General features: G+C 41.6%; 5 protein-coding genes across 6 annotated transcripts; 4 read left to right on the forward strand and 1 right to left on the reverse strand.

The window, feature by feature from the left end:
• The first annotated feature begins 10,643 nt into the window (after positions 1 to 10,643).
• On the forward strand, positions 10,644 to 16,444 carry LOC146634901 (uncharacterized). Its single transcript, XM_085342851.1, has 3 exons — positions 10,644 to 10,917; positions 12,609 to 12,851; positions 15,314 to 16,444. The coding sequence occupies exons 1-3, from the start codon at positions 10,746 to 10,748 to the stop codon at positions 16,246 to 16,248; spliced, it is 1,350 nt and encodes a 449-aa protein (XP_085198977.1). The 5' UTR covers positions 10,644 to 10,745; the 3' UTR covers positions 16,249 to 16,444.
• A 3,011-nt stretch (positions 16,445 to 19,455) lies between these two features.
• On the forward strand, positions 19,456 to 20,613 carry LOC146634902 (nuclear factor 7, brain-like). The gene has a single exon (XM_085349992.1). It carries the CDS (start codon positions 19,456 to 19,458, stop codon positions 20,611 to 20,613), a length of 1,158 nt encoding a protein of 385 aa, XP_085206118.1.
• A 7,621-nt stretch (positions 20,614 to 28,234) lies between these two features.
• On the forward strand, positions 28,235 to 40,523 carry LOC146634903 (uncharacterized). The gene is made up of 3 exons (XM_085342773.1): positions 28,235 to 28,490; positions 30,388 to 30,567; positions 39,353 to 40,523. The coding sequence occupies exons 1-3, from the start codon at positions 28,319 to 28,321 to the stop codon at positions 40,420 to 40,422; spliced, it is 1,422 nt and encodes a 473-aa protein (XP_085198899.1). The 5' UTR covers positions 28,235 to 28,318; the 3' UTR covers positions 40,423 to 40,523.
• Positions 40,524 to 45,057: 4,534 nt separating this feature from the next.
• LOC146634904 (nuclear factor 7, brain-like) lies at positions 45,058 to 46,443 on the reverse strand. 2 transcript variants are annotated; one of them, XM_085342804.1, is made up of 2 exons: positions 46,413 to 46,443; positions 45,058 to 46,199 (listed from the first exon to the last, which is right to left on the reverse strand). In XM_085342804.1, the coding sequence occupies exon 2, from the start codon at positions 45,838 to 45,840 to the stop codon at positions 45,058 to 45,060; it is 783 nt and encodes a 260-aa protein (XP_085198930.1). In that variant the 5' UTR covers positions 45,841 to 46,199; positions 46,413 to 46,443. The 2 variants fall into 2 exon arrangements, with proteins under 2 accessions (XP_085198930.1, XP_085198921.1); XM_085342795.1 differs by having other exon boundaries at positions 45,058 to 46,443.
• Positions 46,444 to 60,777: 14,334 nt separating this feature from the next.
• On the forward strand, positions 60,778 to 64,955 carry pfn1 (profilin 1). Its single transcript, XM_085343568.1, has 4 exons — positions 60,778 to 60,816; positions 60,935 to 61,073; positions 64,242 to 64,434; positions 64,531 to 64,955. The coding sequence occupies exons 2-4, from the start codon at positions 60,936 to 60,938 to the stop codon at positions 64,626 to 64,628; spliced, it is 429 nt and encodes a 142-aa protein (XP_085199694.1). The 5' UTR covers positions 60,778 to 60,816; position 60,935; the 3' UTR covers positions 64,629 to 64,955.
• The last annotated feature ends 3,713 nt before the right edge of the window (positions 64,956 to 68,668 follow it).

A 68,668-nucleotide genomic window follows, 5' to 3' on the forward strand; every position in this document is an offset into this window, starting at 1 on the left:
GCTGAAGCTGGACCAGGCGTGGATGAAGGAGCTGAAGCTGGACCAGGCGTGGATGAAGGAGCTGAAGCTGGACCAGACGAAGGCGGAGCTGAAGCTGGACCAGGCGTGGATGAAGGAGCTGAAGCTGGACCAGGCGTGGATGAAGGAGCTGAAGCTGGACCAGGCGTGGATGAAGGCACAGAGGCTGGACCTGATGGCAGCGGGACGGCTGCGGAACCTGACAGTGGTGATGCTGCAGGCGGTGATGCTGCAGGAGGTGATGCGGATGCAGGCAACGGTGTAGAAGTCACAGGGGATGATTCACCAGGTGGTGGCTGAACAAACCTCCCCGGACCGTCAGCAGACGTGAGGATGTGCTTGCTGGGTCCTCCAGGACCCCCAGCAGATGAGGTGTGGTGCTGGGTGGGCTCCTCGGACCCACCAGCTGATTCGGCTTGAAGCTGGACGGGCGACTCGGGCCCTCCAGCAGACGAGGCAGGACGCTGGCTGGGTTCACCTGAACCACCAGCTAACATGGCTTGAGACTGGACGGGCCCCTCTGGCCCTCCAGTGGAAACAGACACTGAAACAGCAGGCACGGAGACCTCTGCCAGTGTGGACACTGGCTGGGACTGAGCAGCACAGTGGCTAGACTCAGGCAGCAACAGTGGGATGCAGTCCTCAGAGGGCTGAAAGTGTTCCCCAATGCACTCAGCAGAGGACGGAGGCGGACGGGTAAACTCACTTGAACTCTCAGGGGGTGCTGAGAGCTGAGACTGTTCTGGTGAGTTCTCCGGTGAGGCTGCTGGCACTGGCGTCTTGACCTCTAGGGGTACACCGAGCCTCTGGGGAGACCCTAGAGGGAGCAACTGTCTCTGACATGGCCAGCTTAAGAGAACCAGCAGATGTTGTGGTGAAGTGTGTTCCCTGCTTAGAATGAGACAGTGAGGATGGTGGCTGAATGAACGAGTGGGTAGGCTGCTGAACTGGTGGCAACTGAGCTACAGGTGGCGAAGTTGTAACAGGTGGTGGAGTGGCTGGCTGAACTGAGGGCAGCTGGGCTGCTGGCTGAACTGAGGGCAGCTGGGCTGCTGGCTGAACTGAGGGCAGCTGGGCAGCTGGCTGAACTGAGGGCAGCTGGGCAGCTGGCTGAACTGAGGGCAGCTGGGCAGCTGGCTGAACTGAGGGCAGCTGGCTGAACTGAGGGCAGCTGGCTGAACTGAGGGCAGCTGGCTGAACTGAGGGCAGCTGGCTGAACTGATGGCAGCTGGCTGAACTGATAACTGTACTGCTAACTGTGTTACAGGCCCCACATTAACTTGTGGTGAAGGTGTGGATGGGGGGATATGGTCAGGAAAAACTGTTTCGGGGAAGTTTATTGCTTTACCTGAAGGAACCGAGGCAGACGTAAAAGGCTCCCCTAACATAGTCATTCCCTAAACTCGTGGTGCTTGAGTCAGTAACTTCAGGTTTAGAAACAACAGCGTGAACACAGTCATTAACCCTGAATGTGGGCTCAGCAAAGGCAGTCTTTGGAGCAGTGGCCATGGGTGAGACGGAAAAATTATTGTTATATTCAGAAGACACACAAAAAATAGCTCCAGAAAACACAGTCACAGAGTCTGACGCAGCATAAAAACTGTCCCTTTCACTCACCACAGCTGACTGCTTACATGTCCCTACATCCGGCTGTGGGGTGCCACGCCGGCGGCGCGAACGTCGCTTTCGTCTCAGAGACGGCTCCGACGGACCGGGTAATTCTTCGTCCGGCCGGTCGGACGGCACGTCCTCCATTGAAGCGAGTGGGCAAGCGGTAGCGGCGGGTGAAGGTGAAGCTCGTGAAGAACAAAATTCTGTACGAGCGGATGCAGTGAGTCCAATAACCAGGGGTAACTGGAAATAAGGTGTTGTAGGTTGGCTTCCACAGTGTAAAGAGACGCTTCTCCCTCATGCTCTAACCACTGGTTGATTAATTTAGAAGCAGAGTCGATAACGGCCTCCTGAAGCTCCCTGGTTGGGCTGAATGCTGCTGGATCCATATCTGGCTGGTCCGTACTGTCACGGCGAGTGAGATGAGCCGTGTGGAAAATAATGGAGGATCCAAACGCAGGCACTTGTACAGGTGTGAGGGTGGTTTATTAAACACAAAAAGGAAATGGACAAACTGTGAACGGAGCAATGACTAAACTAAACTGGGAACAAACTAACCACAGAACACGAACCTGGACATGAATGAGAGCGGGCGGAAACAGATGATGGTTGACTGCAGGGAAACACACAGATGAAGCAGGGTGGAAACACAGACAGACCAGCAACTACAAACACAGAAGACGCGACTTAAATACACACAGAGAAACACAGGGAGATTACACACAGGTGGGGGACACAGCTGGGAATAATCAACAAGACGAGACAGAGGTAAAACTGAACACACATACACTCACACTCACATGAGACGCAGACCTTCACAATAAAACAGGAACAAGAAACCATCACACAAAGATGCAGACTCGACACTGAGAGACAGACAGAAAATGACACATGGAACTAAACTAAACCTGCAAAAACATGACAACTCAAAATACTGGGCCAAACTGACCCAGAACCATGACACTTTCTATGCTGCCTTATGGTAAACTTTGGTAATATTGAGAACAACACTGGCTGATGATGAAATACAGTCAGCTGGCATGGTGACACTGCCAGTATTAACCTGCAGGGCTGGACTGGGACAGAAAATCAGGCATTTTGACTACAGACCGGCCCCCCAGGTATTAAAGCCATAAAGACTTTGAATGAAAACAAATGCTGTTGTGACAGTCCCATATGGAAAAGAAATAGTAAAAACTTATATGACTTAACTCATGAAAGTGGCCACTTTCATGAGTTAAGTCATATAAGTTTTTACTTATATAAGGCTTACATGATTTACTCATGAAAGTGGCCACTTTCTCATTACTTTCATATATTGTTTTAGTAAGTATCCAAAACATACAAGATTCATTATATAATCTTTCAAGGGATCTTATATCTGTTTTTACTCTTGTATGCTTTTCATACAAGTTTCACACAAGACAGATACAAACTTTATAAGATTTATAAATATCTTTTCCATATGTACACTGTCTTGTTGGTATATGTATGATTTCTATACATTTTATGTCAGATAAAAACTTTGGTTGTAAGATTTAGATAATTATTTAATAAAAGCGAGACATTTTAAATGAGAATAAGAAAGAAAAGTATTTCTTTGTGCCCCCCTCTCCCTGTTAATGCCCTACCTGGCCCCCTGGCAAAACTTTCCTAGATCCACCCCTGCACAGTTACCAGCTGTCAGCTACATAAAAAAAGGATCCTGGTGTTATTTGTCTCTCAGAAACAGTTCATAACTTCCCTTCAACTCCTTCATGTGACCTAAAAGATAAACCTGTTTCTCCATCAACTGTTCAGCTCTGATGATTCAGTAAGGACATCTCTTGGTTTCATCTTCATGTTTCCCTCTCACCACATATCCAAACCGACATCAAGACCAGCAGGTTTACAGCTGTGGCTCCAGCAAACATCAGCTGATACTAGAAAGTAATATTAAATAAATTCTAACAACAGCTGATCAAGCTTAAAGGTGCTGCTGTTGTTTACCGCGACATCCGCTGGTATCTGAGCTTCACCGTGAAAACATAATCGTACATTTGATATTTGATTGAATTTTATTGTTTTGCCTTTGGGGTGGCACCTGGGGTGGCCAGTCTGGTTGGGGGGGTGGCCTGTGCCCCCCCAGGCCACCCCGCTGGACATGCCACTGGGTGAGGACTCTGTGGGGTTTGGCAGTGCTGTTACTGTGGGCCTGGACTGGAAGGGCCCAGGCCCCCTGCCCTTGATGTATTTTAGGGAACAGGAGTGCCTACTGGGGTCAGTGGGGTAGCTGGCCCCAGGAAGGGTGCACTTTGCCTCTACCCCTATTCCTTCCCTCCCCATCCCCAACTACCACTCTCTTCCCGCTCCATCACCCCCCACGCACATGCAGAAACAGGAGCTGGAAGCATGTAAATATAATAATAGCCACTGCAGTGCCTGAGCAGCCCAGTTGTAAGTGAGCTATTAAGACTCGACTGTACACCGTGTTCGTGTTTTCCTCTGAAACAATAAGCTCCGTTGAAGCAGCCATTCAACGCCTCTCTGTCTCTCGCTAGCAGTTGACCCAGACAACAAAGTAAAGCTAGTTTTCGGCTACGAGCCCGACACGGAACCCAACGTACGGTTTGGAGGCGCGGACCTGTTTTATATACACACAGAATAGTTTTCTTTACGAGATCGCTTCAAAAAGTGCAGCCTTACCTAATGTCCACCTACTGTTACTCATTTTATATTAAGATTTAAATATCTAGTTGGTATTGGTATGGCGAGTAACCTTCAGTAATAGGAATAAATCACACAGCAATAGTACATTCATGTAGTTGTAAAAAGCATGGTAATATATTAAGTCATCCAAAGTATTCAGAATATGTTACTCTCATTGAGTAACGTAATGGAATACGTTACAGAATACATTTTGGGGCATGTATTCTGTAATCTGTAGTGGAATACATTTTAAAAGTAACCTTCCCAACACTGCTTTCATAACACATACATAAGGGGCCTTGTGGGCACGCTAAATGGTGTACAGAGGACAGTCTGTGTATTCAACCTCACCTCTGGCATCGCTGCCCGCCTCTCAATTTTAAATACATGTAGACATTGAGGGTTATCAGGAGGGGTGCTTACACCTGCTGCTTTCTGGCAGAAAGCACCTGTCTGTCATGAAGTCACCCACTGCCTCGCTATCTCCACTAATCACAAGCCCACCATATCTACTGTACTTTCTGACAGCGCCCATATGACCACTGATGCTGTTAAAACACTGCCCAAACTCATCAACCCCAGAAGTGATACACTTGAAAAATGCTCATCAATGACAAGACTTTTAATTTGGACAAGTTCTTTACATTGAAAACATCTCACTGGAGGAGATTATTGATCTGTTAATAAGTAATAAGTCAACAGGTAGTGACGGTCTAATTTCTGAATTTTACAAAGCCTTCTCCAACGAGCTGTCACATTTTCTTTATTAGGTCTTCACAAAAGGTTAAGCAAATGAACAGCTACCCACTACCATGTAGTGATGACTACATGGCGCCACTACCACTGTTTGTTCTTGTTTTAGCCCATGGAATAAAGATGGTCCTAATTCTAGATATTCCAGAACTAATAAATAGGGGTGGGTTTAAAAAAAAATTTCAGTTGGCTTGGTGGTTAGCACTGTTTACTCACAGCAAGAAGGTCCTGAGTTCAATTCTACCATCAGGCCAGTGTCTTTCTGTGTGGAGAAATGACCCTAATCTCACTGAAAAGCACAGTGTTGCTGCTTTCAGGAACAACTGGAACTTTTTCAGGTTTTACAGATGTTTAAAAACAGTTGCACGATTCCTGTCTAAAGCCAGCAACAGGTTAGGATTTAGATGCTTAAGTATTCCCATCCCTGAGGTTCATTAACAAACTGTACAGTGCCCTGAATCATGGAGCCAGACTCCATTCCTCCCCACTTGTTCCTCCTAACAACTATGTCTGTTCCGAGATCCACGTCTGAGCTTATTTGCTTTTTTCTCCCATTTAACAGCCTGATTTTCGTAATGATTTGCATGTTGGTAAACAGAATCATCTTTGCGTAACCTTGCTTATGTTTCTTTAAGCATCAAGGCATGTCATTTACAGAATACCTGGTTTTAAAGACACATAGGTATGGTCACATGACCAAAAATACCATTATATTTAGTTTTGGGAGTGACACCACTTCCAGAACTACATGTAGTTGTTTTTTTGTAAATAACAGTCTTTGAAACATTAGCATTATACAGTGCTTGGTGGTCAATGTATCATAGAAACATGTTAAATAAAAGTGTAACACTTTGGTGCCACTGCAAAAACATTTAATGACTGTATAGACTCAGAAAACCTGTTGCCTCAAAGGTTTTATAGATACCTACATACATACATACCTACATGTCCACTTGTTTACTTTCTGAAAATTACAGATAGGGCAGCTTGAAGATATCAAACATTTACATGTACAGTATTCTGTGTGAAGCTTTAAAATGGAACATTACCATATTCAGCAATTTTTTTTTTGCTAGATCTCCAATTAGAGAAGGAAAAGTTATAATCAGTAAACTGGTTTTGCATTTGATCAAAGCCCAGAACATACAATAATAGTTTAGATAAAAGTGTGTTTCTACAGAGAGGTCACTCCCTTCTGGTTTCCTCATTTGACAGTAAAATATATGAAAAGAACAAACAAAGACCTTCTTAAAAGTCAGCTTCAGTCAACAGAGGAGAACACAAGCTGTCAGGTAAGATATGCATCATTAATGCTAAATGTAAATTCTTGTATATGTTTATATTCTAAACATTATTCTAAAACCTATTAATGATTATTTAAAACATTTTTTAAAGACACAATGGATTTGAAAACCTTTTAAAAATAATTGGATATATTTTTTTTCTATATGTATATAAACTATATACTAAGCAACTTAGACTGGAGATAAGAAACCTTAAATAAAAATCTTTGATAATAATTATGGTACAATATTGATCATGATCACTATATTTGTTATACAGAAGCAAAGAATGGAAGAAACCTGTTTATTGCTCATCCTGCTGCTCTCAGGTCAGTAATATTAATATCGCAAACATTTGAACTGAAACTTATAAACTCACAGAGACTGACTGATGTCATTTGGGTAATCAGATTACATGTACAGTTTTTTTTAACACATCAACCAAAAGCACAGTTAGAAAATCTTTATCTACTCCTACCACAACACCTGCATTACTTTTAAATTATCTTTCTTTTTATTTAAAAAAAATGATTTATAGAATGACTTAATGAAGCTATTTATATGAAAGCTATTCATTCTATTTTTAATTTTTTGGCTGCTGATACAACATAATTCCCCAACTTTGGGAATAAATAAGTTTTTTTTTCTTCAATTATTTTCTGCCTTGTTCTTATTATTGCTGTTACTTACAACAAGTCAGTGTTTTCCTAGTGTCGGTCCCAACCCAGATAAAACGGTGAGAGTTACATAAGGAATGGTACCAACACCAGTGCTGTTGATGGTTCCATTACAAACTGCTGGTCTTAAACAAAGGAGGAGAACAAGGGAAGGTGTGTAAATAGAGAGAGGTAAAGGCAGTATGGTGTGTGAGAGTAAGGATTTTAAATATAGGGACTATGACTGTAAAGGGAAAGAACTGGCTGATATGTTTCAGAGAATGGAGGTATATACATTGGTAATGGAATTAAATAAATTAAGTTATGTAAACTTGTGAAAGAACAGTGCTGCTAAATTAAATTGTTTTAATTAATTTTTTCAAGATGGTGGTAGTGTTCAAGCCGTCTGACTCTGTCCCTTCGAGTGATATTTTTTTGTTTTATTTGTCCTAAAAGATGCTAACTCTCTGTATGTCTATGACCGCCAAACGCTTTTGGATTTAAGATTCCCCTGTTTAACAAGTGAACCTTAATGCAATCATGGAAAGCAGAGATTTCTCCCTCCACTGTTTCTGCCCGGTTTTCCTGTCCCAGCCTGCCTCTGCTTTGCCTCGAAGCTACCCCAATCAACGAGGCTTGCTGACGCCGGGGAAGACCAAGCGGTCGACTGGTGAGCCTGAAGGCTGCCTTCTTATGTCCCGGGAATGATTAATACTGTGATGTGGCCAGATCTGTCTATATCAAACACTGGACCTCTCCGACCATGACCTACCCCTGTCTGGTTCCTGTCGCTGGGATTACTGAAAAACCCATGCCTGCGGCTTCATCACCTCTCGACATCATTGGAGAGGAGTAAACATCCAGAACTTGGAGAAGCCTTGCTGGGCGCCTATTTCCACTACTAACCCCTCGACTTCACTAAGGATTAGCCTTGCTAATGTTCGTTTGTTAGCTAACAAAACCTTTATTTTAAAGGACTTTTTTATTTATTTGGACCTTACGCTCCTAACGGAAACTTGGCTGAGAGCTCAATTGTTTTATGAACTCTTACCTTCCAATTATTTAACTATATATATATATATATATATATATATATATAAAATATTCTGTAACTCTGGAACTTCTGTCGGTGCTGTGCTTTTTGGAAATCGAATTTCCCAGAGGAACCCACCCGAGGGATTAATAAAGTTCTATCTAATCTAATCTAATCTAATCATCTGCACATTTTGTCCAGCTGTCAGGCCTCATGCTGTCAGAAGGACTGACAGACTTCAGGATTCGTTGGAGGAAAGTCCAGAGTTACCATGACGACCAGTCAAAGAAGCAGGATGTGGACGGTGGCTGCAAAACTGAAGACTGACTGGACTGAACCACTTCATGTGTGAAGTTAATAACATGCTGTGCTGAGCTGTCTCATCCTTTGAATCTTTCAATATTTCAGAGTGTAAAGTTCCACCAACAGCTCATTTGTTCAGCTGCAGTTGTAGTTTGGTAGAAATTCTTTAATCAGAGGTCCACTCACTAGTTTTCCTGATAGGCTCTAGTCTCTTGCTTTGTTTTGCAGCGTCTCTTTCAATACTTTCAGACACTGTCCTTCTGTGGACGTCACTGCACAGGCTTTGTCTGTGTGCAGTTTATTAGGATCCATAGTTCTGTTTCATCTGACAGCAACCTCTGCTGACTTACACAAATGATGGAGAAGAAAGTGAGGATAGCCAGAGATCTGATTGAGGAGGTCAGGGGGGACAGCAAAACATTGTACTGTTTATGTCCTGTTTCTACTTCTATTGTTTAATAACTGTAACAGCCATGAATTCAGTTCAATTCATTTCAATTCAATTTTACTTCTATAGCACCAAAATAAGTCACATCGAGGTGCTTTATATTGTAAAGTAGACCCTACAATAATAAATTCAGAGAAAAAAAAACAACAATCATATGACCCCCTATGAGCAAGCACTTTGGCGACAGTGGGAAGGAAAAACTCCCTTTTAACAGGAAAAAACCTCCGACAGAACCAGGCTCAGGGAGGGGCGGGGCCCTAGTAAGAACTGCAGGTGGTGGGTAAAGTTTGTGCTGGTGTTGCCATAGTTACTGTTGTGGTCTTAGTTTTGACTTGTATTTTCGCCTGTGTTGACATGTTTGTCTACTTTTGTTTTTGTAGCTTTCAGCTTTCTTCATGATATATTTGAAAGGGTTTTAATGTGTTCTGTGGTTTCATTCATGTTTTTGTGTTACAAATAATACACAGCTATTTGGGTTGAAAACGATAAATCCATGTAGACAGGTATAGAAAAAGTAATACAAAATGAGAGAGATACATTAAAATAGTAAGTAAACAGAATGGTTGAACCATTATTTATTGCCTTTTATAGATTAATTTCTTATTTAATATTATAATTTGACTTCAACAAATTTATATTTTGCCAATATTTACATCTTTGTTTGTTTCATTAGCTTAGCTGGAGTGAACACATGAAAATAATTTCATTTTATTTATTTGAACTTAATTTGTGGTGTAGGTAATTTGATTGTGCTTTTCTGTTAATAAATGAATGAGTCATTTGTGTGTTTTGACACTGAGTGATAAATCAGGCGAAATTGCTACAGATCCATGAAAGTAAAGCTAGTTTGACACTGAAGCTTTTTTGTTTCTTTGGTTTTGTATGCGTCTGTGTAAGTTTGAGGTCCATGTCAAAATCACAGGCATTCAAATGTAAAGGGCCTTAAGTTATATGTTAGTTATGAGAATATTCATGAGTGTTGCGCTTATGCTTTATAGTAGAGTTTTGTTTAATAGATCACTTTTCACCAATGGTAGTAAAAGTTCCAATCTCAGCGTCCCTGCTCAGACATGATTTACTTATTTACACCCAGGAGAAAGACCTGGGTGTAATTAGCTAACTTGTACTACTTGTTAAGTTACTTTGATGTTACTCTGTAAAATGATCTGAAACACGCTGTCTCATAATAAAAACCTGAGGCTACAGCCCTACACACCAACAAATCCCTCTCCTAATGAGGACACGTGATCTTTCTCTGTTAGGTATGAACACAAAGCAAAGAAGGTGTGGCTGGAGTGTATCCCAGCTACGATGGGGCGAGATGCATGGTACACGCTGGAAAGGGCGCCATCCCGTCACTGGTTTAACACGGGGTGTCGAACTCCAGGCCTCAGGGGCCAGTGTCCTGCAGGTTTTAGATAACACCCTTGGTCAACACACCTGAATCAAATGATTAGTTCATTACCAGGCTTCTGGAGAACTTCAAGACATGTTGAGGCGGTTATTTACCTTTAAATCAGCGGTGTTGTATCAAGGACACATCTAAAACCTGCAGGACACCGGCCCTCGAGGCCTAGAGTTCGACACCAGTGGTTTAAAACATAAAGACAAACAACTATCCAGGTTTTAGGTTTAGAAAAGAACCGGTTCTGTTCGCTGTGAAATAACATAACTTAACTGGAATAAATTTAAAAACTTTGCGGAATCCCACAAAACACGCCTTTTGCTTTACTGTCCCATGCGGAGATCCGTAGGATATGAGCGCCCCACGTGACCGCTTACAGCAAACCTCAGCAGAGTAGCGACGGCGGGAGAAGAGTTGCGCGTGCGCAGACGTGGCTGCCGTCCTATGAAGCAGACCGAGCTCAAGTATCGCTCCTGTTCCTGTCGATCAAACACCAATAACACAGCGTCGCTGTCGCTTCTATCGACCCGCAGCAGCTGAAGCAGCCATGTGTTCAGCTGAGTCTCTGAGAGAGTTCATACAGGAGAGGCTGGCTGCTGTTTGCCAACAAATCTTCTGCGAGGTTCAGAAAACCATCGTCCAGTATGAGGAGGAGATCCAGCGTCAGCGCAGACTGCTGGATATCAGCCGGAGACCCGACACACACTCACACGGCTCAGGTACGGACACGTGTGCTGAGCTCAGGTTCCTCTCTGTTGATGAAGACATGAAAGCTCGTCAGCGTCTCCGGGATTTCTCTGATGTTAGCTGGGAGCAGAAAGCTGTTACCTTGGTGATTAATTTAATTTCGGACTCTAATTTGTGTAAAATATCAGACACTGGGCATCAGCTAAAGACTGCAGTCAGGTGTGTTTGGCTGTTTTTCACAGTCGTACTGAAACAATCAGTGCAGTTTGAGTTCATCTGTGAGATTATTGTTTAGCAGGAGTAAAACCCTGAAAAGAAATAAACGCCTTGATGCTGATAAAGCAGCGAGTTTAAGGCCAGCATGTAGTTCAGGTTTTTAAGTCTTGAGCTGCCCCTGATTTCCTCATATTTTGGTAAACATAAATAAAATATGTGACCTGAGGGAGGTATCTATTTCAATAGGATGGAGCTGCAGCGTATATGCAGCTGTAAGTATATAGTCAGTTCCCCCAACTGGGTAAAGCACTATAAAAAGGAAATTCATCATTGTTGTCTCCACCCAAGCTCACCACCACGGTGCATGCAAAAGTGGCAAGAAAAAGATGAGTTTCCGTGCAGCGCCTTCGCTGTCTGCAACGATATATTAAAAAAATAAAAGTAAACCACTCTCAACTACAATCAGTACACACATTGGAGCCTACTGATACAATGAAGAAAAACAACAAACAAATAAACAAAACAACATCGACAGCCACAGCTGTCACAATAATCTTCAGCTCTTTGCAGTCGAGTTAAACCAGTCTAAAACAAATTAAAACAAACACTGGTGTTTCGGGACTTCGGCCTGCAGCCAAAAATCCATCCAGGCAAAGCTGCAGCATCTTGGCAATCTGTAAATGAAAACAGGACATCACTTACACTGAACAGTTGACCACAGCAGGAATACCCCTGTTCACAAGTTAGGGTCACACCCTAATAAGTATCGGCAAGTGGTGGCGGAGTCCACTACACATTTCTCTGTAGGAATAAAACAGTGTTTCCTTCTACAAGAGTAAAAATGACTTTAAGCCTCTGCCAAACTACAGAAACTCAAGTGGGACATGTTCTGTTGCCTCAAAGGGGAAAATTACCGACAAAGGTCAGGTCTCACCTGTCACATATAAAAAGAAGAATTTGAAGCAGCTGTTCCAGAGAGTTTAGACTTTCAGTCAATTTTTTTCTTTATGCTTTTGTGGAATCAGATTAAGAATAATTAAAGAGACTAAAACACCAAATTATTTTTAATGATTTCATTATTACCATATTGTAATTTATATTTTTGATGGTACAACAGGGTAAAATGCCTGTGAAACAAAATTGATAAATTCAGTCTACAGTGTTGTTAAAGTCTTTACCCCCCTTCCTGATTTCAGAGACTGCGTCTTCTTTTGGCGTTTACTGGGTGGCTGGCATCCTCGTTGATGCATTGCTGCATCTTCTATTTCAGTCCATTATTACACTCTTAAATCTTCTCATTCCTTCATCTTTCAGGATCTTGCAAAGCTTGAAACGACCCATTAACGACCTATTAAATTAGTCAGACGATTTTGATAGTCGACGTAATCGTGACTAGTCTACTGGTGGCAGCCCTATTAGTTAGAAAGCAAAAATGAGTGAATGTGGCCTGTTGTTTGTTTTTATTAAGGAGTTTTTTCATCATCTTTTTCTCTATTTCTCTCTTCAGAATTCCAACAGCTTCATGTTTGTGGGAAAGAGGAGCCTCTGACAGAACAGCAGGTCTTTAACCAGGAGATGATCTCCAGTGTGGACCAGGAGGATCCAGAGCCTCCACAGATGAAAGAGAGACAGGAGGAGGAACTGCAGCAGCTGGGAGTGAAGCAGGAGGCTGACGGTGTCAGAACTGATGATGATTGGCTCAAACTGCTGGCGACCATCTGGAAACCCGAGATAAAGCTGCACAGAATAGGTTTGTAAAACTGGGATGATTCACAGGAAGAAATAAAGGTCAGAACTTTAACTAGAAAAATTTGCATTTCCTGCGAAAATGCAGTGTGGATGCTTTAAAGCTGAAGCTGTATGCAAAAACTAGCGGAAAAAGCTGAAAACTTGCAGAAATTGTTAAAACTTTGCAGAAGCAAAGGAACTTTGCTAAAATGGAATAACTTAGCAGAACTCTAATATCTTAGAGGAAACATAATACTTGGCAGAAATACAATAGCATAGCAGAACTTTGTTGTAACTTACCAGAAACATGATAACTTCTAAAAAATACAAGAATTTAGGAGAAATAGTATAAGATAACAGAAAGAATGTATTTAGCCAAAAATACTTAAACATTACAGAAACACTATGATTTAGAAAAATAGTACAACAGAGCAGAAATGCTGTGATTTACCAGAGACACTGTGATGAACTATGAATATTGTAATTTTAAATCAATACTATGTTTCAGCACAAATACTCTGGTTTAGCACAAATATTATAACATAGCAGAAATACAATTATATAGCAGAAATGCTATATTTAGAAAGAAAAATATAATATAGTAGAAATACTATGATTTAGCAGAAATACTACAATATAGCATAATAACAATGATTTAGAACAAATACTATGATTGAGCAGAATAGCAATAACTTAAGTGAAAATACTGGAAAAGTAAAATGACAAGATGAAAAAAAACAGAACATGGTTAAGTTCCCTCAAAACTAATTTTTGTTCACCTGTGAAAAAAAAAAAAAGAGCCTGGGAGCTGCTAAATTTGAATCCACAGAGGCTGTGTACTTTTTCCTGCCAAAACAGGTGCACACACGCAGCACAGAGACAGGATTTTTGCAGTCTATTTCTCATAGTGAGGACTCCCCTCAAACAAATGACCACAATTTCCTAACTGTATTGGCCAGAACGGTCATTTTTACGCCGTTTTGTTCAGAAGAGATGGGGGAATCGTCAAGTGTTGACAATTTATCATTAAAATATGAATTTTTAGAGATATATGACATCGATGACTTGTTGGCTTAGAAGCCACAAAGGCCCCAATATGCAAATTTGAATGCCTCAGCCCACATATATGATTGGCTGGGAAGCCGTGCAGACCCTGATTTGTAAATTTGAATGTCTCAGTCCTCACAGAGGATTGGCTGCCTGGGGACCTGGCAGAAATGTATAGAAATACTATGATTAAGCATAAATACTACATTTAGCAGAAATACTGTATTAAGCACAAATCCTATAAAAAGCAGAAATACTATATTAAGCAATATAAATATCCTATAAAAATCCTATAAAAAGCAAAAATACTGTACTATGATTTGGTAGAAAAACTATAATTAATCAGAAATACTATATTTAGCACAAATCTTATAAAACAGCAGAAATGCTATGATTTAGCGCAATAGTAATAAGTTAAACAGAAAAATTGGAAAAGCAAAATGGACAGCTGAAAAAATGCTGAACATGCTGAGGGTCCCTCAAATATACTTGTTAAATGAAAAAAAATCAGCAAAAAAACCCATATAACAGCCACACAATCACAAATATGGACACATATGGAAACACACATGCACAGAGAGAGAGACACACAAGATCCAAGAATGGAATGTGCAGTTTTTTGCGCTATTGGGGGTCTGGGGACCCAGAACCGGTCAGTATCTGGTGTGACCACCATTTGCCTCATGCAGTGCAACACATCGTCGCATGGAGTCTATCAGATTGTCAATTGTGGCCTGTGGAATGTTGGTCCACTCCACGTCAATGGCTGTGCGAGGTTGTTGGATATTCGTGGGAACTGGTACACGCTGTCGTATACGCCGGTCAAGCACATCCCGAACATGCTCAATGGGTGACATGTCCGGTGAGTATGCTGGCCATGCAAGAACTGGGACATTCTCAGCTGCCATCTGCCCTGAACAATGTGAACCATGATTCATCCGTGAAGCGCACACCTCTCCAACGTGCCAGACGCCATCGAATGTGAGCATTTGCCCACACAAGTCTGTTACGGCGACGAGCTGGAGTCAGGTCAAGACCTGGTTGACATTCCTGTTGTCAGCATGCCAATTGCACGCTCCCTCATTGCTTGTGGCATCTGTGGCATTTTGCTGTGAGACAAAACTGCACATTCCAGGGTGGCCTTTTGTTGTGGGCAGTCTGAGGTACACCTGTGCACTACTCATGATGTCAGATCAGCATCCTGATGTGGCACACCTGTGAGATGGGATGGATTATCTCAATATAGCAGATGTGCCCACTACCACACATTTGGACTGATTTGTGACCACTGTTTGGGAGGGATGGTTATATTGTGTATCTGGGATGAATTTTAGGTCTCTACGTCCATCCCATGGGGAATGGGAGCAGTAACAAAGGTGTTGCGTTTATATTTTTGTTGAGTGTATATAAAAAAAATGTTTTCATTTGTCTCTTCAGACCTTCAACGACTAAATGTCTGTGAGGACGAGGTGGAGAAGGAGGAACCTCTCACAAACCAGGAAAACTATAACGAGGAGAGGAGCTCCAGTGTGGACCAGGAGGACCCAGACCCTCCACAGATTAATGAGGAACAGGAGGATCTCTGCAGCAGTCAGAAGGGAGAGCAGCTGGGAGTGAGGCAGGAGACTGATACCTTCATGGTGACTCCTGCTTATGAGGAAAGTGACCACAGTGAAGCAGAACCAAACAGTGAGCAAATCTCTCACAGCTCTGGTGAAGCAGAGAGCCAAGATCAGGAAGAAAGTCAGCATGTGGACTCATCTGAAAATGCAGAGGTGAAGACAATCAGACGTCGCAAAAAGAAAAGTGACATTAATAAAGTGGAAAATCCTGCTCTGTCAGAGAGTCAGGGTCAAAGTGGGGCAAGAAAAAAGACTGAACAATGTGACATCTGTGGGAAAAGTTTTCAGTTTAAATCACGCCTGACTGCACACGTGAGACGTCACACAGGTGAGAAACCGTATTCTTGTAGCACCTGTGATAAAACGTTTGTCCTTAGATCCCTACTAAACGCTCATGTAAGAGTTCACACAGGTGAGAAGGCATTTTTGTGTAGCACCTGTGGGAAAGCATTCACTTCCAACTCACAATTGACCACTCACACAAGAGTTCACACAGGTGAGAAGCCATATTCTTGTAGCACCTGTGGTAAAACCTTTAACTGTGCAACCTACCTGAAGAAACATGTCAGAGTTCACACAGGTGAGAAACCTTATCCTTGTAGCACCTGTGGGAAACAATTTAGTCAATGGATACACATGAATCGTCACATGAGGCGTCACACAGGTGAGAAGCCATATAGCTGCAGCACTTGTGGGAAAAGATTCCCTTACCAATCAGGATTGAAAGTTCACATGAATACACACAGGTGACACGGTTATGTGAAGGCTGCAGAATCTGTGGGAAAAGATTTTGTTAAATAGACACGTGATAATTTATGTTGCTTAAAAGTGTTATATTTAGAAAATGTGGGACAGAGTCATAGCAGTGTGTAGAGCTCACACTGACCAGGAGTCAAATCACTGCAACACCCGAGTGAAAAGATGACCGATATTCAAATTAGCATTTTCTGTCCAGAGTAGTAAAAACTCTCAGCATTCTTTATAAAGTTCATTACATTATTCTTATAGTTGTATCAGAGAAACCCTGATGTTACATTTAATGATGGTTAAAGTTCAGTGTGCTCCTTTTCTATAGAAAAGTACATTTTTACATTTAGAGAACATGCACCAGAAAAGTCATTCAATTTGTGTTTGGTTGTTTATTTGTGTGTTGTAACAATGCTTTTTGACAATAAATCCTATACCATTGCAAAGTCTATTTATTTCTCTTTAAATGGAAGCACATTTATAAGGAAAATTTTATTCATGGGTTGAGCAGCAGAGTTGAGAATGTAGATTGCATCCACGACAAACAGCTTATTCTGCTATTGTGTCATAATTTTTAGCTTCCAGAAGACCAGGTGCTGAAAATCAGGTGCCTGATCGGCTCCTGACTAGCAGAATCTGTTATAGCAGTTAGACAGATCTAGCAACTTCAACCTGTTATTCCACAAAACCAAGTTTCAGCATTATTTGCAGTGAGACAAAGTACTTTTTGTGCTTAGTTGATTTATTTCAGCAAGAAATATAAATTAATCAACTTGTACAGATACAGCAAAATCACTGAAGGGGTCCTCACCGATTACCGGCTGATGGGCCACCGTAATGATATCCATGTCTATGACAAGGAAGATGCAAGCATGACTAATGATGACGCTGAGAAAAAACAGTGGTAATGTCTTATGTATTCAGCAGGGGGAGCAGTGTTGACATTCATTTACAGGCTTGCAACATTATTTATTTATAATTGTTACATTTGTTCAGGAATCTCATTCTGACAGAATCATAACGTTGAGACTATTGAAGCCTCACAACAACAGTCCCCTCGTAGCACTTTACATTATAAGGCAAAGACCCTAAAATAAAACGGAGAAAGACTTTAATAATCAGATGAGCTGTTATGAAGAAAAGCTTTTGCAACAGTGGGAAGGAAAAACTCCCTTTTAACAGGAAGAAGCATCGAGCAGAACCAGGCCTGGGGTGAGGCGGCCATCCTCGATCATATCAGGATAAACACACTCCGTAGAAGACAGCCAGAGATGAATAATAACTAATGATTAAATGCATAGAGATTCATAACCACATAGTGGGCGAATAGCGCTCAGTGCATCATGGGAATCCCCCACCAGCCTGTGCCTATTGAGGCATAACTAAAGGAGGATTCAGGGTCAGGAGCAGTTATGTACAGCTACTTTTAATACTACTGATATTTATTTAGACTCTTTCTCTCTGATTGATCTTTATGAGTTAACTTCAATAATTACTTCCTCCAAATCATCAATGTGTCTTTTAAGTCCCAAGGCTGCTTAAAGAAGTCGTAACATTAATGAATGATTCAGTTCTGCATATGATGAATCTGTCCCCGTTACTGGACTCACATGTCCTCAGCCAGAATCTCTGAACAGGTCTGCAGAACCAGATGGCATCCCTACAGTTCACAGCACAGTGTGTGCACTGTGCAGTGAGTTCGTATGTTTGAGTGTTTGGAACATCCTTTGTCCAGTCCCCAAACCTTTGATTCAGAAAACTGATCAGAGGTTCGCACAAACTCTATTCAACCCCCCCCCCCCCAATTGTGCTCCAGTCAAATTTGATTGATTTAAAGGTTTTATCTCTGAAATAACTCTCTGGATAACTGTTTTTGTCATGTAATTGGATTGCACTGTCAGGCCTCAACCCTGACCTGACCAAGTTGGGTGTATCACCTGAAAGCTAAGCTTCTGCTCGTCTAGCTCTTAGGGTCACTGAGGCACACAACTGACCACATAAAGCTGGAACTCTCTTAGGGGAAAAATTGAAAAATTAAAGAACAAACAAATAAAATAAAATATTGCTCATCAGATTATAACAGCTAAAAACATGAAATTTGCATTAATTGGATGACCTTTATCAAATATATTTGAAGACAACAATAACACCTCTCACTGTTTTGTCATGAAAGACGCAATGTGGCAAAATGTTGTAATAAAACTATTACAACAACTAACATCTGAGTAGAAAAGGGTTTTTTTTAACTGTAAAAAACATATTTAACAAATTATTTTCATAACTTTTCTTAATGCACGCTCAATCACCCAGGTAAGTAAAAACCCAAAAGTCTTGATCAAAGACCACTGATCGATAGTTTTTGATTGATGGCTGTGACAATTTGAATATTAATGATCACAAAGCTGAGGTTACAGCCTATTGTTAGTCTATGGGTGGGTTTTAGTTATTGTGCAAATGTACTGTTTATAAGATTTGGGGAAACCTCCAGTCAGTTGATACTGAAGAAGTCACTTGGATGAGTGACGAAACATTTCTCTGACTAAAAACGCTACGTCCAGATGAACAGATCCAACCTTTTTGTAATTTTCTGAACTGAATGACCGAGTTTTTATCGAGGTATTCTTCTGTTTTAATTGCACGTGATTCACGATGAAATGCTTTGCTTACTTTGCAACAAAAACAACACTATCAAAGCTGCCCAAAGAGGCTATTCATACAATGAATTATATAAATGCAGTTTGTTCATGCCTCTATACTGTAAATTATCCACCAAAGCAGAAAAAAGCAACATCATGTTTTCATGCTCCTGCAGCACATTGATGCTAAACGTTCTCAAACAGCTGATTTCATGCACTGACCTGTGCAAGTGAAATGAGATAAACGCTGTTAATCAATAACTTTTGCAGCTTCTGGCAGTCTGAACTTTGGAATAAAACACACTCTGAGTTGTAAGGGCTGTAACAACAACACTGGAATCACACTCACATTTGGTCCAAACTAGCAGCTTCCTCTGAGTGAGTCCAGCTACAGGAGAGAAAAGTGGAAAACTCCAACACTGCTGCTTCAAGCTGCTGACGCTCCACACACTGAATGTGAGTTTGAGCAAAAACACGACTCAAAGGAAGTTTCAATGAAGGTGGTAGAGGAGGGAGGGGAGCCAGGACTGACTGTACTTCCTGTCTGCTGTTTTCAGCTTCACTCGCAGACTCAATGGCTTCCAGATCAGAGGAGGATCTCTGCTGTACGGTCTGTCAGGAGGTCTTCAGAGAGCAGAGCAGAGTGCCAGTGTGTCACATCTGCAGAGACTCAGAAAAACACACCAATCACAGATTCAGACCCATCGATGAAGCTGCACAACAACACAAGAAGGAACTTCAGGAAACTCTGGAGCCCTTAAAGAAGAAGTTAAATGTTTGCAAACGAGTTCAAGTGAAGTTTGATCAAACAGCAGAACACATTAAGGTCCAGGCCCGACACACAGAGAGGCAGATTAAGGAGCAGTTTAAGAAGCTTCACCAGTTTCTAGCAGAGGAAGAGAAGGCCAGGCTGGCTGCACTGAGGGAGGAAGAGGAGCAGAAGAGTGGGATGATGAAGGAGAAGATGGAGGCTCTGAGCAGAGAGATAGCAGCTCTTTCAGACACAGTCAGAGCCACAGAGGAGGAGCTGAGAGCTGAAGACGTCTCATTCCTGCACAACTACAAGGCTGCAGTGGAAAGAGTCCAGCGCTGCCCCCTGCTGGATGATCCACAGCTGCCCTCAGGAGCTCTGATAGACCAGGCCAAACACCTGGGCAACCTGACCTTCAACATCTGGAACAAGATGAAGGACATGGTCTCCTACACTCCTCTCATTCTGGACCCAAACACTGCTCATCCAGAACTCATCCTGTCTGAAGATCTGACCAGTGTGAGACGAGGAGGAGAGAAGCAGCAGCTTCCTGATAATCCAGAGAGATTTGATTATTACAGCTCTGTCCTGGGCTCTGAGGGCTTTAACTCAGGGACTCACAGCTGGGATGTTGAAGTTGGAGACAGTACATGGTGGGGACTGGGTGTGTTAGCAGAGTCTGTGCAGAGGAAACAAAGCATACTCTCTGGATTATGGATAATATGGTTTGGGGAAGATAAATACTCAGCATGGTCTCCATTAGCAGGATCCACTGCTCTCTCAGCACAGATGATCCAAAGGATCAGAGTGAATCTGGACTGGAACAGAGGAAAGCTGTCGTTCTCTGATCCTGATACTAACACACACATACACACCTTCACACACACTTTCACTGACAGGATGTTCCCATACATTAGCACTGATGTTGAAGTGAAAGTGTTGACGTTGAAGGTGTCACTGTCAGTGGAGCAGATGAGTTGAGAATGATGATATTTCTGTTTTTCCTTTTTTTCCTTTTAAAAATCCAGTTCTGTCTGGCAGCCTTTGCAATCAGAATTATGATCTGAATGCACTGTTGTGCCAAACACATTTTGCTTTTCCAAATCAGCTCTGTATATTCTCTATGGGCTCCCCTTTTTTAAGGTTTAACTGTTTATTTCGTCTATCCATGCTATTTTGGTTATTACAATATATGTTGTATAGAGTATGATCCTGTCTACGGCAGGGCAAGAAGGAAAAAGGGAAGAGGCCCTAGATGGCCAAAGGGTGACAGCCCTAGAGGGCCAGTCGATGAGCAGCAGATCCCACTATAGGTGAGAGCCGAGACCAGGGTCCCAGTGCTCCATGTGCTGAAGAACTGCCCAGTACACAAGACAGTTACCTCCTGACATGGAAGAGCTCAAAGCCACCCCTGGCCACCAAGGGAGCCGGTGAACTACCACACCACAATGTCCAACCACCGGCCCTGGAACCAACAAGTAAAAATGCCCAAGGTGAAGCGGTCAAAAGTCTGGCTGTACTTCACAGCAAAAGATGCAAACTCAGCAGCCTGCAACAAGTGCTTTAAGCTGATACTGTGCAAAGGAGGTGACACCTTGAATCTGATGACGAACCTGGCGATGTATAGTGCTTTTTTTTTTAAAGCCGAGAAATGCGCCGTATTTGATAGCTTGCTGCGAGACCTCACACCGAGCACATCTGCTGCGGGTGGGTTGCCTGTTATCAGACCCGGAGTTAGCAACATCCCCCAAAAACCCGAAGAGGAGAGTCCTGGCCCCTAGCCCTGCCAGTGTAGCAGAAATGATGAGGATGATGATGCAGCAGCAGCTGTTCTTCTCTGCATGAGTAGCTTAATGTTGTTCGTGTGTAATTTACGTTGAGTACGCTAACCACGTTATTACATTAATGCACGTAAGGTGAACTAGCAAACACCGTCGTAGTTACATGCGGCTGTCTTCTTGTTTGATGGCAGATACTCCCTTCACCCTGGACAAAAAGGCTAAAATGACCAAAGAAAAAGTGGAAAACGGCTAAACATGAGAGGTTTTTGGACAAAGTTTGTGTTTTTCCCATTGATTAAGCACTGCTTCCAGCCAAGAGTGATACCATATATGCCCCATAGCTGCAGAAAAGGCTAACATTGTTATCTTTTTACAAAAAAACAGCTGAACATGAGAGGTTTTAGGACAAAGTTTGTGTTCTCCATTCTTTAAGCACCGGCACCGTTTCAAAAGTACCGGTTTGGCACCGGTATCGGATAAAACTTAAACGATACCCATCCCTACCCAGAAGTGGCGAGCCAGGAAATAACTCCTCCCATCACAGAGAGTAGACTATAGTGTGTAGATGAGTCCCACATCTTGGGGCTGTGACTGTGTCACAACACCAGAAAGGAAGAAGACACACTAGTCTGGGTCTGGGACAAGCTGCACTCAGCACTGGTTACTCCCTCACATGGACACCCCATCCCATCCCACACAATGGGCCTGCAGGCACCTAGAAGAGGTCAGCCACCCAACTAGAGACAAGGACCCACCACCACAAGCACTCCAGGCCCCACACACCAAGATCGCTAGGCAGCACCCACCCCAGTCCCCCACCACCACGAACTGAGGCAGAAACCCAGACACTCCAAAACTACAACCACAGCTCTTTAGGGTCCAGGAAGCCGCCAGACCTCTAAGTTTCAGAGAATGCCTTAATTCACTATTAAGGAACCCAGGCAAATGAGACCACCCCTATTAAATAATAGGATGAATCAGTGGGGACCAGAGAGAAACGAATAAACGCAGTTCATCTTTTGAGGAGGAAAACACTATCTACAGACTGATGTGATCTAGAAATAAATGTAAATATTGATTGATACACAAACTTTTTTTTTTATTTAACAGTTTTCTTAGTGATGCATAACAAAGTAAGGAGTATAAGTGATGTATTTAGTTGTGTAGTTACTGATGTCACCTAAGATGCACACTTTGGGTGAGGTTGGGATACTGCAACTAAACCATGTGGAGAAGTCTTCACACATCCTCTGCCAGAACATCTAGAAAGGCGTGCAGGACCATATAGCTTGCATATAGTTCTCAGCAGAGTTGTCTTTGCAATGGGTGCATATGTTTGAGTGTGTAAGGCCCATTTGGGACAGCCTTTGTCCTGTAAGTTTGGGCTTTCACTCATTTTGAAGGTATTGAGCACATACAGACATTTTACTCTGGATTAATGAAAAGATCTTGCTCCCACTTTACGGTTGAGACAGAAATTGATGAATCAATTTTAAATGAAAGCTTTTGATATTTTGATAGCCATTTGAGGGCACAGATATTTACACATCTTTAGGTATAGATATTTCTAGATTCAATTGATTGGGATTAAAATTTTCCGGTATGTCTCATTTCAGTTGCTGATATTTAAGAAATGTGTTTGTTGATGATTCCATATCTGGATACAACTTCTTGAAATGAAATAAACTTTCCATTTTGTATAACATGTTCAAGATTTTGTATCCCTTTCTCAATGAACAATGATGATACTTCTAATGTTGTTTCCTGTCAGTGAGTTGAAGCTGTTAAACTGCAGCTGTCCTCCTGCTGCCTCGTTGTTCCAAAGCTCTTTGTTTCTCTTTTAGTTTCACTGTTTCTTTCTGTTTCTGCTGTCCACCTTTTCACATGGAAAATCATTTCACTGTTTCTCACTGAATGACTCCCCAAACTAGATTTGAAATTCTATCAAGTTTCTAATCATTACAAGTGATTCATGTTTCTATTTGATGTGTAAATGGAGATGATTTAGTTTGCTGGGATATGGACTGACATGTGTTGAATGGGAGGAGCAGTTTGTTGTTGTCTTCTTGTCTGTTTATGACAACAATAAATATGTTGTTGAAACAATGATTCATGTTTAACTCCATATATGAAATGTTTCTGATCTTTGAATTCTGTTTGATTAAAGACTTTCTTCATGACACAAATGAGATTTCAGTGTATTAATAGAACTAAATAAGCTCAGAGTTGAAAGGCTGGAGTATTATGTACGTGCTTCACTGTCAGGATCTTCAGGGGGATTCAAAGGGAAACATCAAACTGCTGTAATGAGATAAACTAGTTGGGCTGAACACACTTATCTGTAGTTTGTCTCCATCCAGGATCATCAGAATATAATGAACATGTGTGAAGAGCCACAAAATGCTGCTGCCCTCTCAGCATGATGAGCTCCAGCCTTTGTTAGCAGGACAACAGGAAACATGAGACAACTTTCAGAGACAGTAACCAACTGTGGCCACAAGATGGCAGCAGCTGATCTGAGATCCTTTATGTTAGCACAGAAATATTAGCTTCTGTCATGACTGATGAAGTTACTAGTTAATAAAGTTTCCAGTAAAGTGTTTAATCGCAGCCACAGATTGACAGCAAATATCTCGATTAGCTTCAGTGCATCTATAATAAATATGTGCAAGTTTCAGTGCTTCGTTTAAACTGTATGATACTTATACTGACCCAGGGTCAGTGTAAAATACAATCCCAGCTGTGTGAACAAAGCCTGGCTCCTTTAATCCTGCATGACAAACCTCAGGATGCAGGTTATTATTACTCTTTCCTGCTGGCACACCTGTCACACCTGAGAGTCAGCTAGAAACTTACAGTGACGTGGACATCATGCAAAGACTGCCAGACTCTGTAATACTGCAAATGATCAGTGACTCAAGTTAACACTAAACTTTAAATGGTACCTCTGTGTCTCTGTGTGTGTGCTGAACATTTAGAATCGGCGTTTCAGTCAGGCTGCATCAGCTGAAATATGTAAATAATAATATTTTTTATTCAGGTGTGGGGAAAATACATAAGACTGCAGTGAAGCGATGTACCAGATTAATACCTGGAAATCCTGTTTGGCTTTTGTCATTTTAATTCTCTTCTCTGTTTTCCAGAACAGTTCTCCACAGTCGCTGTCCACATGGGTCAGTGGGACCAAGAAGCACTCTGCTAATGTGGGACTCTGACCAGCAACATCCAGCAAGACCCAGACAGCGTTTTCTATCTCCCAGCTGGAGTTTTTTGTTTGTCTGTGACTGGAGAGTCAGATTTTTGTTGAGCTTCACACTTGCAGAGTTAAGTCAGTTTGCAGAGATCCCTCCCACCCTGGCTTTTATGTGCTAGATTTCTTATCTGAAACAGTAATATTTCAGTGACTGCTGCTTATACCACAGGTTAATACACTCTACTGATCCCTGATAGGAGAATCATCACCTGTGCCAACAAAGAAGCCTGGTGGATGTTTGTTTACAGTCTGATGATGGGACATCATGCTCTGCATCTTCAAAGTTTGTCTCTTGATTATCATTCATACACAGTAATTTGAAGTATGCTTATATATAGTAGAGCAGCACTCCAGGGCAAAAAAATATATTTAAAAATATTTATCACGATATATATTTGAGAATTTGCGATAACGATATAACTGACAACATAACTGACACTAGACAAAATACTTTACAACTCCACAACTTTATTAGTGCAAAAAAACCCATCAATGTATTTTCACTTAAACAAGCAGCTGTTTTTTATGTGCATTAAAGTTATATAAAAATTTAACAGTGCAAATGCAAAATCCTTGCTGACATTTTAACCAAAAGGCATTTCCAGTGGAAATTGGCCGACATACTCAGCATAACCATGTATAATATGCACAAAACTTAAAGTGAGGTTAAACACACACAATGCAATAATATTACGTTGAAGCACAGTACGTATCACTCCGCGAGGCTCCCGACTACGGTAGCCGTAATGCTCCAACAATCCATCAAGCAGTGCGGTTGCGTAGCTTAGCAAAGTCATGCTAAAACATTTTTGACAGATTTTTGAGTGCCCTGTGCCACCTAAAATCTGTTCGGAAAGGAAGGTTACCCATATTCTATCGCGATATTTCATTTTTTTTTATCATTGCCTAACATTATACCGGTATTACTATGAACGGTATGATATGGCCCAGCCCTAATATCTAACATAACTGGGCCAACCTGGTAATCTTCCTTTATGGAGGCTGTTTGAGTGTTGTGTGGTGAAAAAAGTGGACTAGTCGGCAGGATGCGAGTACAGATGCAGGAGAACTCTATCAGTGAGTTAACAGCACATCACTGCATCACACACCAGAAAACACTGTGTGGTAAAGTCCTAAAAAACGCCTTAACGCCCACTCACATCCTGGGCCATCTGACCTCAGGAAATCACATGATAGGGTGGGGCCAGGTTTCACAATGAGCTCGCCCGAAACTCTGGCTGATTGTGACACACACACATTTTCACACCTTGGCTCATGTGATTAGGTAGAGAATCATCAGGGGGTCCTTTGTCCCTGTTTGTGGGGGAAACTCTTTTAAATCTGGGACTCTCCACCATTTGACCTTAGAACTGAAGAAGCTTCTCGGATGAGAGTTGAAACGTCTTCAAACAACTTAAAGAAGTCCAGACGCTTTTCTTTGCAAGCTCCTTAGATTAAACAAGAAGATGTGTCCAAACTTTTGACTGGTTTTGTTGGTTTGCAGCTAATAAAATACAGGTTATGCAAACCAAACAAGCCAGACAGAAAGTGATGCTTGCAATGTATGATTATTACTTACTTGTGTTTCTGAACATGAACACAACAAGCAGGATTCTCTGGTACTCTGCTTAAAACTGTGGGTAATTCTTAGGCTTTCTGCTCTCCAAATAAATTAACAGTCATAGTGGTACCTTTGAGATTTATTTTAACACCCTGGTTCAAAAATATTGCGCTGTGAAAGGGACACTCCAAATCCATCAACTGGTACATGTCCAGCAAATAAGTGTATAGGGAATAAACCAGTAAAATTTACAGGAAAGAACTGAAATCATTAAAATCACATTTTTTTTAAGTATGCAGTCCAGAGTGTTGTTACTAAAACTGTTGTTAATGTGACATCATGTGGAGTGTACAACATAGTGCAACCTAAAAATATGCAGAAGTAGTTTCTACCTTGTCGAATGATCTGAGAGAAGATGACTGTTTAGTTTATTTAGATTGCTCCCAGAGGTGCGTTCATGAAACTCCAACATCAGAATATTACCCTTTTTCTAATCTTGAGCTAATTGAGAGAGCATGAACTCTCCTCCATGAAGCAAATTGAAGTTTTCAGCAGAAACAAAATAAACTAAATAGTAGGAATTTAAGTAGGAATACACTTCCCTATAAGGTACGAGGACAGGACTTAAAAAGCAACGTCCAAAGAATGTCTTTGAAACACCTTCATCAAGCCTGCAGAACACTTAAAAAAGAAAAACTAGGTCCAAGTCTGGCCCCTCTTATACAAAATATAGAGAAATTATATAAGAGTTTAAAGAAATTAAATAATTCAAACATTAAGTTGGAACCCAACAGAAGAAATGAAGGACGTGCTCATAAGGCAAAGACCCTAAAAAATACTGAGAAAATCATCTATAGCAGCCTGCTGGGGGATTCCCATGACGCCTATTGCAGCGTAACTAAAGGAGGATTCAGGGTCAGGAGCAGTTACGTACAGCTACTTTTAATGATATTTATTTAGTCTCTTTCTCTCTGATTGATCTTTCTGAGTTAACTTCAATAATTACTGTCAGAAGAAGAGACAGTTTCTAGTGTGCACTCTGTCTACTAACTAGGTGTCCTTGGCCTGAGTGGTTTAAAACTGGAAAAGGCCCCACAATTGAACCTCACAGCATTTTCATTTGTTCAGAATTACAGATGGTTTGTTAGCAGTTTCTATCCTGTCATAATAAAGCTGTGCCTATAAGGCATCTGGATTTCTGCTGTGATGAGGCTGGGCTGCTGTGTTGCAAACTGTGCCCCATCACAGCAGCCTCATATTTGACCATCCATACTGTATTAGACTTCATGTAAAGACGTTTTTACAGCTAAGAAGAGTCTGATGGTGTCAACAATAAGAACATATTGAAATGTAGTTCTCTGATTGAGCGTGTTAGACCTTCTACTTTATTTTTAGAAGAAAGTCTTTACCTCCTTTTTCAAACACAGGTTAATTCATTGCAGGTACAAGTGGGTTTGTTTAAATAACAAAGTGAGATTAATTTATTTTATAGTGTATGGGACAGCCGGCAGGAGTATGCAGGTGTAGCCTCAGGGAGCAGTTTCCTATGAAGCTCACTTTTAAAACCCCTGAAAGTCAATGTCACAAAAATGCCCAACATACAGGTTTTTAGCACTTACAGTACTATTATTGAAGTCTGGTTAAACTTTTAATACCCAGCTGTACACAACAATATCGCAATAACAACATTTTCCACAATGTTATAAACTTCTTGTGACAATCACCTTTTTTAAGACGATGGTTTCAGTAACATCACAAATAACACAGGCATTAGAGGAGAATTATAAAATGTGACAGCGTGTCATTGTCACGGTAGCGTGTGTGTATCAGTTTGAGAATCCGTTTTTCTCTTTTGTCCCTCTCAGGACTCCGTAAGATCTGGGGCGGTTTGCAGGGAGTCACGTGACCGCGCACGGCAAACCACAGCAGAGCAGGGATAGGAGCTGCGCTTGCGCAGACATTGGTCCCGGTTTGATTAAGCGGGCTGAGCTCAGAGACACAAAGTAAAGTATCGCTCCTGTTCCTGTCGATCAAACACCAATAACACAGCGTCGCTGTCGCTTCTATCGACCCGCAGCAGCTGAAGCAGCCATGTGTTCAGCTGAGTCTCTGAGAGAGTTCATACAGGAGAGGCTGGCTGCTGTTTGCCAACAAATCTTCTGCGAGGTTCAGAAAACCATCGTCCAGTATGAGGAGGAGATCCAGCGTCAGCGCAGACTGCTGGATATCAGCCGGAGACCCGACACACACTCACACGGCTCAGGTACGGACACGTGTGCTGAGCTCAGGTTCCTCTCTGTTGATGAAGACATGAAAGCTCGTCAGCGTCTCCGGGATTTCTCTGATGTTAGCTGGGAGCAGAAAGCTGTTACCTTGGTGATTAATTTAATTTCGGACTCTAATTTGTGTAAAATATCAGACACTGGGCATCAGCTAAAGACTGCAGTCAGCTGTTAGTATCATGGTTGCTAGGCAACCTGGGCAGCGCAACGGAGGCTAGACCGTCCCATTTTACAAGCCTCGCACTTCTGGCCTTAGCGGTCTTTGAGTACGCGGCCCTTGAGGATGGTTGAGGCTGCGTACTTTAAGGCTGCAGACCCTGAATTGGGATACAGCCCTTGGCTGATTGTGACCCACACACACATTTTCACACCTTGACTCATGTGATTAGGTAGAGGATCACCAGGGGGTTCTTTGTCCCTGTTTGTTTAAATCTGAGACTCCCCACTATTTGACACTAGAACTGAAGAAGCTTCTCGGATGAGAGGTGAAACCTCTTCAAACAACTTAAAGAAGTCCAGACGCTTTTCTTTCCGAGCTCCTTAGACTAAACAAGAAGATGTGTCCAAACTTAGCCTTTTTTTTTAATCTTGAGCTAATTGAGAGGGCATGAATTTCTACATGAACATTTACGTCCACTGTGAGCGACCATCTTTGAACAGAGGCGGTGGTTTACAACACCAGCTGTCTGCCATCTATAGTCCAGTTTTGAGATCCCTTCCCAGATGCCTTAACGCCCACTCACATCCTGGGCCATCTGACCTCAGGAATTCGCATGATAAGGTGGGGCCAGGTTTCACAATGAGCTCACCCGAAACTCTGGCTGATTGTGACCCACACCCAGTTTCATGCCTTGACTCATGTGATTAGGTGGAGGATCATCAGGGGGTCCTTTGTTCCTCTCGGAAATCTGGGACTCTCCACCATTTAACACTAGAACTGAAGAAGCTTCTCAGATGAGAGGTGAAATGTCTTCAAGCAACCTAAAGAAGTCCAGACGCTTTTCTTTGCAAGCTCCTTAGACTTTCACAGAAAATGTATTTTTTTCCTATAGGGCATTTACAAAGATCTGCTGATGTTCTTAAAGTTAATGTTTGAGTTTATGTCTTTCTGTATAGTTTCTGGGATGATTAGAATTTAAATTACATTGTTGGAAATAGTTTATTTTGATGCAAAATTTGTGCAAATTTGCATTATAATATATTTTCCTACAGTGTATATAAAAATTGCATCTCAAACATAAAAAAAGAAGACACTAAAATTTCCTGTGGTTGGAAACTGTTTAGTAGAGATGGCACGATACCACGTTTTTATGTCAGATACTGATATGAATCTGATATAGTGTATTTTATACTCAAAGCTTTTTTATAAATATCTTGCTGCATTTTCTATAAGTTCATAGTCAAGTTTTAAAAACCAAAACACTAAAGCTATTCTGTATGCAAAAAATAGCCTGCACCTAAAATATTTCATAGTTCAGCATTTATTATTATTTGAATTTGATGATCTATGACTTAAATCTACTGATCTGAAGGTTGGTTTTTGCCTCCCCCAGTCTGCCAAATATTCTTGGGCAAGATACTAACACCAAGTTGATCTTCGATGCATCCATCAGAGTATGAATGTGTGTGAATGTTAGCTAGAAGGCAAAAATCTTTAAATGTTGCACATTTTATACAGCTCTTTGAGTGATCCTGGAGAGTAGCGCTATATAAGAATCAGCCCATTTACCGCTTATCAGGCGTCACAACAAGATAGGGAGGGTGTTGTGGTATCTCCTCGGCTTGCTGCCTGCATGCATCAAAAAAACAAAATAACTGAGGCTTGGTGGTAAACTAACCTTGGTGGTTTCAGAATTTCACCTCTGTTTCTCTCTTCAGAATTCCAGGAGGATCCAGAGCCTCCACAGATGAAAGAGAGACAGGAGGAGGAACCCTGCAGCAGTCCGGATGGAGAGCAGCTGGCAGTGAAGCTGGAGGCGGATGGTGTCAGAACTGATGATGAGTGGCTCAAACTGCTGGCGACCACCTGGAAACCCGATATAAAGCTGCACAGAATAGGTTTGTAAAACTGGGATGATTCACAGGAAGAAATAAAGGTCAGAACTTTAATAAGCAGCAAGAATGCATCACGTTTCTGTTAAAACCAATTAAGATGCTTCAGTAACAGAGTTGATTGAGATGTTCATTGTCCTTCAAAATCATTGAAGGATATGATATTTCTTTGGAACAGAGATGGGAACAAGTCATTATTTTGCAAGTCTCAAATCTTTATCCTCAACTCTGAAACTTTGAATTTCAAGACCTATTTAGTCTTTTTTTAAACAGTGTTGCAAATATATGTTAAATGTAAATAACAGACCATATGTTCTTTTAAAAATCTGTATTTATCTTGACACACGATGAAACAAGTGTAACTGAACTTACAAAGTATACACAGAGTAATGATAAAATATCACCTCCGTTATACAGCTCAATTAAACTTGGCTGCAATAACAGTCCTTCTTTAAACTATAAATTCACAGAATAAACATTCAATGAAAATTTTCAAAAGCAGACAAACAGTGTAGACATTCGTGAAGTACAAAACAAAGATTCATTGCAGTACATTTTTTTATGTGTCAATGTGCAAGTTATAAAGATTGAAAAACAAAAATATATAAACTGAACAATGAACAGAAATGTGCACTTTAAGTTATTTCAGTTAATTATTCTGCATTTGCAAAAGACCAAACTGGCCAAAACTCTGCTAGTCATTTGTGCACAATGAATGATGATCATAGCTGAAAACTCCCTTTTGCTTTACACATGCATTAAATTAAAGTCGATTACGTCGTTTAAGCATCATGAGGAGGAGGGTGGTTCCCCTTTTTCTTTGGGGGGGGGCTGGGAGTTAGCAACCCTATTACTTAGGGTTTACACAGAAGAGCCACCTCCACAGGACAAGACTCAGCAGTCCATCTGCATCTTAAGGATAAAGGACACTCTTTTGAGGATGCCAATGTTCACATTTTGGACAGAGAGGACAGATGGTTTGAAAGAGGAGTGAAAGAAGCCATCTATGTCCACTGTGAGCGACCATCTTTGAACAGAGGCGGGGGTTTACGACACCAGCTCTCTGCCATCTATAATCCAGTTTTGAGTTCCCTCCCCAGACGCCTTAACGCCCACTCACATCCTGGGCCATCTGACCTCACCCGAAACTCTGGCTGATTGGGTCCCACGCCCAGTTTCCCACCTTGGCTCAGGCGATTAAAGGATCATCAGGGGGTCCTTTTGTCCCTCTGTGGGGGGGTTACTCCCACTGGGTTTAAATCTGGGACTCCCCACCATTTGACCTTAGAACTGAAGAAGCTTCTCGGATGAGAGGTGAAACGTCTTCAAGCAACTTAAAAGAAGTCCAGACGCTTTTCTTTGCAAGCTCCTTTGACTACGATGACCTGGATGACTGAGAACCTTCACAGACATTACTTAGGTTGTTTAATATTTCCGCTAAGTACTCTTTAAAATACCAGAATAGAAAGGATGGTGTAGGTTTAAAAGGGTTTTAGAGATCTTTTAAGACGTGATTGCACTAAAATATGTACTGTGCTTTCAATAACACATTTGCCGTTTTTTAATACCACATATGATTTCTTTTTAAGCACGTTTTATATCAAACCGATTTACCAATAGATAGAGCTGGGCGATATAAGATTTTTTTCATATCACGATATGTTTTTTTTGTTTCAGCCGATAACGATATCTATCACGATATCAGCCAAATAACTATATTTGTAAGATTTAAATGTGCCGTTGCTCACAAGTAAAATGTGAAATAATCAGCAGCTTGTTTTTATTTAAATATTTATTTCCCATAATAAGTTCAACAGGGTAGATGTACTTAAGGAACATGAGACTTTTTCAGATAAATAAAGGCAAATATTGCAAACTACACAAAAGGCAGCCGCTAAAGCGTTTAAGTTTCAAAATAGAACAAACGAAACAGACTAAATTGTCAATTCCACTTAGAAACAAAATATTAATTCTAAAAATAAATCTTAGTTTGTTTTACAGAAGAACAGACAAAACTGACTAACTTTTGTCAATATCAAATAAACTGAGAACTAAAAGGAAATTCTCAATCTCTCCTTGTTGTATAGCTTAGCTTTTCAAACAGTTGTAACAGTTACTTTAGTCTGACAAAAGCCGAATGACGAATTAGCGCTTCCAGTCAGAGACTGAGGCTACGTCCACACGTACACGGGTATTTTTGAAAACGGAGATTTTCCGTTTTCGTTTTAAAAAATAATCCCCTCCACACATAAAGGCAGAAATGAAGGAAAACGCTGCTATGAACATGCCAAAGCAGCAGGTGGCGCTAGATTCCTAACCGTGCAGAAATGTTGGCCAATCAGAAGTCTAGAAGCCTCGGTGGGAAAAAGTAAACAAAGCTGGGGCATAGAAGCAGAACAGAGTCGTATGTGTGGAGGGACAGTAACTGTGTGTATATGTAAGCATTTAAACACTGCAGAGAGTAGAATTAACAGTAACAGTATTGTAGAAATTCATTTCACCGACACAATAACGTGGCGCACAGTGTGACGTCAAAAAATGCGTTTTCTCCGTTTTTCTGTCCACACGTAAATGCAAAAACTGAGTTTTCAAAAATATCCACCCTGGCCGGAGTTTTTAAAAATCTTTGTTTTCAGTGAATTTCAAAAATACCCGGGTACGTGTGGACGTAGCCTGAGCATGCACCAGTTTATTGTATTTCCAGACTTGCTTTCGGCACATTTACAGTGCACGCTACTCTGTTTTTTGTCAGACTTGAAATAGCCGAAATACCTTCACACTACGGAACTTCTATGGCTCTTCCGTTCGACAATCTCTCCGGCGTTGGAACCATCATCTGTTTTCTCTTCGGTAACCTTCGGTCACGCTCGGTTGATGTTTCTCTAGTCGGCACACTCATTTCCTCCATTACCCGGGCGGTACGGTGGCTGGCTGCTTCCCAAACAAATACACATGTGCGGCTTGGCACTTGTGCTGTACGTAACAAGTCACGCGACGTGACGCTGCGGCTGTGATTGGTTCGGCTCTGCGCTACTTAATTTGGATTGGCTGTTCTTTTTTTTTTCTTTTTTTTAAGAGGACAAGAGCGGCGAGGTCTATCGCAATAGTGTAATTTTTCTATCGAGAAAAAGTTATATCGCGATACATATCATTATCGTTCTATCGCCCAGCTCTACCAATAGCCCACCATTGTTATTTTTTTTTTTTCTCAATGCACTCTGGGTAGTGACGTCATACGGTTGCACCACATCGAGTTCACAGTTAGCGGCGCATTGGAAATGGCTTCTGTTCAACCTTTCCAGTTTGGACCAGAGCAACCGAGAGAGAGGAAGAAAATAGTTAACCAGCACTTAGTTTTGATGAAGATGAAAACAATCCATCACACGAGGACGAGAGAGTGAGGGAAAACTACTGGTGTGTATGCGGCTACTGCTTTTCAATGGCAACGGCGACCGAGCATTTGTTGTAAAGCACCTAAACTTTTTGAAGCCGTATGTTAATCCAGATGTTCTTTGGGCAGCCCTTGTTAGCCTCCGTGTATTCGGTCTTTAAGTAATAACGTGATGAATCCTGCTTCCGGGCCCAAAGTATTCTGCATTTAATAAGACTGTTGTGTTTTTAGCATGTTTTAATGCTTTGTATCTTGTTCTGTTTAATCTCAACAAGCCCCTAAAAACAGTCAGTGATCACTGTCGGCTTCTCGGTTTTTATCACCGCTAATCATTTTAAAGTGTTTTTAAACACTTACGATGCAGCCAAACCCATGCAGCAGTATATTGATGACTAACCTCATATTGTGGATGGATTATCTCTGCTGTTCTCCTGACTGACGTTTGGTCTGTTTATAGCATCCTGTCATGCAATTGCACTTGTCCCTATAACCATTGGGAACCCTCAAATTAATTTTTATCGAATGGGGAAAAAAAGTCCATTTGTTAGTGTTCACCCTCCAGTGCACCCCAGGGTGGCTGTGGCTACAATGTAGCTGCCATCACCAGTATGTGAATGTGTGTGGATGGGTCGATGACTGGATGTGTAAAGCGCTTTGGGGTCCTTAGGGACTAGTAAAGCGCTATACAAATACAGGCCATTTACCATGTTATGCTATGCTTGTCGCGCTAGCGATCACGTATCACATCATTATATACCAGCTAGCCAATCTTCAGTAACCCTACAAATGTCGCTGCTGTTTACTTTCCTGTCATCATTTATGTTGGAAGTGATAGCAGAACTGTACGTTTTAATTTGTTTCATAAATCTCTCAGTCAGAACATGGTATATTATATTTAGATGGAAGCTTGTGAGCTAGCTCCCTGCTACCTTCTAACTCAGTTAAATGTCATAAATTCTGTTTTCATGGATGCCTGGATGTTAAACTTAATTGTTAAACCTGGCAGAGCAGTCACACTGATCATTTTATTACAGATGAACAAATTTAGACAGTTTTTCAACTCTCAGTAATGCTGCAGTGATCATTTGATTTTTGCAGCGGAGTTTCCACTCAGACATGGCTAATAACGTCAGACTTAGGCTACGTTCACACTGCAGGTCTTAATGCTCAATTCCGATTTTTTGATCAAATCCGATTTTTTTGTCTGCTTGTTCACACTACATATAAAATGCGACAGCAAACGCGCTCTAGTGTGAACGCTCAAAGCGGCCCGCATGCGCAAAAGAAGATGTCACACACAACGCGCTCTCTTTAGACCCAGAGCAAACAATATTGTTTGACTGATGGCCCTTAATATAAAGACTTCGGACTTCACGTTTCCCAATTTTTGCTTTAAGTTATTTTGTTATTTACATAATAATGTAGATAACCTAATAATGATCCTTATTGCCGTTTAAGAGAGGAGCGGTGCTTCAAAGGATAGCTGTAGATTTCTGTCAGAATCTGCAGATTATACAGTACAAATAAAATGTTTACGTTGTCTTCCCAACAGTTTCACTGACATCTACACTGGATGGCCAGGAAGCGTTCGCGATGTCTTCTCGGGCGCTTCTCTGGCGCTGATAATTGGCTTCAGTCTTGTGTCGGTGATGTAAAAGGCGGATTTAATGCGACTTGACCGTTCAAACAGCAGTCGCTTTCTAAAACATTGGATATGTATCGGATTCAGTACCACATACGAAAGTGACCCAGATCGGATTTGAAAATATCGGATTTGCGCCGTTCACACTGTCATAGCATGATCGGATATGGGTCGCATAGGGTCAAAAAAATCGGATTTGATGCGCTTTCGCCTGCAGTGTGAACGTAGCCTTAAAGACCGGAAGTGCTGGTCTACCAAGCCGTAACAAGGTCACTAATAGGCAAGTTAATTAATACCGGTGCTACACTTAACAAAACAGGTTAGCTGAACGAAAGCACCTACACCGCCGACAACCAATACACGTCATCATCCCAGAATGCATTGTGTGCTAAAAAAACATGGCCACTCCCACGGCTCCAAAATAGTTTTAAACAACAAAGATTTAATGAATAACAAAAAAATTGTAGTTATTCTCAAGTATGTTTTTAATTATTGGAGATAATTTGTAACATATTTAGAGTAACTTGTCACAATAGTCGGGGTTCCCTTTAAGTTTATTAGCTTGATTAGTATTGCTGAACTATGAAATATTTTGGGTGCAGGGTATTTTTTGCATATATGTATAACAGATTAGCTTTAGTGTTTATTTTTTAAACTTGAGTATAACTTATACAAAATGTAGCAAGGTATAAAAAAAACAAACAGTTTGATTGTGAAATAAACTATCGGTATTGTTAGATATCCAAATTTATGATATTGGCATCGGACATAAAAAAGTGGCATCATGCCGTCTCTAGTATTGATGTAAAACCCCCCTTGGTTACAAAGACAAGGCACTGTGTGTGAGTGTGTGAGTGATGCGAGTGCGTTTGTGTGACCTCCTGCTCACCAAAAGGATCATAAAAGCAGGAAGCAACATCAAACAGAGTCTTTACAAGGGATGTGTCTGTGATAAAACACTACAGCCTCCTCCCAGAACCTCGAGAGGCTGGGGAGGGGGACAAAGGAATGTCTTGATCCTATAGTTTGAACTAAGACTTTACAAATTTAAGAACTACGATTACAACATTCAACAATTAGACTTAACAAAGTTGCAAGTCGTAGAACATTTTTTCAAGTCTAAAGTCAAAAGATTATTGACTTTTCGTCGCACATTTTGTCGCACTTAAATGTTTCAGATCATCAAACATATTTAAATATTAGACAAAGATAACCTGAGTAAATGCAAAATGCAGTTCGTAAACGATGAGTTTATTTATCAAGGGAGAAAAGTTATCCAAGCCTGCCTGGTGCTGTGTGAAAAAGGAATTGCCCCCTTGTTAAATAACGAATTAACTGATTAATCACACCTTTTTGCAGGCTGAGTCAGGAAATCACTTTAATAGAACCTTTCTGACAAAGTGAAGCCGGCTAAGAGATCCCAAAAACCAACACATCATTCCACAATGTAAAGAAAAACATGAGAAACAAAGTCATTGACATCTATCAGTCTTGAAAGGGTTACAAAGCCACATCTAAGGCTTTGGGACTCCACTGAAACACAGTGAGAGCCAAATGATGCACAAATGGAGAAAACTTGGAACAATGGTGAACCTTCCCAGGAGTGACCGAATGACCAAAATTACTCCCGAGGTCACATCCAGGAGGTCACAAAATACTCTAGAACAACATCCAAAGAACTCCAGGCCTCACTTGCCTCAATTAAGGTCAAAGTTCATGACTCCACTATAAGAGACTGGGCAAAAATGGCATCCATGGCAGAGTTACGAGGTGAAAACCACTGCTATGTAGTAACATAAAATCTTGTCTCAGTTTTGCCAAAGGAAAGTCTCCATGATCTCCAAGACATTGGGAAAATATTCCGTGGACTGACGAGGCAAAAGGGAAACTTTTTGGAGGCATGTGTCTCTTTACATTTGGTGTAAAAGTAACAACAATTCTGAACAGGAACATCATTTTCACAGTAAAATATGGCGAGGGCAGTATTGGTGGTCTGGGGCTTTTGCTTTTGCTGCCTCACACCTGCAAGGCTTGTTGTGGTAAATTGAATCATGAATTCTGCTGTCTACAAAAACATCCTGAAGGAGAATATCCGACTAGAGCAGGGCGATATGGCCAAAAATATTTATCAGAATATATATTTGAAAATTTGCGATAACGATATAACTGACGATATAATTTCTGCGACACAAAATACAACTTCACAACTTTACTAGTGCTGAAAGTTTAACCAAAAGGCATTTCCAGTAGAAATGGGCTGACATATCCTGAGCATAACCATGTATAATATCCACTGAAGTTAAAAAGAGGTGTTTTGCTACATTAAACTGCAGTGTGCCAAATAAAAAAAGTCAAATATGTATTTTTTGGACCATAAGGTGCATGGGGTTATAAGGCACATTAAGCGAAATAAAGCAGTCGGATAAATAAAACTTTATTCAACTCATTCTTCTTACTTCCTCCACTTCTATACCATTGATTCATTAATGCTGTATTCTATCACAGCTGCTCTATTCCCATGTTGCTGCAGTATATTAATGACTAACCTCGTATTGTGGATGGATTATCTCAGTTGTTCTCCTGACTGAAGTTTGGTCCGTTTACAGCATCCTGCCATGTGATTGTATTTGTCTCTAACCATCAGGAACCTTCACATTAACTTTTGAGTGGAAAAGTGTTAGCGTTCATCCTCCAGCTTCATTGTTTTGTTATGCTAACATAGCTGTATCGCTAGCGATCACTTAGCACATCATTATATACCAGCTAGCCCAACTTCAGTAACCTTACAAACGTCACTGCTGTTTAGTTACCTGTCTTCATTTATGTTGGAAGTGATAGCAGAGCTGTACGTTTGAATTTTTTCAGAAATCTCTCAGTCAGAACACGGTATATCATGCTTGGGTAACTAGCGAGCTAACTTCCGCTAACTTCCTGCTAGCTTCTAACTCCGTTAAGTGTAATAAATTCTGTTTTCATGGATGCCTGGATGTTAAACTTCATAGTTACACCTGGTAAAGCAGCAATGCTGATGATTTTATTAAAGATGAAAGAATTTAGACAGTTTTTAACTCTCAGGGATGCTGCAGTGTTCGTTTGACTTTGGGACTTGAAGTGGACGGAGTTTAAGACCCAGATTTACGGGTGCCTTATACGGCAATAACGACGGCCTGCTTGCATGTTCTACAGGGGGAAAAAGTGCTTTGTTGTGTATCTGATGGACACCAAACCAGTTCCACATCACTGAAGTGGCACCATTTTTACAAACTAATTCTGGTTCATCCATTTCACTCAACAATCCGCTTTTTCCCTTCTCATTCTCTGTTGCCTCCATGCTTTTTCGGCCATGTGCATATGAAAACAAAGGCACTGCGCATGTGCGTTTCACCCATATTGTATCGCGTTTTCTTATCGTTGCTTAACATTGTACCGGTATTACCGTGAACGGTATAATATGGCCCGGCCCTATATCCGACCATTTATTAGAGACTGAAGGGCACTAGGATTCTGCAGCAGAATAATAATCCAAAACATACCAGCAAGTTCACCTTAAGAAAAACAAAATGAAGATTTCGCTGTGGCGTGACCGTAAAAAGACGGTTTTTCGAAAACCCTCTAATTAATGAATTACAACAGTTCTGCAAAGTTCAGTGGGCCAAATTCTCACTATGTAGAGACCTGTTTATGGTTCAGATCAAAATATATTTTCTCTGGTGATTGTTGTTTTAGAGAAAAAAAAAATTTCCATTTCTTTTTTTTAGACGTCCAACAACTACATGTCTGTGAGGAGGCGGCGGAGGAGGAGGAGCCACTCGCAAACCAGCCAATCTATAGCGAGGTGAGGAGCTCCAGTGTAGACCAGGAGGACCCAGACTCTCCACAGATTAATGAGGAACAGGAGGATCTCTGCAGCAGTCAGAAGGGAGAGCAGCTGGGAGTGAAGCTGGAGCCTGATATCTTCATGGTGACTCCTGCTTATGAGGAAAGTGACCACAGTGAAGCAGAACCAAACAGTGAACAAATCTCTCACAGCTCTGCTGAGAGCCAAGATCAGGAAGAAAGTCACCATGTGGACTTGGGGTTACTTGAAAATGCAGAGTTGAAGAAGAGGAGACTTTGCAGAAAGAAAAGTGACAGTAAGAGAGTAAAAATGGCTGCTGTGTCAGAGAGTCAGGGTCAAAGTGGGACAAGAAAAAAGACTGAACAATGTGACATATGTGGAAAAGCTTTTCAGTTTAAATCACGCCTGATTGCACATGTTAGAGTTCACACAGGTGAGAAGCCTTATTTGTGTAGCACCTGTGGGAAAGTATTCAATTACAAGTCAAAATTGGTTGTTCACACAAGGGTTCACACAGGTGAGAAACCATATTCTTGTAGCATCTGTGGTAAAACGTTTCTCCTTAGATCCCTTCTGACTACACATTTTAGAGTTCACACAGGTGAGAAGCCATATTCCTGTAGCACCTGTGGGAAAGTGTTCGCTTCCAACTCAAAAATGAATGCTCACAGAAGGGTTCATACAAGTGAGAAACCATATCCTTGTATGACATGCGGAAAAACTTTTAAGAGTACAAGCAACCTGAAAACACATGTCAAACTTCACACAGGTGAGAAACCTTACCCTTGTATCACCTGTGGGAAAGAATTTAGTCAATGGATTAACATGAAGCGTCACATGAGGTGTCACACAGGTGAGAAGCCATATAGTTGCAGCACTTGTGGGAAAAGATTCCCTCATCAATCAGGATTGAAAGCTCACACAAATTCACACAAGGGAATGAAGGCTGTAGAATCTGTGGAAAAGGATTTTGTTAATGAGATACGATAATTGATATTGCTTAAAAGTGTTATGTTTAGAAAATGTGGGACAGAGTCATAGCAGTGTGTAGGTGGTAGAGCTCGCACTGACCAGGAGTCAAATCACTGCAACACCTGAGTGAAAAGATGACCGATATTCAAATCAGTATTTTCTGTCCAGAGCAGTAAAAACTCTCAGCATTCTTAATTCAGTTCATTACATTATTCTTCTAATTGTATCAGAGAAACCCTGATGTTACATTTAATGATGGTTAAAGTTCAGTGTGCTCCTTTTCTTCCAGATCATTATTTAGTTCTTTTGTTTATCAACGTGTGTTAAATTTTAAATAAATATTTAATTCATTAAATCAAATTATTTTTGAAGGGCAATCGCTAACATATGTAAGCAGCATAAAAGACAGTTCTGTCTCATTTCAGAGTTTTTCTTTGTTTTGTTGTTTTTTAAAGAGATGTACAAACAGATGTTGTTGTTTTATTTTTTTTAACATTTAGAGAACATGCAGCACAAAAGTGATTCAATTAGTGTTTGTTTATTTGTGTGTTGTAACAATGCTTTTTGATAATAAATCCTATACTACTGCAAAGCCTGTTTCTTTCCCTTTTATATGGAGCCACATTTATAATGAAATTTTTATTCATTGGTTGAGCAGCAGAGTTGAGTATGTAGATTGCATCCACGACAAACCACTTGTTCTGCTATTGTTTCTTGATGTGAGCTTCCAGTAAACCAGGTGCTGAAAATCAGGTGGCTGATTGGCTCGTGATTAGCATGACCCTGATACAGCAGTCCGTGGGTATCTGCTCTAAGCATGCCATATTTAAAAGATTTAGATAGGGTCCATGCTATAGGGCTGTTTCAACTTGGTATTCCACATAACCAAGATTCAGCATTATTTGGAGTGAGACAAAGTACCATCTCCAAACTTAAGACCAAGTTACATAGAATGGGAATGTCATAGATAATTTGCAACGTGCATGTCACAGGAAGACCGTTTCCTCACCTCATCAGCACTGAGGATCTGTAGGAAGTCTTCTTCAGATTTGCAGTCAAGCATTTCAGGATGATATGGCTGATAGCCCTCTAACAAATTTGGAACAGACTGGACACAGTCACTCTTTTGTCGTTTGACTAACATGTGTGTCTCACCTCCTCTTGTTCATCTCTGTTCTATCATTCTCCATCTCCCTCTCTCTCCCTCTTTTTGCTGACAATCATCAAATATACAGTTGAAACCAGATATTTACTCTTCAGATCAAAAAACAAACACTTTTTTAATTTTAATATCAAATTAGACTAAATGTTTATTTTTTTAGATTGATAAATATAAAAAACATATTTGTTAACTTTAAGAGTAAAGAGAGAAACTATCTGTATTTCTTAATTATAAATGGCACCAAATTGTATTCAAAATTGAGCCACACTTATAGAGGTCCACAATTCTTTTCCTGGTGTTTTGGTTGACATCTCTTTGACTACGATGACCTGGATGACTGAGAACCTTCACAGACATGTTGACATCTCTTGATTTTCCCATGTCACAGAAACAGGCTCTGTGTTTTGCCTTATATGCATCCACAGCTGTGCCACCAGTTTACTCACATGGACTCTACTAACCAATCAGAAGCTTCTTCAGCTCAGAATGGAATCGTCTGGAGTTTTCTTATTAATTAACAATAAACTTAGTGTATATGTACTCCTAAATTTGATGAAAGTGATAAAAATAGAAGCTCTGTCTATCTTTATTCTGACATTTAACTAATTCAAAAGATATTTCAATATTTATTTATCCAAAACAAAACAAGTTTACTCTAAATTGATGTTGTACAGTAAAAAAATGTTCTTGTGTTTTCCATAAAGTGTATGTAAATATCTGGTTTCAACTGTGAATATACTGCTGTGTACTGAAGTTCCTCTTGCTTTTGCATAGAAATATACTGAACAACATACAAAGCATAATATATAAAATAACATCTACCAGAGTTTTTCTTTGAAAGAAGCTCCTTATGTCCATTCTTGTATATCAGTGCATTACTGAAACCGATTTATTTAGCCGTGGAGGGAAACAACTGAAAATATGAAATAAACACACATGTAAGCTAAGACTCTCTAAAGAAACAGCATTGTTGTTGTTCGGCTTTTCATTTCGCCATTTGTTGATTCACTCGAAGAGTAAGTAACGTCATATGGGTCAAGTGATCTGTTTGATATCAATCTTTCGCGATACATATTTACATTATTTGTACAGTACGAATGATTTGCTTTGGTACCTGGTCGAACTTCAGTTCTCCTCTGTCTGCCTGGCTCCGTTTCTCTAACAGCACACTCTCATGCAGCAGCTGCCCCGCCCCGCTTAGTGCCTGAGCTCGGAACATACCAATACTAGGGGGGATTTACGCACAGTCGTAAATTCCCACAGTGTGCGCTATGTGCTTTAAATATTGTGTGTAGTTTTTTGCTTAATACAGTTGTCATCCAGGCATCTAATTATGAAAAAATTACACTCCAAAAGACCCCAGGCTTCTGAAAAAACAACCCGGGCTTAAGCCCAGTAAGCCACCCCCCCGCTCCGCCACTGGCTCCAGACATCCAGAGGCACCAAGAGCAAAGAAGACCAAGGAAGACCAACGGAGGGGCAACCGTGCCACTGTCCCGTGATGTGACGTGCCCGAGATAGGCCTCCTCCCTGGGGACAGCTTCCCTGCTGACCCCAGTAGGCACTCCCAGACTCTGCAACCCACCAAGGAAAGGGGGCCCAGGCCCATCCGGACCGGGGCCCAGTTCAGCAGCGCCGCACGGCCCCACAGAGCCCGGGACAGCCCACCCGACCCCACCACAGAGAAAACTGCACCCACCCCATCATCCACTCATCTTCCAGACTACACAAGACAATAGACACAATTTTTTAAAAACCTCCCTAAAATGTTTAATAATAATAATGGATTTATATAGCGCTTTTCAAGGCACACAAAGCGCTTTACAATGCCACTATTTATTTTCATTCATATATTCATTTATATCATTATATCATATCATATCTGAGACTCCCCACTATTTGACACTAGAACTGAAGAAGCTTCCCTATTGCCCATCACCAGTGGGCAATAGGGTAAAGTGTCTTGCCCAAGGACACAACGACCAGGACAGAGAGCCCGGGGATCGAAGCGGCGACCTTCCGGTTACAGATGTGCTTCCCAACCCCCCTGAACCACGGTCGCCCCCAGAATTGAATTCAAAATCCTGCTCCTCACATACAAGGTCTTAAATAATCAGGCCCCATCTTATCTTAATGACCTTGTAGTACCATATCACCCTATTAGAGCACTTCGCTCTCGCTCTGCAGGCCTACTTGTTGTTCCTAGAGTATTTAAAAGTAGAATGGGAGGGAGAGCCTTCAGTTTTCAGGCCCCTCTTCTGTGGAACCAGCTTCCAGTTTGGATTCAGGAGACAGACACTATCTCTACTTTCAAGATTAGCTTAAAACTTTCCTTTTTGCTAAAGCATATAGTTAGGGCTGGACCAGGTGACCCTGAATCCTCCCTTAGTTATGCTGCAATAGATGTAGGCTGCCGGGGGATTCCCATGATGCATTGAGTTTTTCCTTTCCAGTCACCTTTCTCACTCACTATGTGTTAATAGACCTCTCTGCATTGAATCATATCTGTTATTAACCTCTGTCTGTCTTCCACAGCATGTCTTTATCCTGTCTTCCTTCTCTCACCCCAACCGGTCGCAGCAGATGGCCGCCCCTCCCTGAGCCTGGTTCTGCCGGAGGTTTCTTCCTGTTAAAAGGGAGTTTTTCCTTCCCACTGTCGCCAAAGTGCTTGCTCATAGGAGGTCATATGATTGTTTAGATTTTCTCTGGATCTACTGTACAACATAAAGTGCCTTGCACTATATAAATAAAATTTAATTGAACTGAATTGAGTTACTTTTGATAGAACTAGTAATGTAACTAAGTTACTAATGTAAAGTAACTTACACGACACTGCTCTTCACACATGTTCATTATATTCTGATGATCCTGGATGGAGACAAACTACAGATAAGTGTGTTCAGCCCAACTAGTTTATCTCATTACAGCAGTTTGATGTTTCCCTTTGAATCCCCCTGAAGATCCTGACAGTGAAGCACGTACATAATACTCCAGCCTTTCAACTCTGAGCTTATTTAGTTCTATTAATACACTGAAATCTCATTTGTGTCATGAAGAAAGTCTTTAATCAAACAGAATTCAAAGATCAGAAACATTTCATATATGGAGTTAAACATGAATCATTGTTTCAACAACATATTTATTGTTGTCATAAACAGACAAGAAGACAACAACAAACTGCTCCTCCCATTCAACACATGTCAGTCCATATCCCAGCAAACTAAATCATCTCCATTTACACATCAAATAGAAACATGAATCACTTGTAATGATTAGAAACTTGATAGAATTTCAAATCTAGTTTGGGGAGTCATTCAGTGAGAAACAGTGAAATGATTTTCCATGTGAAAAGGTGGACAGCAGAAACAGAAAGAAACAGTGAAACTAAAAGAGAAACAAAGAGCTTTGGAACAACGAGGCAGCAGGAGGACAGCTGCAGTTTAACAGCTTCAACTCACTGACAGGAAACAACATTAGAAACATCATCATCCTCAACTCATCTGCTGCACTGACACTGACACCTTCAACGGACACACGTTCAGTTTATCAACAGTGCTGATGTATGGAAACATCCTGTCAGTGAAAGTGTGTGTGAAGGTGTGTATGTGTGTGTTAGTATCAGGATCAGAGAACGACAGCTTTCCTCTGTTCCAGTCCAGATTCACTCTGATCCTCTGGAGCTTCTTCTGGAATGAGAGATCAGTGAGAGGACCTGGTGGTGACCATGCTGAGTATTCACCTTCATCAAACCATATTATCCATAATCCAGACCATATGTCTCCCTTCCTCTGCACAGACTCTGCTAACACACCCAGTCCCCACGGTGTACTGTCTCCTACATCAACATCCCAGCTGTGAGTCCCTGAGTTAAAGCCCTCAGAGCCCAGGACTGAGCAGGAATGATCAAACCTCTCTGGATTATCAGGAAGCTGCTGCTTCTCTCCTCCTCTCACACTGGTCAGATCTTCAGACAGGATGAGGTCTGGATCAGCAGTGTTTGGGTCCAGAATGAGAGGAGTGTAGGAGACCATGTCCTTCATGTTGTTCCAGATGTTGAAGGTCAGGTTGCCCAGGTGTTTGGCCTGGTCTATCAGAGCTCCTGAGGGCAGCTGTGGATCATCCAGCAGGGGGCAGCGCTGGACTCTTTCCACTGCAGCCTTGTAGTTGTGCAGGAATGTGATATCTTCAGCTCTCAGCTCCTCCTCTGTGGCTCTGACTGTGTCTGAAAGAGCTGCTATCTCTCTGCTCAGAGCCTCCATCTTCTCCTTCATCATCCCACTCTTCTGCTCCTCTTCCTCCCTCAGTGCAGCCAGCCTGGCCTCCTCTTCCTCTGCTAGAAACTGGTGAAGCTTCTTAAACTGCTCCTTAATCTGCCTCTCTGTGTGTCGGGCCTGGACCTTAATGTGTTCTGCTGTTTGATCAAACTTCACTTGAACTTCTTCACAAACCTTTAACTTCTTCTTTAAGGGCTCCAGAGTTTCCTGAAGTTTCTTGTGTTGTCGTGCAACTTCATCGATGGGTCTGAATCTGTGATTGGTGTGTTTTTCTGAGTCTCTGCAGATGTGACACACTGGCTGCTGATGGTCCAGACAGAAGAGTTTGAGTTTCTCAGAGTGCAGACTGCAGAGAGCCTCTGAAGCTCTCTGATATCTCTCCTGTAAGAACGAATCACACAAGTTCTTTAAAGCCTTGTTTGAAGGTGGATGCTTCTTTGAAGATCTTCTCTTACAAAGTGGACACTCGTGTGTTGGTCTCTCTCTCCACCATCTCTTCAGACAGTGTTCACAGAAGCTGTGGCTACATGACAGAATAACAGGATCTCTGAAGACCTCCATACAGACCGTACAGCAGAGATCCTCCTCTGATCTAGAAGCCATTGAGTCTGTGAGTGAAGCTGAAAACAGCAGACAGGAAGTACAGTCAGTCCTGGCTCCCCTCCCTCCTCTACCACCTTCACTGAAACTTCCTTTGAGTCGTGTTTTTGCTCAAACTCACATTCAGTGTGTGGAGCGTCAGCAGCTTGAAGCAGCAGTATTGGAGTTTTCCACTTTTCTCTCCTGTAGCTGGACTCACTCAGAGGAAGCTGCTAGTTTGGTCTGAGCTCAGTCTGATCGTCTGTGCATCTCTCTGGGCGTTTTTCTTCCTCTCTACTAAGGAGGAAAAACATCATGTTTCCTGCTTTGTTGCATTTGAGTGACGTGAGGGGAGGAGTAAAATGTTGCTGTTTCACTTTAACCCTTTAAAGCCGGCCGGAACGGGCATGCTCCGTTTTGTGTATCTATTATTAAATCCCTGTGTTCTAAGCTGACTAATATGCTGCTAATGTCACGGTTTGCCAGAGCAAACCATGGGATGTGGGGAAGGAGGACCCGAAAGACTCTTTAGTGAAAACAGTACGTTTGTTTACAGTGAGGTAAATAACAGATGCACACAAAATCCCCTTTGCTCTCTAGACTCCCATGTGTGTGCTCCGCGCCATAGTGTTCCTGCACACCCTGTGCGTGCTGGTCATTCGTTCCACCCAGGGGCGGATCTAGAGAAATTTTCTTAGGGTGGCATGAGGGTGGCAAAATCGAAGCCCTTTTTTCCCCCCAAACACATATGCAGGTGGTTACATATGGTTAAAATGATTCAAATGCAGTAAGTATACATGTTTTTCATATAAATATAGTCTACAACTTAATTATTTTCTGTAGCCCACATAATTAAACACTTTAGTTACATAAAACATATGAGTTTTGATGCTATGTACTGTATAGCATGTATGATAAATAAATATGTAGCCCAATAAGTATAAAATCCAGAAAGCTACACAACATGGGGCGGTTCATTTACAAACACATTTAACATTTAACATTTAACACAAGTCTAACTTAAGTTTCACTGTTTTTTGTTAGAAAACAATCACATTGTTACAGCTTAAATTACACAAAATGTCAGAAATCTGCACTGTCATGAAAAAAAATTTAAACCTAATTTTTCGTGATTTGTTGGATTAACCCTCCAAAATACAACCGGCCATTTTTGACTCCTTTTTAGTTTACGTTTGTATTTCACCCTCAGATTGTTTCATTTTATTTTTTTCCCCTTGCCTTGTTTGGTATCTTTTCAGCTCAACTGAATTTAGTTGTTTTTTTCACTGACATACTGCATTAGTATTAGTGATCTGAAATCACACAAAGAACTTAAAATCCTAGTAGTATTTCTTTACTGTACAAAAAAACCCCACAGACACGTTGAGTAAACTTTTATAACTTGAAATGCAAATGTAATCTAATTGTACATTTTGTAAACATATACAGCTATTTATCTAAAAATGCCTGTGCTAGACAGACCCAACACCCATGCAAATGTACACCTATCTGGAACAACCCTGACATATTACAAAACAATAATATGACAAACTTTTCAGATTGGAGTGGTAAAGGAATCAAATATGTAGAACATATACTAGAAGGAACCGAATTTATTTCATTTGACGGACTAGTTACACAATATGGGATCAACAAGAAAAGATTTTTAGAATATCAACAAATTAAATCCATAGTAAAAAAAGAAATTTAAACCGGGTCAAGTTGAACTACAAACACCACCAAGCGTGGTTCAATTTCTTACTCTTAAACCCCCCAAATTACTATCCAAAATATACAGAATGCTTTCTAAAACAGATGAATCAATATCACTTCCTATTGCAAAATGGGAAGCGGATTTATCAGTTAACTTAGACCTAAACTTCTGGTCTCAGATTTGCTTAAAAACCTTTCATCTAATTAGAAATCCCAGTCTTCAATTAATTCAATACAAAATATTACATAGAGTGCACTATACAGGTCATCGGATGTTCAAGATGGGCTTTACGTCTACCAACAACTGCTCACACTGCCAAACCAATTCACCGGACAATTATATCCACGCTCTTTGGTTCTGTCCACCAGTTCAGAAGTTTTGGCGCGAGATATGTGAAGACTTATCAAAGTGTCTGAAATGTAACATTCCAACTTCCCCCTTAGTGTGTTTGTTGGGCAGCTTAGATAATGTCACTTCAGAAAAGAATATAGCCCATATGGTTTTCACTGCCCTATGCATAGCCAAGAAAACAGTCCTCATGAACTGGAAAAATAAAAATAGTCTTAATTCTGACCAATATAGAAATTATCTATTAGATTACATTAGTCTTGATACGGCCTCTGCCACCACATCAGATCAATTGCTCTGGGCTCCTTTGATCAGCTCCATCACCTAGTGGGGGTGGGGGGTCATAGTTTGGTCCCGCCTTCACTGTTGTGATTGGTGTGGGGGTAGGGACAGGCTTAGGGCCTCGGAGGGTTCCCCAGGAGCATCTTCCTTGGGGGACTGAACCCGGGGTAGCGGTCATGGCCTATTAGGGGCTCTGTTGGCTCTTAGGTGACGGTTTCCTCGTGGCTGCGTGCAGCGGGGCTAGGGGAGAGTCTGTGCTGATGGACGTGGGTTATTGACCTGGTAGCCTGGCTGCCCCTGAGTGGGTCCGGGACGGGCGTGAGGTTCTGGGGGAGCTCCGTCTCCGGGCTGGGGCCCTGGCTGGGCCTCGGGGACTTGGGTCCTGGTTGGTATGTTGCTGGGGTTGTGGGCGGGTGGGTGTATGGGGGCCCGGCCCTGGCGCAGAGTGCCGCCAGCGCATCGAGCCACCTGGGGGCTCTTCAACTGGAGGGGGAAGGTTGTAACACCTTGCAGGAGCTTTCCTCTCTTCAGGAACTCTCTCTGCAGGAGGGGCAGATACAGGAGAGGTGGAGGAAGAGCTCAGCCTGGGTGTCTATTGTCTCATGTAATCTGGAAGATGAGTGGATGATGGGGTGGGTGCAGTTTTCTCTGTGGTGGGGTCGGGTGGGCTGTCCCAGGCTCTGTGGGGCCGTGCAGCGCTGCTTTTCTGGGCCCCCTGTCCAGATGGGCCTGGGTCCCCTTTCCCTGGCGGGTTGCAGAGTATGGGGGTGCCTACTGGGGTCAGCGGGGGAGCTGGCCCCAGGGAGGGGTCACTTGCCCCTCCCTTCCTTCCCTCCCCATCTCCCGCTGCCTCCCTCTTCCCACTCCACCACAATCACCCACACATGCAGGGCCTTGGGGTAAAGGTGTGTCACCAGGGTGCAGGGGAGGCTACCCCCCCCTCTGTCCCCTTCTGGCTTCTTGTGCCTCAATTTTATCTCACAACTTAGACATTCACATTACTCACACTCTCATAACACATACATATAGGATCTTGGGGGTGGGCACGCAACACGGACTCCAAAAGACCATCAGGGTGTACACCTCACCCCTGGTGTCGTTGCCCACCTCTCAATTTTAAATACACGTAGACATTGAGGGCTAGCAGGAGGGACTATGTGCTTACCTGCTGCTCTCTGGCAGGTAGCTCCATGCCCTCCTGGGTTTTAAATGCACCTTAGAACACACATGCATCACCACTACATATGAGCGGGCGGAGGGAGGTTTTGGAGTCTTCACACACCTCCGTTCTCTGCGACCTGCTGAAGCGGGAGGGCTAGGAGGAGGACTTGGCCGTCCGACTGCGGTCTGGAGTGTGGGGCCTCCCTGCTGCTGTGGAGTCGGGGCGGTCTGCTTCTCCCCACCGCAATGAAAAAGGGTAACACCACCTGGGTCTGGGTGCAGTTTCCCCCTCCAGGGGCAAAGGTACCTAGACCCGGTTCGTAGAGTACGCTTGGGGAGTGTGATCGTGTGTACAGTGTCTCTATGTCTGTCTCCACATTGGTTGAGTGTTGAGTAATTGCATATGAGAGCATGAGGGTGGGAATGGATGTTTGTATCTGTGTGTGCCTGTATGTCTGTGTCTATATGTCAGGTTGGGTGTCAGACGGCACCTCTCTGGGGATATCTCAGGCCCTCCAAGGTATGGAGGCCTATCTCCCCCCCACCACTTCCCCTGCCGGTGGCAAAAGAAAAAAAACTTACTTTAGAGATGTTGCGCAAATGGAAGAAAGCAGTTTTACATATCTGTTTAATATGTGCGTTGAAGGACACGTCCTGGTCAAAAATGACTCCAAGGTTCCTCACAGTGTTACTGGAGGCCAAGGTAATGCCATCCAGGGTAAGAATCTGCTTAGATACCATATTTCTAAGATTTTCAGGGCCGAGTACAATAACCTCAGTTTGATCTGAATTAAGAAGCAGAAAGTTAGCGGCCATCCAGGTCTTTATGTCTTTAAGACATTCCTGCAGTTTAACTAATTGGTGTGTGTTACCTGGCTTCATGGACAGATAGAGCTGGGTGTCATCTGCATAGCAGTGAAAGTGTATGCTATGTCTTCTAATGATACTGCCTAAGGGAAGCATGTATAATGTAAAAAGAATTGGTCCTAGCACTGAACCCTGTGGAACTCCATAATTAACCTCAGTGTGTGAAGAGGACTCTCCATTTACATGCACAAACTGGAGTCTATTAGATAGATATGATACAAACCACTGCAGTGCAGTACCTGTAATACCTACAGCATGTTCTAATCGCTCTAATAGGATATTATGGTTGACAGTATCGAATGCTGCACTAAGGTCTAGCAGGACAAGCACAGAGATGAGTCCACTGTCAGAGGCCATAAGAAGATCATTTGTAACCTTCACTAAAGCTGTTCCTGTGCTGTGATGAGCTCTGAAACCTGACTGAAACTCTTCAAATAAACCATTCCTCTGCAGATGATCTGTTAGCTGTTTGACAACTACTCTTTCAAGGATTTTTGATATGAAAGGAAGGTTGGAGATTGGCCTATAATTAGCTAAGACTGCTGGGTCTAGAGATGGCTTTTTGAGTAAAGCCAGTACAGTACAGCCAGCTTGAAGGCCTGTGGTACATAGCCGATTATTAGAGATAGGTTGATCATATTTAAGATCGAAGAATTAATTAATGGCAGGACTTCTTTGAGCAGTTTTGTAGGAATGGGGTCTAAAAGACCCGTTGATGGTTTGGAGGAAGTAATTATTGAAGTTAACTCAGAAAGATCAATTGGAGAAAAAGAGTCTAACTTAACATCAATGGTACTAAGAGTAGCTGTAGATAATATTATATCTGTGGGATGATTATTGGTAATTTTTTCTCTAATGATAAAAATTTTATTTGTGAAGAAGTTCATGAAGTCATTACTAGTTAACGTTAAAGGGATGGTTGGCTCAACAGAGCTCTGACTTTTTGTCAGCCTGGCTACAGTGCTGAAGAGAAACCTGGGGTTTTTCTGATTTTCTTCAATCAGTGATGAATAGTAAGATGTTCTGGCTTTGCGGAGGGCTTCTTATAAAGCAGCAAATTGTTTCTCCAGGCAAAATGATGATCCTCTAAATTTGTGACACGCCATTTCCGCTCCAGCTTATGAGTCATCTGCTTTAGGCTACGTGTTTGAGAATTATACCACGGAGTCAGGTACTTCTGATTAGAGACCTTAGTTTTCACAGGAGCTACAGTATCCAGAGTCGTACGCAGTGAGGAGGTAAAATTATTAAAAAGATAATCGACATCTGTTGGGGTAGCGTTCAGATAGCTGCTCTGCTCTGTGTTGGTACAGGGCATTGAAGATGATAACAGTGGTAAATGGACTGTATTTGTATAGCGCTTTAGTCCCTAAGGACCTCAAAGCGCTTTACACAACCAGTCATCCACCTATTCACACTGGTGATGGCAAGCTACATATACAAATATCAAATATATGTGACAGGCAAAAACTAGCAAACACTTTTAGCAGTTAGAACAACTTATACTTGAATGCAGAATGTTACACCATCACTTATGGATATATTAGTTTTTCGCCTCTCACTGCTTAAGCCATTAATCTTTCTAGAATTGTTCTTTGAAACAGATGCGACCTCACAAAAGGTGTTAACGATGCTGTCAGACCAGAGCAGTTTAACGCTCAACTACAAATCAATGGCTTTTTGATGGTGGCCGGCGCGGAATGAAGGTCAACTATAAATAGACCTTTTCTCGACATTGTTGTTGTCACCTGGTCGACTACAAATAGATCAAATATCAATGACAAAAAAACAACGGTAAATCAACATCATTACAACGTCCCTATAGTAAGATTTACCACAGTCGGTTTACCACAGTATTTCAATGTTGTTACAACAGTGGCATTTCAACCCTGACCATAACAACGGATCGGATGAAAAATCAACGTCAATTCTATGTCGTCTTGCTATCTGGGACCTCTACACTGACAGAGCTGACACCTGATTGGACCATTACAGAGTTAGTCTTCTTTTCTGGCTGTGGATTGGTTCGTCAGGATTTCCCCCTTTACAGGTTTAAAAACAATCTCTGTTTTTAAATATTTTGACCTCCTTCTTGTTTCCAAAGGTGAAGCAGCACCAGCCTCCTCTGATCTTCATGTTGTAGCTCTGTGTGTCCAGCAGGGGGCAGAACATCTCCAACCTGTGCCAGCAGCTCTCACTGTGAGCTCAGACGTTTGTGGACACTCAGTTTGTTTGAACATAGTAAATAATCAGAGCTTCTCAGACTGTTTATGGGGACACCACCTGCCCGAGGGTGTACTGTGTCAGAGAGGTGGTGTATGCTGCTGGGTGTAGTCTCTCTGCTGGTTCATGGTTTTTACTGTGAAACTGTGTTCATGTCAGGAAGGTTTAGTCTGATCACTGTGGTGCAGTTTGGTTTACTCTGTTTCTGAGATGTGGATTGTTTGTAGGATCAGTCTCTGCAGGTCACCTGATACCTGCAGTGAAGTGTTTATAAATCAGCTCCATCAGATTTAATCCAACAGAATAACATGTAAAACACTCCAGGGCTTTTAATCTGAAACTTTCTCTAGAGCTGTCTGGAGTTTTAGACTAGAATATTCTGTGATTGCCAGACTGTCCACATCATGTGTCCTACCAAAACTTTCATCTATCATAACTTTCATCGACAAACATCCCCTGACATTAAACCCAAATATGTCAGAGTCTGCAGTGTGATCATTTAATGTGGTCTGGAAAAGCTGCAGTGGCTCAAGCCAAAGGTTTAATATTAAAAGAAAAGGGAAGCACAGAGTACCAGAGCTGCAACATGTCACATTAAAAGCTCCAGAAAAGGGAACATGTGACAGTGACACCAGAAATGTTTTATATTAAAGGGAAACTTGATTTAATATGTTAATAAATATGATGTAATATACAAAAATAAAAAACAACAATTTAAAACCACAGAAGAAGAAAAGATGATGTTATAGCTCTAAGTCAACTTTCAAATTTAAAGCTCAGCATTTAAAGCAAAGTAAAAATGTGCTGGAAAAGGGTTCATTAGAAAATCAACAGTTTTAAAACAATGAAAATCCCCAGAAAAACACATTGGAAAGAAGAAATAAGTAGGAGGTTCCTAAGAAGTTTCTAAGACGCCATGAAAAGGGAAATACAGTTTAATGGCTCTAAGAAAAGTTTCAGATTAAAAGCTTCGGGAAAGGTGTTTTACACCTGCTGTGATAGTCATCTAAACGAGGTTGGACAGAGGATCAGGATAAAAATCGGTCAAGTGTTTTAATTTTCATGACATCTCTGTTAGACAACACCACACTGATCACCTAAACCTATAGAAGGTCCTAGTAAAGATTAAATGTTTCTGTCATGTTTAAAAACCTTTGTCTTTATATGATGACCTGTTAGCCCTCAATTCAGTGTCACATGAGCTCAACCCTCCATCATCCCTGCTCAGCATGACCCTTTCACTAAGCTCAAACCTTAAGGATCACTCTTCACTTCTCCTCCATCTTTGTTGGGTGATCTGTGCTCGAGCTCTTTTGACCTACACTTTGTTTGACTGGTGTGTTGCGTGCTGGGCCCAGCTACGCTTCGGTGATCACAATCCACACATAGGTGTAGATCTACAACACTTCCTCACATACAGCTCTTTCCAGAAAAATCACTGCAAGTCAGACATTACTGTGCAAAAGTCTTGAGTCACCTGGTATTTCTCTACATTTTGCCTCCAAGGATTTAACTTTCTTCTGATTTTTAAAGTGGTTTTAAGCAGAGATTCTGAAGCTTTCTGGGAGTCAATGACTTCTTTGGACACTGGCTGCTTTTTCACTAATTTTCAGTCCAGTCCTTGTACCTAAACATTTTCACAGGAATGTTTAATTCTGACTTGCGAATCATTCAACTGTAACCAAGGCTCCCAACACAGTGAATGGACCAGCGTTGTGCCTACAGGCAACTTAGCAAAGAACCAGTTTTAAACTGTATCTTTGGGTCATTTGTTACCAGCAGCCTGTCACAAAAACAACCCTCAGTACAATTTGTTTAGCTGAATCTAAAACTGGCCCAGTGGAGGATAAAGAAGAAATGTGAGGCCTGAAAATCTCCAGCAGATGAACAGTATCTGAAAGTCATGACCTTAAGAAAAAAATCCAGGAGGGCAGTTCAGTAGGAGGGGAAAGGAGGGGAGTGGAAATGATTGGAACAGGTGTGTTGAAGTGATGAATGATGAAAACAGAAAAGTACCATCATGTTTTAATCCATCTTTTAATACCACCTGGAAAGCATCTGATTGGCAGCAGCTTTATTTTCAGACAATGATGCCAAACACAAAGCCAGTGCGGTGAACACTATCAGAGCCCGGACGTCAGCGTAGCTTGACAGAATGTAACAAAAGGAAGAAACATCCAAAAAAGAGCTTTAAATGCTCTTCAAAAACCCGGAGAACTATTCCTGAAGATACTTAAAGACATTACAGGAAGCTCCTCAGAGAGTTCAGGCTGAAAGGCTGCTGTGACTCAGACCAAATGTTTATTATATAAAAAGAAAAGGGAAGCCCTCAGTACTGTGGCTACGACACGTCAAATTAAACCCCCCAAAAAGGGAACATGTTGTAATAACACCTTTTCTAATTAAAAGGAAATGTGATTTAATGTGTTGATAAACATGTTGCAATAGCTAAGGAGATTAAATGAATCCGACTATAAGCTATAGAAGACGGACAGATATGTTTAGAATAGGTTTCAAATTGAAAACTATTATAACTTAGAATCGAAAGTTTTAAAAGAAATTATGTGAACTGCTCAGAAGGCTGGTCAGAACTGTAAAAACTCTGTTTCTGCCCCATATTCCATATTTCGTGCTTGTTTGCTGGTGTTTCAATAAATCACTGTACTCATTTTTAATTTTCAAGGGATGGCTCAAGACTTCTGTGCAGTGATAGGATGGTGTGAAATGGTTTCTGCAATTAAGACACAAAATTACAAAACAAGCGGTCGTTTCAACACTGATGTGCTGTTGTGTTGGATCATCACGGGCGTGTGAGGGGGGGCAGTCGTGTTCAGGCAGGCCGTGTCTTCACCCTGAATGTAATCCAAGTCCTTCTAGAAACAACACCTACGGGCAGATATTTTGAAACAGATCCTGAATTCATTTCAATGCTCACAGAGGCCTTAAAACTGCAGCTTTGCTTCAGATTGAGAGTTGAACCTCTGCCATCATGTAGCTCTCAATCCTCACACACATTTAAAGTCAGGGGTTTTTCCCCCGTGTTTTATTGTTTTTACCACAAAGCACTCACTGCTTGTACAAAGTCTGCATCAATGCCTATCGCTCTGAGTCCCTGCATGAACGCGTCTTTACTTCCTGTTAGAAAGTCACAGTTTAGTAAAAAGGCAGCAAGCAACTACAAAGAGACTAAAAAAACACCATATTTGAAGCATCTTCCTTAGTGTGATGCCCCTCCTCCTCCTCTAAATGAGGTGAGAGCATCTGTTCAACTCTGCAGAGGTGGAAGGGTGGAGGAGGTGTGCATGTGTGTTTGTGTGTCACAGGAAGAACGATCTAGTGGTAGGAAGTGGGTGTGGCCTTTAAAGAAGACACTGAGCACAGTTTAAATTTTCTGTTTCCCATTAAACTCGACAAGTGTCGTCTATAAAAAGTCAATTTACATGCTCTAAACGTGTGAGCGTGCCATCACACACGTGCACACACAAGCACACAGACACACACTTCACTTCACTGTGCTTCTCCATATAAGGACACACACACACTTGATAGTACTTAAAGTGCAGTAAAGTGTGTGTGAGACTGAGGAGAACACCACTTCCTCTTCTCTCACTCGCTTCGACTTCTTTCAACTTGAGTCAGAAAGCAAGAGTTCAGTTACTGAGGAAGTGTGTGTGTGTGTGTGTGTGTGTGTGTGTGTGTGTGTGTGTGTGTGTGTGTGTGTGTTGTACGTTCTGCTTTAACCTCCATAAATGGTGCCTGAGCTGCGGACTGGAGGCCACCGGCTTCTCTTTGATTTGACTGATTGATCAGGGCTGATCAATCCGAGCGAAGACTCGTCTCTACTGAAAGCTTTCTCACTTCAGCTTGCTTCTCTCTTGCGTCAGAGCACGGCACACAGCCTAAAGAATGAGTTTCAATTTGATTTAATCAGCTCATGATTCTCTAGATGAGCATCACGCCAGATTCCTGCTCTCAATATAACCGATGGAAAGTCCTCGTTCCACAGGAGAGCTGAAAACTAGTCAAGAATCCAGTTTTCTGTTCACTCAGTGTGGATGACTCTTGGTTGTCAACGCAAATCAGTGACACATAACGGCGCCCTGCCACCAGCACATGGTGACCTATGGTCCCACAGCTGTATCAGCCTCTCAGAAATAACAGTCTCTGATCCTTATCTTTGGAGGCCTGCGATGCAGAATATGTTTTGCACGTTGTCTTGCATATTTAAAACTACTGACTTGTCAAGTTTAGTCTCCAAATAGCATGCGGTTAGCTTTAGCTGAAGACTTGGCGGTCACTACCATAAAACAACACTTTAAAAGGAGTTAAATCAGATATCAGATATGATGTGTTTCTCAGTTTGTGTTCTTACCTGTCATGTGGAATGTTGCGTGAACACAGAGACCGTTTGGCGTTTACTGCAGACTGAACTGATTAGTTTGCAGTATTGTGGTGACGTTCGCAGACTGCGGTGTTCATGGTCAAGGTTACTTGAAGGTTACATCAAGTGGCAGACATCAGTCTAAATTTAAGATGACGATGCTGATTAGAGTGGCTCACTGAATTCTGATTTGTATACCACCTTCATACAGTGCTGGAAATCGGCTGTTGAAGCTCATATAACATCTATTTTTAACTTATTGAATTCAGCTGGTTAAAAACTGTCCACAAAGGACAGGAAACCTCAGCAGTAGCAGCAGCAGCAAGTCAGCTGACCACAGCCTGCACACAAAGAGGAATCTACAGGAGCTCACAGTGCAAATTACTCTGTGAAGTGATCATTTTCACCACTCTGCAGGCAATCTAAGGGTTGCCACACCCGCCATATCTCACTTTAAGCTCTGCTAACAACCACAGCATATTGCACAGCTTTCTGTCACTCTGTAGTGTCCAAACTTGTTTCTTTTACAGATTTTTAAATGAACTTTCTGACAGTGCGGATCCTTCAGCCTTCCCTCCTCTGTGATCTGTGAGCATTTCATCTTCATGTCAGCGTGACTCGTTCACTTTGCTTTGCATCAAGGTGTGATGGATATGATACTGCATAGGCAGCATCATGACATGAAGTTTAGTAGCACATGAGTGGGAACAAGAATGAGAGAAGATCAGAGTCTTGTCAAACTGCAGTCTAAGGTAAAATCGAACAAAATGTCAATGAGGTTTGGTTCCTGTTTCCTGCCGCAGAAAGGCAGAAAGAGAGCATTTCCTCAGGGTATGCATATTCTACATGCCGGCCTGTATCAACCTGTCCCTCCCAATTCACCTCACATTTCTTTTCCCTTTGGACCTGACTGATGCTTCAGCATGTTTTTCATTCTTCACAAACCCTTTTGCCTGCACTGCAAAAACTCAAAATCTTACCAAGTATATTTGTCTTATTTCTAGTCAAAATTATCTCATTACACTTAAAATAAGACACAATCAGCTACAGGGCAACATTTCAGTAAGCTAAAGGAACTTGTTTCAAGACAGTGAATCTTGAAACTAGAGAAAAACTAGAGATTTTTCACTTGTTCCACTGGCAGATTTTTTCACTTAATACAAGATATTTTAGCTTAAAATAAGTGAAAAAATCTGCCAGTGGAACAAGTGAAAAATCTCTAGTTTTTCTCTAGTTTCAAGATTCACTGTCTTGAAACAAGTTCCTTTAGCTTACTGAAATGTTGCCCTGTAGCTGATTGTGTCTTATTTTAAGTGTAATGAGATAATTTTGACTAGAAATAAGACAAATATACTTGGTAAGATTTTGAGTTTTTGCAGTGTGGAGTCAGAGGTAGAGACCCTGTACCCGTTAGACTTGTTTCCCTTTCTTTGCATGCTGCTGAGGAGCCGGTCCTCCAAGAGATGCAAAACCCTGAAGTTACTCCTCCAGTTCGTGTTACTGATTTCATGAAAACCACTTCATTCATGTTGGTTTGTCGTAAAAGTACACACTGTGACTGGGTGGGAGTACTAGATAGTGATAGCATGACCGTCGTGTTTAAACACGCCGCTGACACACACAGGCCTGAACTAGCTCAGGTATGTGTGTGTGGTCTGTGTGTGTGTTAACCTGAGGTATGCAGCATGTGGGAGCAGATAGAGACGCCATGGCTTTCACTGAATCTGCCTTCTAGGTCACCTCTGCTGAACTGCAGCTCCCACAATGCACTGCAACTGTGGGTGAGGCTGCTGATGTCTAAGGTTAACAGTTGGGGATCAATATAGGTTTACTTTAATACAACGGTCGCGTGTTTTAATGTCTCTGAATGTGAGCTACATCTCAGCCATGGGAGTGGATGTGAAGTGAAACGCGTCAGGAGGAAGTGGTTTGTGTGGGACGACAAGTTTCTCAGCAGCTTCTTGCTCGCTGACGGTTTTAACTGAGCTGCTCACACCTCACAAACCTTCCGCTGCACTCACTCACTAAGAGATTAAGGATAACTAGGTTAGTTACTAACAGTGCAATCTGACCATTAACCCCAGTCCCAGACCTGAGGTTAGCAGAAAATCCTGCAGTGCCTCAGATGTCCACTCGAAGATATCGACCACACAGACTCCCATGTTAAGATGTCCAATTTTACAGCTGAAACAAGCATGTTTGTGGCGTGTATTTTGAGATTTGTTCACTCTTATAAGTATTTAATATTATGTCTGATCAGAGAACAAGAACTAAAAGTTCACAAATTACAGCGAGTAAAACACAACAGTCACTGTCAAATATTGTAATTCTCATTTCAAGTTAAAGCGCAATTCACTGTGTTCAATCTTACTGATCAAAACTGCTGCTATATTGTAGGTAGTTGGGGATTTTTTGAGCCAGAAGTGACCAAATTTAGAAAAGAGGTGAGTGGTGCACTCAGCTATTAGCTAATGCTAACAAGCTTGGTTAAAAAGCTACATCCACAGACTGTATGGGAGCACACACACAATCATGTCACACGATGACAGCTGTTAATTAGTGCTCAGTAGCGTTTATGTTACCAAAACTGGAGCTTCATGGACTCTCAGTACAATTATTGACACAGCAGCCATATTATTGTTTTGATAATTGCATAAAAAATGTTAAAACAGCTCCAACAGCATATACACAGTCCAGAGGTCCAGTTCAGGGAGTCCAGTTAGCTGAGATGGAGTTACAATCTAGCATCTATGCCCACCTGTCCATCAAAGAGGCAACACCCTAATGTAACTTTAAGTATTAATACAATTTCAATATGTTAAATATTAACCTCCCTAATATGTGCTTTTAAAAACAAGACTATAATACAAAGTTGAATAAAAAGCAGAGGACCGATAATAGAGCCGTGTGGAACTCCACAACCTGTCAGAAAACTACATCAAATCAGGCTGTAAATGGGTTTATATCTGCAGTAAAGTTGGACAGTATAACGTGAATCTATGCTGACTGACTCACTGCTTCAAGTGGATGTTAGAGGAACTGCACGTGCCTTTTTCAGCACTGGAGGTTAATGCTTGGTTAACAGTTCAATTTAATAATGCAGGTCTCTCCACAGAGACGCCGACTGACCGATTACAGCTCAGCGGGTTACAGGACTGATGTTTTAGAGGTTTAAATGAGTGGATGTTTGTGTGCTGATCAAATCACTTCCTTGTTTTTTTTTTTACTTCCCAGGTGAGTGAGAGAGAGTGACAGAGAGGGGGAGGGGTCGGGCGACTCTCTCACTCAACAGTGACAGTGAGAGAGGAAGCTGCCAGCAGGCTGGGAGTGGTTGGGTGTATAAAAGACAACTCTTCTTCCTTCTTTCTGCATTCGACTGCTCTCTCCCCTCTTCCTCACACCCAAGACTCTACCTGCACAGGTAAGCTAGCGAGCTGTCCCACCTCTCTCTCTCTCTCTCTTTCACACATAGCTAAAGGTAATATTGATTTGGTGCTTGTGAATCGAGGTTATTGATCAGTGTGTGTGTTATTGATCAGGATGTCGTGGCAAGGTTATATTGATAACTTGAAGACGCCCGACCAGAGCGGGACGTGCCCGGTGTCAGAGGCAGCCATCTGTGGAATCACAGCTGGGCAGGAGAGCGTTTGGGCCAGCTCACCCGGCATCCAAGTCACGGTACACACAAACACACACTGTTCCTCTTCCTGCCTCTACAAACTGCTAAATATATGTAAAAAAAAAATGTCCACTTCCTCCTTTAAAGCTTCTGCCAAGAGTTTTCAAACAACCTCACACTTAAAAACTTGCTCAGACTGGTGACATCAACCTGCACAAACTGCCACTCCTTCGGCTCATTTTCTGTTGCTATGAGAAAATTTCTTGGAAATAGCTTCTTATTTTGCATGTCCGTGTCTTCTTCTTGAGCTTTGGGTGTGTTCAGTTTGTTGCCTGTCTAGCTCACTTCCCGCTCTCAGTGCTGTGTTCAGGTGCTGCAGGAAAACACGTGTGCCATACAGGTTTTTTTTTAAAAAAAGTCAGAAATTTAAAGCTTGGCTTCAAAGGGGAAAGTCACTGAGCAACAAGATGACAATTCTCAGCTCATTGGCTTCTTCCCTTAGCTTTTAATTTTTAAAAGTACAAAGAGAAATGTTTTTTTATGTTTTTTTTTTTAGTTTTGATCTTAGTTCAGGTGTAGAAACAACTTTTCAGGAGTTCAGGAGATGTGTTTAAACTCCCTCGTTTTAACTTTTGCCAGAAAGCACAAACATGCTACAGTACATGTAGTTTTCTGGAAATGGTGGTAATTATAACTGGAAATAAAACACGTGCTATTAAAGGTTTTTAGGTTTTATTTAATTTCCATAAAATAATCTTTCAGTGTGACAAAAAACGTTTCACCTGAGGTGCTCGTTTTTCTACACATTTTGGAAAATGGAAATGGAAAAAGATGAATGCTAATGTCTCAGAGCAGGCTGCGTAACGGTTGTGAGCTTCCGGTAGTTTCCGGGTGTTTGTGCTGTGCGTTTGCTTTAACTACCTTATAAGGAGACAATGTCGAAAAACAGCGAATACAGGAAGACGAGACGATCACTTCTTGTTTCTGAGACACACACACACGCACACACACACACTGAGGTACGGAGTGGAGTGTTGCACAATGTCTCAAACACACACACATGGACACACACGTCTGCAGGATTTGTCTTTTTTACAGTTTGTAAACTTTAAATTATAAAATTAAAGAAGTTCGTTCCTGCTTTTAAAAACACTCTGTGTGCATTTGCGTGGGTTTGTTACACTCACTAGTGGGCTCCTCTCTGATTGGCTGATGTTTTTTGGGAAGTGGTTTTGCCTGTGCAGGCAGCAGCGTGTGCATTTTGGTGTGTGTGTGTTCATGTCTTGACTTGTCGTCCTCACATTCTTTCCTCCTCGATCTTCCTGCAGCTCCCTTCACTTCTCAGAAAAGTCTCCACAAAAACAGAGCGATGGTTAAATCTCACGTATGAGCTCAGAAACCTGCGGAGCAAAGCTGACAGAAAGCAGGAAGTGTGAATTCAGTTACACGTGAGGCTGAAGCCCGAGCACATCTGAGTTTAAATCAAAAACAGTTGGCGGTGATCAGCTTTGAATCAGACGCTGTGCAGGTTTGTTAATTAAAGAAGGCCTCAGAAAGAGGAAGTCATGCTAAATCTAAGCATGTCAGGTTCATATGTGTAAATGGAGATCTAACGCAGACTGCGTTTAAAGCTACAATGCATGTACTTCCTGGTGAGTTTGAAGGCACTCGAGGCCTCCTTCCTCTCTGAGTCTCACTCACAAAACACGTTTTCTGAGAAATGAAGTGCAGTGAAAACTTTTCCTTCTGAGAAGAAACACTTCAAAAGGTCAAATCTGTCCACGTACATGACAGATGTGAAACTAGCTGTCATCACAGTTCATGTGATTCAGCTCTGCTGCTTCAGAGCAAAGTGCAGCGACAGTTTCTTTGACAGCAGCAATCACGTTTTATTTCTGCAAGTCAACACTTCAACTTCTTCAACCGCATCTCAACTTTCAACAAATACATTTGATTAATAATTTAATTTCAATAATAAAACCAGACTGAAATCCCCAGAAATCCAATGCAGTCCCATAACAGTGTATATTATTATATACTATGATAATAATCTTTTATTTTTAATATAAAAACGTAAAGTAAAGCTTTTCTTTTTATTAGAATTATTGATTATACTGTATTTTTTTATTTTTCTGATTTAAAATAATCTAATTAGCAGTATTAATGATGCAGTTAATAGGTAACTGAAACACAGGATTATTTAATAGATAAATCAATACCTGAACCTATAAATGTGATGCAGTCCTAAAACCACATTAGATCATTTTTAATTTTCAAGTTAAAAGAATATATATATATATATATATATATATATATATATATATATCTCACAGATGCATAATCATGAAAAAATGACTTTAATTGTGATAAATGCATTAAATTAAAACATTTCTGTGACCTCAGAGCTGGTAAAAACACTCTGATTAGTGGATGGTGTCTGAACTAGGCCAGTGAGTCAGCTGTGTCAGTGTGACACACTAACAAAGCTCAGACAAACCAGTAAAACCAGTATCAACAGGCAGCGCAACAAAGTTATTATTTGTTCCGATTCCAGCTGGAAACACACAAACCAATGAGCAAGAATGTCGTTTTTCTCTCTCTCACTTCCTACTCTGCATGCTCACAATGGTCACACCACATTAAATCATGTTTCAATGACTTTAGCTTCCTATTCCCACGCTTGTTTATGATCCTCCGCACACAGCGGCTGCTTTTTTATTGTGAGATTTAAATAAACTCAGGCTGTAAAAGGAGAAGAGCCCATGCTGGTCGTGGTGGGTACTTCAAGGTGGCTGGGAATTTGGAGGACTCAGTTAAATAGATCCACTAATCTCTATCTGGCCTCTCCCTTAGAGATAGGGTGAGAAGTTCGGCCATCCGGGAGGGGCTCAGAGTAGAGCAGCTGCTGCTCCACATCGAAAGGAGCCAGCTGAGGTGGTTCGGGCATCTGACAAGGATGCCCCCTGGGCGCCTCCTGGGTGAGGTGTTCCAGGCATGTCCCACCAGGAGGAGGCCCCGGGGCAGACCCAGGACACGCTGGAGAGATTATATCTCTCGGCTGGCCTGGGAACGCCTTGGTGTTCCCCCGGATAAGCTGGAGGAGGTGGCTGGGGAGAGGGAGGTCTGGGCCTCTTTGCTTAGGCTGCTGCCCCCGCGACCCAGCCTCAGATAAAGCGGATGAAGATGGTATGGTAATCTCTATCTCTCGCTCTGTTTCCCTTTTTTAGGTCGATGAGATCAAGAAGCTGGGTGCTAACGACCGGTCGAGCTTCGCTCAGAATGGCGTTCACATCGGTGGAGTAAGGTGCCGGCTGATCCGAGACCAGATGGACGTTGACCCAGTCTTTGCGCTGGACCTGAAGACCTCAGCAGACGCCGAAGGAAACACATTCAGCGTATGTGTCGGAAAGGCAAAAACAGGTAAGATGTTCCCGTTGACTCAGCACATTTTTATCCTTTGAATTCACTCCAAATCTCTGAGGCTGACACGCTCCTGCTTTCTGTCTGTCTCTACAGCGATAGTCATAGCCAAGGGCACGAAAGACGCCTCTGGTGGTCAGCTATCCAGCAAGGTGTTCAAAATCGTTGAGTACCTGAGGAAGGCTGGTTATTAGGACAAGACAGTCACCTTCACCACATGAGATGGATGCCACCTCCCGCCTCCCTTCCCCTACCCTCCTCCCTGTGTTTCTACATCTGAGCTTCTTTAGTTTTTTTTTTTTTTTTAAGTCATTTTCAATCTTCAGGTGTGTTTCCTGCTGTAGAGATGAATCAGTGTTTTCTCTGGTCTAAGTTACCGTGTGGTAGCTTTTAACCTGAGAGTACACCTCATGTTTAACGCAGGAACATAGTGTTACCATTATTTTTCTACAGTGGCGATTGACCAGCGTCCAATCAGAGCTCTGTGAAAACTGATTGCACACTTGAATGAAATAAAAACAAACATGGTTATACTTACATTGTGAGGGTGTCTTTATGTGTGTGTGTGTGTGTGTGTGTGTGTGTGTGTGTGTGTGTGTGTGTGTGTGTGCTTCAAATGTTTTCTACAAACACCTCTTCTTCAGGGGCTGATTTACTGTGCGACACACAGCTAAAAAATAAGACAGTCTAGTGCACTCATATACGCGCATCACACCTAATATTTGATTAAATATGCCACAACAAGTTGTAGTATTAGTATTACGTACAACTCCTTGTTAGAGCTTATATAATGTTTAAACAATACACGCACTTTTGTCTTTCTGTATAAGTTGGGCCCATATTGACTCACTGCCTTATCAAGTCTCCTGATCTAAACCTGAACCTCAAAGCCATGTTTGTGTGTTCAAAGAGTGCTCTGAAGGAGAAAAGGCCAACTTTTCCATAAAATACAAAACTTCCTCTTCATACATAAATATCATCACATGCTGAATGTCTTCATTATTCTGGTTTAAAACCTGCACAGGTATGTGTGCACACATCCAAATTGCTTTTTGTACACATTAACATACTGGCTTGTCAAGTCCAAAACTAATTGACTCCAAAACCAGATATGAGCCCTCACACCTCCCTTCCCTTCACACTGTACTATGAAGCAGAAAAGGCTTTTGTGGCTTTATAAAAAAGGATGAAAAAATGCCCTCCACCTCAAAACCAGGCCAGACTGAATTTGTTTGTTTTCCCTGTGCTTGTTTGGGTTCTCTAGGGGAACTACAGCTTCACCCACAGTCCAAAAACACGTGTGTTGGGTTAACTGTGGGTGTGAACGTGACAATGACTGAAAAAAATTCTCATAATGTAGAAACATTCGCATTATTTTGGAGTCAAGCTAAAAATGGCTCTCACAATGAAAACTGTACAAGCCCAGACATGTGTCATCCTACACATGTGTGGGCACATGTTAACCTAGAGGCTTATCATGGCTCTTTAGTCTTTCAAAGGCATGAGGACTCTCTGAAATATCCCTATAATGTAAAAATGTGCTCTTATTTTGATTTAAAAGTAACATGGTAAAAATATACCAAGTATAGCCGCCCACAAATGACTTTTTCTTCTTGAACTCACCCTTTAAATTAGGTCCCATATGCATAAAGATCCTTATAGTTCTCACAGAAACCTTGTTAGCATATCAGCACAGACAGCTTAAAAGTAATGTAGAGGAAAACTAAGCAGAAGAGGAATAAAAGTCTTACCTCAGTGAAGAGGTGTGGCTAACTTTAGAGCTTTGTATGATGCACTCTTTCAAATAAATTTTTATTTTAAGGCAGCTGAGAATATCATCTAATTGAAGAAACGGGAAAACATACCTTAGCTTATAAAATGTTTGAAAACACAGACCAAACACACTAGTACTGAATGTGCTTTATAGGGACCGATCGGCTGACCTCTGACCTGTAGACAAGAGCTGAAATGCTAAAAACTGCAGTTCCTGTAATGTCCACTCGGGCCTCCAACAGTAATTCAGTCCCCATGATCTCCCAAGTTAAAATGTCCAAACGTAGAACTGAAGTAAACATGTTTGTACAAGATGCCCAAAAAGGCTGATCTCTGTGCCCGTGTGGTGCACTCATTCAGTCCATGGACGCGACTTTATAACCCTGCAAGATGGCATAAGGTCATAACTTAGCACTCCAAACTCTCATCCAAACATGGCCACGCCTGACTCTAAAAAGATCAACATGGCACCAGCCAAAAACCCTTACAAACACTCTGCTGTTCACCTTTTAGTTGGAGACCTTTGTAAACACGAGTCCCCACAGGTGTATAAAAACAAACATCTGTGTGTGTGGTTAAAAGGCAACATAAATTATTACTGCTAAGAGTAGTACAACTAAAAGTGGTGTTATTGAAATATAAAATTGTGAACTTCTAGTGCAACATGTGATTTTGTTGCTATAGTACTGCAGCCCCCTCGTACTGCTGCAGAACTACAGTTACACGTCACGGTGAAGTTAAGCGACAAACTTCCACTGTACTGACACAGACAGTACGATCAAATGCTGCAGGAGAACTTACACTATGTGTCATATACAGAGTGTGCCCCTCCCCCACCACTCCAGTAAAGTGCAGTTATATTTAGTAAAGGCACCGGGGCGCTGGACAGGCCGCCGTGTAGCCACTCGGTGTGTGTGAAGTACAGTTAAAGGTGAGCGTAAAGGGTAAGGTGTGTGTGTGTGTGTTCTGGGGTTACTGCCCTTTGCAGTGACTGCTGAGCTGGTCTCACATTTCCCCTTTAGATGAACTTTAACCTTCTCTGTGAGCGTTAGGGACCATCACTCTTGTTCACCCCACAGCATAACAGTCATTCAGCACACTGAGAGTAAAACTGGGCCCCACAAAAAGACTTTTTCCCCTTCATTCTTGTGATGTTTTGAACTAATTTGTGCCTTTTTTCACTGGATTATGGTAGAAATGTAAACTTTTGTTTCCTTTGTGGCTTTTGTTTAAGAGGAAAGTCCTCTGTGAAAGTTCATGTCACACCAGTTCGCACAAATGATGAACGAAATCGTTTCATTTAATCAGTCTGCTGGATTTCAACAGTTGGGCTGTATTTTGAAACCTTTCTGAACTCGTACCTGTGTTCAGTGATCAGCTGCTGCAGCTGCCCGTGTCGCCATGCACCTGTGAGTCAAAGAGGCCACGCCTGTAAAAATGCAAACTTTAAGCTTTAATGCAATTTAAATATGCAGATACAGTCGTTAAACCTCACCAGTCTGAGCTTGTGTACCTGAAACGACTGCAGGTTTCCGCTGCTGTCAACCAAAGAGACACGTTTTCTAATCACAGATGGGACTGAAACACTAAACCAGGAAACCACTGAGGTGTAAACACCTTTAACATCTTTGCATTTAAGCACAATTAAATCAGGTACACACAAAAAAGACACATAAAAAAAGCAGAAATCAAATGGGAATTTAAGAGGTTTCAGGTTTTTTTTATTATGTGTATTTTTTAATGAAAGTCAGAATAAGAAAAACCTCGTTGCCCTTTAAAGATGAGGGACATAAAACAGAGTTAAACTGGGTAACTTTTACTTAAAAGTAATTGGTCTAAACAGTTGGAGTGCCCTCTGAGACGAAATAAACGCCTCTTTTTATTTAGCCTCCACATGCTCAGCACACTGACGGCTTCCTCAGAGTAAAGGCCGTCCTCTCTGTCATCAGGGATTTAGTTTCTTTAGGTTTTCCTCTGAATAAATATTAAACCTTAACAAACTGCTTATTTGACAAATTAACATGTGATGTTTTCCCTCAGATGAGCCGGAGCTCTGGGGTTCTGTGAGCGCCACAGTGATTTTAAAGTTTTAGATTAGATCATGCACACAGAGCCACATTTGTTTAACGATTCTTGTGTTTGAAAGCATTAAATTAAACAGTGATGATAGCACTCGAGTGTTCGAGTCGCAGCACTTCCTGGATTCAAATCGTCTCTGCAGATATAAAATCAAAGAGCAGTTCCTTTTAAAGCAGCACAGCTGGTCCTGATTATTATTTATTATTACTGTTAAAGAGGTGGTTTTATACATTTCTTACATTATTTTCAGACTTTTCCATTTCATTTTCATTATTATTATGTATGTATTTTGTTATCTACCTGAGCTCTCCTGCCTTTGCTTTGTGGTGTTGCAGGCTGTGTTTAATGTTTTGGCTGCAGTAACACGGGCACTTAATGACTT

Source organism: Diplotaxodon limnothrissa, linkage group LG3 (genome assembly GCF_057381915.1).
Source record: "Diplotaxodon limnothrissa isolate DT_005_m linkage group LG3, D_limnothrissa_male_GT1.1, whole genome shotgun sequence".
Lineage (NCBI taxonomy): Eukaryota > Metazoa > Chordata > Actinopteri > Cichliformes > Cichlidae > Diplotaxodon > Diplotaxodon limnothrissa.

Excerpts from the sequence above, each read along its gene's own strand:
- LOC146634903 (XM_085342773.1), top strand. The coding sequence starts at position 28,319 with ATGTGTTCAGCTGAGTCTCTGAGAGAGTTCATACAGGAGAGGCTGGCT. Across the intron at positions 28,491-30,387 it reads CACACACTCACACGGCTCAG|AATTCCAGGAGGATCCAGAG; the intron begins GTACGGACACGT and ends TTCTCTCTTCAG. Across the intron at positions 30,568-39,352 it reads TATAAAGCTGCACAGAATAG|ACGTCCAACAACTACATGTC; the intron begins GTTTGTAAAACT and ends TCTTTTTTTTAG.
- LOC146634904 (XM_085342795.1), bottom strand. The coding sequence starts at position 46,443 with ATGGCTTCTAGATCAGAGGAGGATCTCTGCTGTACGGTCTGTATGGAG.
- LOC146634901 (XM_085342851.1), top strand. The coding sequence starts at position 10,746 with ATGTGTTCAGCTGAGTCTCTGAGAGAGTTCATACAGGAGAGGCTGGCT. Across the intron at positions 10,918-12,608 it reads CACACACTCACACGGCTCAG|AATTCCAACAGCTTCATGTT; the intron begins GTACGGACACGT and ends TTCTCTCTTCAG. Across the intron at positions 12,852-15,313 it reads GATAAAGCTGCACAGAATAG|ACCTTCAACGACTAAATGTC; the intron begins GTTTGTAAAACT and ends TTGTCTCTTCAG.
- LOC146634902 (XM_085349992.1), top strand. The coding sequence starts at position 19,456 with ATGGCTTCCAGATCAGAGGAGGATCTCTGCTGTACGGTCTGTCAGGAG.
- pfn1 (XM_085343568.1), top strand. The coding sequence starts at position 60,936 with ATGTCGTGGCAAGGTTATATTGATAACTTGAAGACGCCCGACCAGAGC. Across the intron at positions 61,074-64,241 it reads CACCCGGCATCCAAGTCACG|GTCGATGAGATCAAGAAGCT; the intron begins GTACACACAAAC and ends TCCCTTTTTTAG. Across the intron at positions 64,435-64,530 it reads TGTCGGAAAGGCAAAAACAG|CGATAGTCATAGCCAAGGGC; the intron begins GTAAGATGTTCC and ends CTGTCTCTACAG.